The sequence below is a fragment of the Silene latifolia genome, chromosome 8, assembly GCF_048544455.1.
Source record: "Silene latifolia isolate original U9 population chromosome 8, ASM4854445v1, whole genome shotgun sequence".
Taxonomy (NCBI): domain Eukaryota; kingdom Viridiplantae; phylum Streptophyta; class Magnoliopsida; order Caryophyllales; family Caryophyllaceae; genus Silene; species Silene latifolia.
The window spans coordinates 16,631,909-16,703,997 of NC_133533.1; the positions used below are offsets into that span (position 1 = coordinate 16,631,909).

The window sequence follows — 72,089 nt, forward strand, 5'->3', positions numbered from 1 at the left end:
GCGTCGATACGGGTCTCGACGCGATCCAGGGTGACCTTAAGAGCGGTAAGCAGGCTGGCTAGCTGATCAGTTGTGACATCTCTGTTGTTATCATTGTTGTTGTTGGACGAAGCTGAAGACGGGGCCATGGCTCTGAGGCAGAAAAAAGACTCACATTACAACTCAATCCGACACGGTTCTAAGACTGAACGCAGACAACACAGAGGACGAGACCAAGATCGACTCAACAAGACGGGGCGACCGTGTGTGGTCCCTCGGTGCTGACTCGATTTATGACGTGACGGTGTTTGACCGAACCTTTGACATGAGTCCAATTATGACGGCGTGACGCCATTGGACGGGTCTCGTGGTGAGACGACTCATAAGTAAAGACCCATAAGTACGTTTGCTTTGACTCGATAGACACGAGGCGGAATTGGAATGGTGGACTGAAGTTTTCGAAAATAGAAATTTTCAAAAAGATTCCTTTGTCGCTTTAATAGGCGGCTTCCGAAGATAAAAATCTCCGCAAGTCGATCAATTGAAAAGGGGGTTGTCTTAAGTTTATTTGCAAAAGACGGTTTGAGTTTGAGTCGGCTTGGAAAACAGTGTATTGTTTCCCAAGACGGTTTTGAAATTCAAAATTGTATGTTTTGAAAATCGAGTTTGAAATGTTTGAAGAGGTCTCGGGGACGGTGTATGGTCCTCGGGATCCCGAAAGTGTCTCGAGAAAAGGGTGTGTGCTTTTCTCGGGTTTTGAAAGAGAGCCATTGTCGACGCGAAACGGGTTAAAATCTGTGTCTAGACGCGGCGATTATAACGGCGTAAAAAGGTGATTTTGAAATGGTTATACAAAACCGGGTTTGAAAATCGTCATTACGACGGCCTAGAAAGGCGTGTTGAAATGGTTATACAAAACCGGGTTTGAAAATCGTCATTACGACGGCCTAGAAAGGCGTGTTGAAATGGTTATACAAAACCGGGTTTGAAAATCGTCGTTACGACGGCCTAGAAAGGCATGTTGAAATGGTTATACAAAACCGGGTTTGAAAATCGTCATTACGACGGCCTAGAAAGGCGTGCAACGGTCGGCGAAAGACCGAGGTTTGAAATAACCATTATAACGGCGCAAAAAGGTGTTTTGAAAGTTTGAAAATGACACGGAAGGACTTATGATCAAGTAGCACATAAGCACTCACAGTTCATTATATTATGCATCATGCTGACACGGGTTTTGGCTTAGAAGGGTGGGTTACACACCAAGCAATCAAACCCCGATTTACGAGAGGGATACCAATCCAAACAAAATGTGTAAGGAGGGTGCCCTAGCCTCGTGCTCGAAAGTGATGAAAGCTCTTTGACGAAACAGAAATGTGTAACGTCAACGGTATGCTTGACTCAATCGGGATTCGAAACGCGGGGATTAGAAAACTCACGCCGACGAAATGAGCCAATTGGTCGAAACGGGTTAGGTTGTGGGCCCGGACAAGGAACCCGACCGTGACCGTAATATCAATTAATGCATTCCAACCAAGACCTCGTTCGAGTCTCACCATTTAGGGATCACAAAGACGTAAGTGTCCTAGTTTTCCCCAGCGGAGTCGCCAATCTGTGGTCATGGGCCACGTCTCGGTCTGCGGATTTGGGGCCACCTACCGATCCGTAGTCACGGGCCACCTGCACGCCCAGTCGATCTGTGGACATGCAGCGGTCTTTTTGAAAGCCACGCTCGGCGGCGTAAAAATGCCTTCGACCGGATCGTTTTAGATCGGTCGGTTTCGTCTCGGTAAGGGTCTTGAAACGATTAGAGATGTTCGGAGTCGCCACCAAGCATTTGTGGGATGCCTGGAACCCGTTCGAATTCCACTTTATACCTCGGTCAAATCGAAGCACAAAGCAGCGTTTGACATAGGTACTAAAGATAAGGAAATCGTCCCTCTTTAGCATCCTATCTCTAGAATGACTCTCGTACGCCCTGGATAAGGTCGTCCACTATCCAAAGTTTCTGAGTAAGAGGTGAAGGTACGTATTAGGAAGCCCTTTAATCAGACACCCAATCCCGCCCGCGTTTAGCGGCCTCTACTGATCGATCTTGGTTGGTTGAATGCAAAAGTTGATAAAACGGTTTAAATGCATGAATGCGCATCCAATGATTTAAACCTAACATGTGAGAGCTTTCTAAGTCGGTTGATTTAATCCAAGTATCAAGTATAAGATATCGAGTTGGATTAATGATTGATTTGCATGCAAGACGAAAATTAAACATCCATTTACCGTATTAGGTTTAGGGTGCATAACATGATCCATTTGTCTTAGTAAAGCATTTGAAAATATGGTTTGAATAGTCATCTGATCCGTCCTATATCCGGGTTAACCGGAGTCGAGATCGTCCTAGACTAATGCTGGAAGGGAACAGGCCCTGTACCAGACGGCTATAAGAGGCGCGAGCCAGCTGGCGGTGTAAGGGGCCTCCCTCTGGTTTTGAAAATGAGAAAGAAAAGGCCTGCTTGAGGCGCAGGTTAGCCAACGGTTGTATGCCGTGTTCTGACTGTTTAGAAAACGTTATAAAACGTGTTGAAAATGGGCATTTGAACCCGGTTTGATTTTGAAAGGGTCGTTTAGACCGCATTTGTTGATTTGAAGAACTAGACTCGAATAATCATCATTGTTTGATAATATTCGGTGTCGGGTTCGGTTTGACAAACTTGACATGAATAGTTTTGAAAATGATTATGGACTAATTGTTTTAAGTCCATTTTGAATGTAATTAGTCGATACTCATCATCGTACCCGGGTTAAAATCCGGCATGGTATGTATAACCAAGGATGATTTTGTGTTGGTGACTAATATGTTTGTTTGAGAAATGTAAAGAAATAAAAACAAAAGGCTTTAAAATACCTCTTAAATGTCATTAACCAAATATTATCACCGAAACACGGATTTAACCGTCATGGTATGAAGAACCAAGGGTGAAAAATGCTTTATGGTTAAAACATGTGAAATGAAACAAAAAGGTTTCGAAAATACTTGAAATGGTAAAAACCGATTACAAATATGAAAAATAGATTAGGGGAAATGACGAGAACAAACACGGTTGATCTCTGGTCTGAGTACCTCATTTAGGCGCGAGCCAGTTGGCGACCTAAGGGGCTTCTGCCTCAGACCAAAAACCAGTTTTGGCTCGTTTATTCCATGTTTTGGTTCATGTTATGCATGTTTTAGCATGTTAAAGTCATGAAACAGATAAAAACATAATAAAAGAGGATTTTTACACCCTCATACTTACATGTTTGGTTATGGCGAGTGACCGACGTAAGTGTAATAACTCGTTTGATCGGAAAAAACTCGGTTTAAAACCGTTTTGGTAAGTAAAAGAGTGTTTTAAAAGTTTAGTGATGGTGTGGTGGTCAAAGTGGTCGGACAAGTGATTTAATGCACGATGACGGTACCAAACAATGTGTAAGGCTCGTATTTACGATCGGTAGGTCGTAAATACGCGTCGGATTGTGACTTTAGAAGTCGAGTCGAGAATTTTAAGGGAGAAGAGAGGGGGCGGACACTCGCGTAACTCTCAAATGGGTGGCATTTGAGGGGTATTTATAGGAGAATGAGTGGTTGTGTGAGTTTTGAGCGACGTGGCCACCTGGGCTGCTCAAAGAGGCGCGAGCCACGTCGCGGCACTTCGAGTTGTGTTGTCACTATCACAACAAACGCAATCATGATTTGTTCTATCCTAGGTTTTGTAGTCACATGTTTGGTACTTGACCAACATGAATCCGGGAAAACTTAGCATAGAAGGTTTGAGATATTTTTGGTTTTTGTGTTTGACTCGGTTTGACTCGTTGTTGGAGTCGGGATTTGAATTTTTGAGTCGGTTTTTGGTCCGGTGTCGGTTTTGACTCTAGTTAGTGTCGTTGCGACCCCGTCGTCGTGCATTAAACACTCCAGGTATTTTTGAAATGTTTTGAAATGTTTTGTTTTCGAAATCGTTTTAAGTTTTCCGACGTAGAGTTGTACACAAACTGTCGATCAAACGCTGCGATCCCAAAACATGTTGTAGTCCGATAATCATCGGGTGTTTGTTGGAGTCTCAGCAGATACCGGGTATCTACAAGTACTGACCCCGTTTATTTGTTTTAAAAAATGTGGTGATCCATTCGAGAATGGTGAGCAGTTGTTGAGCAGGTATGAGTCGAGATACATGGGATAGCTGGGATGTGTCGCCATCAGATGATAGAGTCTTCCGCTGTAGTTTTGATAGTTTTTAGACAGTTGTTTTGAGATTATGTAAACCGTATTTTGGCCATTGGTTTTGGATTGTATTTACTCACTTAAACGTTTTACTATTTAAACGTTGTTTCTTTATTGTCTTTTGATTATCATTGCCTCGGGAAACCGGGATGGTGACAGCTTTATACCTGAGTGGTCCTGGTAAGACACTTGGAGTATGGGGGTGTCACAGATTTCCATCAAAAAATATTAGTAAATCTGAGGCAATATTATGTTTTACCACCTAATATGTTCTATTTTTTACAAATTACCACCTATTTTGTTCAACTTTACAAATAACCACCTAACTTTCATGTTTATTCACACCAATTTTACTTATTTTACATTCTTATGACGGTTTTGTGTCTTTATCGACTCAAGTTCATTTTAACGACTTCCGATAAATTTAATGACCAAAATACCCTTACTAAATACTAATTACATATAATCCCTACTTCACACTCACTTGCAATCAATTGGAACAAATTCCCAAACCCCAAAACTTCCCCAGAAAACGTTGTTCAATTGCACCTAGGGTTCAATTAATTTCTGGGCATAGCAATAGTGGGTGGTAATTTGCAAGGGTAGTTGATGAATGTCATGACTAAGCTAACTTCTGGATACAGCATATTAAAACATCAAAGCATTCACTTCCCATATTATAACATCAAGGCATATTACATACCGAGTATTACATTCCATTATAACATCAAAGCATTCAAACCTTATCAAACAACTAGTGCCAAATCCTCGAATGCTTTATCTATCCATTACAGGATGCAAATTGACGCCTTTTATCTTAGTTTCCATGTCTTGATTGATTTAACACAAAACATAAATGCAATACAAACACTCAATCCAACCTTATCAATCAAAATGCCACCAAATGTCCAATAGCACAACAAAATAACGTAATAATCAACTCAAAAGATAGATGATGATGATGATGATGATGATGATGATGATGATGATGATGATGATGATTATAACATTTTCTGGGTAAGTTTGGGGGTTTGAGGGTTTATTTCAATTGGTTTAATGGGGGTGAGTGAGTATGAAATAAGTAGGATTATATGTAATGTAATTAGTATTAGTAAGGGTAGTTTGGTCACTAAATTTATCGGAAGTCGTTAAAATGAACTTGAGTCGATAAATATGCAAAACCGTCACAAGATTGTAAAATAAGTAAGATTGGTGTGAATAAATATGAAGGTTAGGTGGTTATTTGTAAAGTTGAACAAAATAGGTGATAATTTGTAAAAAATGGAATATATTAGGTGGTAAAACATAATTTTTCCTAAATGTTATGAAAATTTTTAATAAATAAGTCTGATGTAGCCTTAATATTTACCAATATAAAAATCACATGTGAATTAAAATTAGATGTTTTAAGTAGCCTTTTAACTATATTGTATTTTTTTTTTTTACAAAAACAGAGTTATAAAAAAACAATTTGCTAAGATTCTCTAAATTCGAATTAAAAACTAAAAAATGTTTTGCTTTTATATCAAGTAAGACAATTACGTACTAAATAAGTTTTAATATCATTAGAACATGGTTTAAGGACGGATATCAAGTTTTTGTTCACCTAAATCCTTTTGTTGCCTACACATTTCCCATGTAGTTTTTTTCTAACACACTATGTTAATATTATGAAAAGACAAAGGAAGTATCACCGACAAAAATAGAATAAGAAATAAACATACATTTAACGATAATTCAATTAATCTTGTAAGAGGGTTTACATAAAAATAGTATAAAAGAAATCTACTACAAAGCGATATTAGTGGATAAATTACAAAAAACTGTGCATTTTACAATAAGCTTATATAAATTACACAAACAAAACTCGTAGAATATATCTTATGTATAATGTAATTAACTGCACAATCCAACTTTGTAATAATAAGAAAATTGTACCATTCCATCTGCAAAAATAAATCAAGATGAGAAATACAAATTGACATCAATAAAAGTTATTTAAACAATACCAAATAAAACACAAATCTTATGTATGATATAACTTTATTTTTTTCACAAATGCAAATGATTAATAAAAATTATACGCAATGGAAAGTTTCAATAACATATGAATATGCCAAAAGGTTAGAAAAAAGAGGGTAAAAAATAAAAGTGCTTATTTTAAAAACTTTAGTTATATTAACTTAGCATCAAATACGGAGTTAAATTTTAGGGAGAGAAATGAATCATCAAAAAGGAAAAGGAAGAGCTAAAGAGAAAATGAAGAGTTAGAGATGAATAAGGGGTCATAAACGTGATTAAGTATTTTATCTTAATTCTATGAATGAATATTTTTAATTACTCACATATACCAAATAAAACACAAATTTTATGTATGATATAACTTTATTTTTTTCACAAATGCAAATGATTAATAAAAATTATATGCAATGGAAAGTTTCAATAATATATGAATATGCCAAAAGGTTAGAAAAATAGGGTAAAAAATAAAAGTGCTTATTTTAAAGACTTTACTTATGTTAACTTATCATCAAATAAGGATTTCAAATTTAGGGGGAGAAATGAATCATCAAAAAGGAAAAGGAGGAGCTAAAGAGACAATGAAGAGTTATAGATGAATAAGGGGTCATAAACGTGATAATAAGTATTCTATCTTAATTCTATGAATGAATATTATTAATTAGTCACATATTATCAAATGAAAGTTTCTAATGATTCTACGTTGTCGCATGTCTTATACATATGCTTAAGGTAGCCTTTTTATATTATTGTATTGTATAAATATGACATGTAGATTATGATAGGTAATTTAGCATGCCTTTAAGTTAGATATATAAATTTTGTATTTAGATAATAGATTTATTGATTTTACATACATAAATATGGAGCAAGGAGAAATGTAATGTAAACGGTTTGCATGAGAATGGTTTATAAATTATCTTATAAAATTAAAATAAGACATATAGTTGGTGGTTGATAGTTTGGCTTACTTTTTAATTATATTTATAGATTATTATTATTATTAAATTCACTTTGCATGAGAGTGATTTAAAAATTATCCTATGAAATTAAAATTATTTAAATTTATTTTTTTAACATTAATTATTATGAGAGTAACTTTTAAATGTGGAATTGATAATTTTTTTTTCATGTGTACTACTATGCTAGTATTTCCACGTGGACTATATTTTGCCACGTCACAATTAATTGTTGCCATGTCACATTTGTCTACGTGGCGTTTAATGTCTAGCCTTTTAATAATATTTATAGATTGTATTCGATACAGATTAATTAATCCCTTATATAGTTATATGTATGAGTTGGATTTTGTATCTTATTGTAATGTGACTAAATAAGATTCGATTTAGTAGATTAATATATTAATTTACTAAATTATATTGAGGTTTTATAAATATTTTGAGGTATAGGTAATTAGTTAGTTACATTTACAAGAGGTTGTAAATTTAACTAACTAACTATTATGGGACCCATTATATGTTGATATAATGGTAAAATATTACTCAATAAATTGAGTGAATATATGTTTATTAATTTGCCACATAATTGTTGTATGATCAAATTAATATTTAATTATGTAAGATAATTAAACATAAGACTTATAAACATTTGTGGGACAAATATTATAAGACAAAAATGGACCCATATACACTCAAGTGTACCGTCCAAATGGTGAGCATGCTTGATTTTTGGCTTTGTCATTTTGTTGTTGAAAAAGATGCTCCAACATCTTATGACATACTTTATACACTAAGCCTACTACCTACACTCATTGAATATTGCAAAAGGAAAATAAGAAAAACCAAAATGCTCTACATAAGAGCATTTTGGACGGCACAATCAAAGTGAGAGGAGAACACTTTGTTGTTCTCATTTTTCTTCATAACTATTTCTCTCTAAGATGCTCATATTTTCCATACATGCAAAACCTCAAAAACCACTCAAATACTAATATTTGTGATATATTACTAGTGTAGTAATATTAGTAATATTAGTAATAATTAAGGGTACATTACTACATAATATCTAGTTAACATTAGTAGTAATTTTTGGGTAAAATCTTGGGTGCAATCAAAAGGAGGGCTCCTAATATAGAGTCTTGGAGGATAATCCTAATACTTATCATAGCTCAAGAACAAGTGAAGGTAGGAGACCTTACTTGTGCCCAAAATCCGAAAACAACAATGTAAGAACCATTGTTTTCTTATTATATATATCTAATTTATTTATGCATGTACTAGATCTTAAATGAACTTAGTTAATATGTTAATTAGTTCACTATTAGAAGAGTCTAATAATAGGTATATGAACCTAACATATACTTAACTCAGGCGATTAATCTACCACCGAAAAACCCTCTCAAAAGAAAGCATCAGATGAAACACAAGTTGCAAACAAACTCAACAAACCTCAAACAATGAAGACTGAAGCAAATAGCATTAAATTACGCACAATGAAGACTCAAACAATGAGGACAGAAGCAAGCACCAGTTGGAGCTCTTGAAGACTTTGAAGTTGCCTTAATACTTGAACCGAATAATAAGAATATTAGTCGAGAGCTCCACTCTTTGGTTGATTGCGTAGCGCACAATCTAATTGGCAAACGAGTCGGTTACCAATTTGACCCATTGGGCACTGACAAGAAAGGTAAGAAACCTGTTCTTAACAATGTCGTGGCTGATAAATCTGTCCTTCTTAGTGAAGCGGCTGAAGCTTCTTGTAGTTTTATGATGCTTGTCAATGACACAAGTAGTGACCTTGGGAGAGCTGTTAATTTCTCTGACGGGGTTATGGATTTGGGTAATTGTAGCAGTGTTAGTAATGAAGTTTGTTCCGATGCCAACATGAATGTCAATTCTTCTTCTTGCCCCAATCAAAATAAAGGGGATTATCTTCTCAAATTCAACAAGAAAGGTGGGGGTCTTTCCCACCTTAGAATCGATGCAAACTCATATGATTGTCTCCTTCAAGGTAAAGAAATTCATGTTCATCAGCAAAAATTTTGAAGTACAATGAAAATTCGGGTTCACAACCTTCCACAAAAGAAAACTCAGATGGGAACTCTCGAAGAAGAAATATCTAAGGAAGCACCAGTTCCCCCTTTTAATCCTTTGTTTGAGATGCGTAATGAGAATTCTAGCTTTGAGTCATCGGAGAATGTTGAGTTGGTTGACGAGGAGGTTATTGTTCAAACTTCAAATTGATAAGAAAAAACGACTAACGTTGGTTTCTTCTATTGTTAGCAAGATCTTCATGGACCAATTTCATTTCGCAGCAGTTAGGGAGCATACAAACAATATTTGTAGTCGCAAGAAGGATCGCTTTCACGGTCAAGGTCAATTGGTGAGGGGGGCTGGTAAGTTGACGTCCAAATCTTTGGTTGTTGTTGAGCATTTAACATTTGGTTGCAGTTACATTGAGACGACGTCAGCAAACAAGAAGACTAATAGAAAGACTAAAAGAAAGGATGCCAATCTGTTCCAGTTAGACGCCCATTATCATCCTCCGTTTAAGAAACGTCGACTTTGTCATTCAATGTCGTCCATTTCTAGGATAAGCCAAGTTTGTTCGATTTCAAGTAGTTTTGGGGGCTCTAGCCTCTAGTACCCCTATGTTTATAGGGTAGCAAGTTTTCGGTATGTAATCGTATGTACTCTCCTTTTTCATAATTTCTATAAAATAGTACATGTTTCTCTAAAAAAAAAAGGCATGAAGCTAATTGTTACTCTGTATTTTGTATATTAACTGATTTATTGTAGTCTTAATTGTTCTACTATGATGATGCAATTCTTGTAATGTAACCCGACCCAAATTCCTACTGATCGTGTTTAAACCTGAGATCGGTTTTAATTTGATCAATACAACTTGTTCTTTTGGACTTAATTTCAGTTCTTATAAGTTCAGTTTGGTTCAGGTCGATTAAGTTCTGTTTAGTTCAGATCAATTCAGAATTCAACATTATTAGTGTTACTCTTTTAGTGTAGTCGATTCAAATTCATTAAGTTCAGTTCAGTTCAAATAATTTCAATTTTAAAGATCATGGCGTCAATCTGATCAGTATTCTAACTCGACCCAAAACCCAATCAAAAATTAGAACCTAACTGAACACTAGTAGACTTGGCAAATGGGTCAAACGGGTCGAGTTTGGGTCGGGTCATTGTGGGTCTGTAGACTTCGGGTCGGGCCGGGCCATGTCATTTCAGATTCGGGTCATTTTCGGATCAACTATTATCAAGTTATTTGTGGATAATAATCAGTTTGTAACAATAAACATTCAGATCAGGTTATATTAGATCGGGTCAAATTCAAATTCGGATTAAATTCTGGTGTGAGCTCTAGCTACTCGGGCCGGGTCAATTTTGCCGGGTATGTAAATTCATTCCCAAAGATTAGACCTGGCAAAGCTGACCCGACCCGAATGACCCGACCCGAGAAGGTTGACCCAGACCCGAAAGTGACCCGAACTTGCTTGACCCGAATATGACCCGAAATGATCCGACGCGACCCAGACCCGACCCGAACCTCGATTGACCCAATGTTGACCCGACCCGAGATGACCCGGCTCATAAGTGACCCGATTCAAAATGACTTAATGTGACCCAAAATGACCCGAAACGACAAGTACTAAGTCATATTAATATTATATGCATCATAATAGAGTTTCATTGATTACAACAATTCCTAATAAATAGGTTTGCAAAATAATATTTCTTAATCAATATAGTACTAGCTAAAGTGTTTTAATCATTGACCCGACACAAAATAACCCATACCCGTAAGTGACCCGACCCGAAATAATCTGACATGACCCGATCCGATCCGATCCGAAATGTATGACAGATCCGAAATGACCCGACCCAAGCTGATCCGACCCGATTGACCCATTTGCCACCGCTAGCAAAGATACCCATCGATTATGCAGTTCAATTCGATTATGCAGTTCAATCTGATCAACATTCAACACCATTGTGTATATCTGTACTCTTAATCATTGACCCGTCACACACACTCACTACCGAATTCTTCTTAACATTGATAATCCCCCTACTGTAAAAAACAATCAAGACTGTGCCTTTAATTAATCACTAACAATGGAGACATCTGCAACAAAAATTCAAATACAAGAAAATGAATTTCTTGCATGTTGTGGAAGCACAAGCTTTGCCAAACAAATGGCAGATTTATCCCCTTTTTCTCACCTTGATGATGCTATTCAAGCTGCTACTGACATTTGGTTCAACAAGGTCTCTCTTTTCCCATCTGGGTTCTTTTTAATTTGAAGTAACAGTCATTCGATGTAATTCGTTTTCATCTTGGATCATTCGGAAACAGCCTCTTAGTGTTTATAACACAGGGCTCACTCCGCTATTTGGGGGAGCCCTTAATGCATTTAATTTTAATGTTTTTATGATTGAATTATAGTTTGTGAATATTGTAGGTTGATGTTTGTGGGTGGCTTGAAGCATTTTCTGCTCATCCTCAGATTGGTAAACTTAATTCTGGATCACATAGGAGTGAGACCTTTTCTCAGTTGAGTCCCATGTTTTTTTAATTAATTTTATTAAATTTCACTCTAAATTGTTTGATATTAGACTTGTTCTAGTGATATATTTGTTGGATATGAAGATGGTTGTTATGAATTGGATAAATTCTTGATCAATTATCTTGTAGTTAGATTGTTAGATATATGTGATACAATTAGAATTTGGTTGTGATCTTACAGAAATGGTGCCATTTGTCACTTAATTGTGAAATTTGTGATGTATTCCCTCCGTCCCAATCATTTGGTTTCTTTTGATTAAAATATTCGTCATAGAGAATAGAAAAGGTAAACAAATGACTGAGACGGAGGGAGAAGTTTTGAACTTAAAAAGGGTTTCCTGGGAAAATTTCTGGCCAGATGCTACTTAGTTTGAATTGATTGATTGATTAAAGTTCTTTGCTTGCTGTAATCAAATTGAAACCTATAATATGGCATGTCCGATATGATTATTTAAACATGTAAGAATATGATTAAGGTCAGTTTTCTCCTTGGAATCTGATTTTATGTCCGCTGCCTGAAATGACGGAGCATGATTTTAAGCTCAAGGGCTTGTTAGTGAGGCAGTTATCCCTCTTTAGTGGCCGTGGTTTGATGTCCAATATGCTCAAATAGTTGTTAAAACATTGATCTTTAGGTGGAGCAAGGGAGAGCAGTCCACTGCTATGGCAACAGCTACTTCAACTACATTACAGGTTCGTTTATAATTTTCTACTTCAAGATAATCTCTGTCGTAGATCTGTGTTAAGTTCTGATGGCGAACATCAGAGTTGACTATATTATTCCATTAACAACAAAAACAACAACATTACCCCAGTGCCTCAATGGCTCCCCCAAATTGCGGGGTAAGAGGGGGTCGGATGTACGCAGCCTTACCCTTGTGTTAGCAACACAAAGAGGCTGTTTCCGAATGACCCAAGATGAAAATTGCGTCGAGAACTGCATCGAAGGACCGCTACTTCACAAAAGAAAGAAGAGCAGCCACTTTAGTGAGCCATTTTGATTTATTCCATTATAATCCATAACCAAAGAGTAATGAGTCTTTGGCTCCATTGGAAATATGGAAAATATTATTCCATTAACAAACAACAACATTTTAACAAATACAGTTCCATTTGCTACTGCAAAATCTGTGTACTCAGCTGCTCATAAAGCACATAAGTTTATACATGTGATGTTTCAGGAACTTGCTGAGTGGAATTCCCTGTATAAGGAGAAATTTGGATTTGTCTTTCTGATTTGTGCATCTGGAAGGAGTACAGCCGAAATTCTGAACGAATTAAAGGTGAAGTTAATTGTACTCCTTTTTTTCTTTATCTTTCTCCTATTTTATGGCCTTCAAGTTTTTGGTATGCCAATTCTGAGCCGTTGAACTTGTGAAGACACGAAACCGAGGATATTCAATGAATCTATGTCAGTGAAAATGCTAATTTGTGCAGTACTTTCAGATCATGTGATGCTTCCAAATTTTTGTATTCAGTTGGTATAATTGTGATGTATCTCCATGTGGCTGCAAGTAAAGTTTGCTGTTGTTGCGTAATTCCTTCATCATATACTAGTGCTTGATTTAGTTGAATTTCCTGATGAGTGATGAGATGTCGCCTAGACAAGCTTTAGAATTACAATTCAAACATTCGGTAGTCTCTACACACGGGCAAATTTGGTTGGGAAATTTTGATAACTACACCCCATAAAGTTACAAAGTAGTTACAAAGTAATACTTCCTCCATTCAACTCCACTCTACTACTTTGCTTTTTCACGTTTGCCAACGCGTGTTTTACGTGGTAAATATCGTTAGCTACGTATTTGCAAAAAATATAAAAGTTAGATATTTTTAATGTACTTGTAGTCTTGTAAGGACGAATCAAACAAGATATCACATGAATATAATTTCACTTATGTATTGAGAGAAAATTAAAATTGAATGTGCACTTGTAAATAGTGTCAAAAATGCAAATAGGTAGAGTGGAGTTGAATGGAGGAAGTAGAACTACATAATCATCAATTATTTCTTTAAAGCAACTGTATTGCAAAGCCCGAAAATTTTAACACACTTCCTTATCCATTTGACCATATGTAAGAACATATGTTGAACATCTGATTCATTATGAAATGCTCATTTAGATTTGATGGCCTTGATTTCTGATGTGCAGAGACGGTACTCAAACAGGCCTATAATTGAGTTTGAGATAGCAGCTCAGGAACAGATGAAAATAACTGAATTGCGCCTGGCAAAACTCTTTTCAGCACAATCAAGCACGACTGTAGCTGCTGAACCCACATCTGCAGTAGCAAAAGCTGGAGGTAATTTTGTATAAAATGCTTTCTATTGTTGATGATGATGGAAGTAGCCAACAAACATAGAAAGTTGGATGCTAGAGAGAATTTATTGATCCATAGGGAGAAGAAGGTTGCCTAGTGCGTGATATATACGCAGCATGATATATGCGCTACACTAGGATAGAATATATTTTGTATAGATGTTAAGTAAGCACCATGATAGAATACGCTCGAACCAATGGGGGGTTGAATGAATTTGATAACCAAATGGAGAAAAGTGTTGGACTGTCGACTCCACCACTCGATCACATTCGTATGATATTGTCCGCTTTAGGCTGGGCTCGCACGGATTTGTTTTTGATCTCCTTCCCAAAAGGCCTCATATTAAATGGAGTGATGACTGATGAGTCTCTTATAAAGAAGGTAAGACTCTTCTATTTCTCCATCGTGGGACTTGGCCCTTGGGTTGCTACTCCAACAATCCTCCACTCAAACCAAGGACCACAGTCACCACACTATTGTCCTCCCCTCCAACGATAACCTGTCCATCTTGCACCGGCGTTATCACCCAACGAGACCCGCCGCCCGCCTGATTACCATATTATGTGGAAGATTTTGGATACAAGGCACCACCAGAAATCTCCAATCACAAGAGGTGGCAAATGCAATCCACTACCTTGGATCCCTTACAAATTGGACCTAACCATCGGCTCCGATCAACTTGTTTGGACGGCCGCCGCCACCACTTTGTCACATTAGTCACATTAGTATGATGTTGTCCGCTTTGGTCCGAGCTCGCACATATATGTTTCTGGTCTACTTCCCGAAAGGCCTCATACTCCTAGTCTCCCACCCAACAACAAGGGTTCTTTTAGACAGGCAGAGAACGTAAGTCGTGACTTCTCTTATTATTTCTTTTGAGACCCAAATGATATGGGTATGTGGTAGCTTCTTTTAGAAGCCTGGGGGAGGGAGGGAGGGCTATGAATTTGATACATATAGTTGTAGTTCGGTTTTTTCTGGACAGTCTTCACAAAACTGTCGATCGTTAGTGTTCGACCGGTTGGATCTTGCTGAAAATTTGCCAGACACACTAAGGGGCTACATTCTGACCATTGGAATCAGCATTTTGAGCTGGTTGTGCGTTTGGTGATATTCTTCACTTTTGTTCTCTCAAGTGTTGTCTCTTACGTGGTTTTTAAAAGTCCCGTGGTTTTTATCCTTTACATCAAAGGGGTTTTCCACGTATAATTCTTTTTTTATTCTTTCTTAGTTGCTTATAATTTCTGTGTTGGTGGTTGTTTGCTTGGTGAATTGTTTGGGATGAATTGGATTGGTTGTTCTTGTTGGGTTGATTGTCTGGGAGTTGATCTTTATGGGTGTTGTCTTTAGCACCTTGGTTCCGTGAGAGAGAGAGAGGGGGGTGGGGTGGAAATGAGTGGTTACATTTAGGGAGTATAAAGGATCGGTTGGAGAGCCACGACGACACTATGGAGGAGATTCATGATCATGTTTTTTAGTCCTTCGCCTATAGCGATCCCTGCACCGGTTCTATTTGAACTGTTACCCGGGAGAGATCTCACCCCTACCACAAGATATGTTGGATGGTTTACGAGCTCGAGAGGAGGCTAGGGGAGCGGCCCGGATCGAGTGGGTTCTTCCGGTTTTCAATAATTCGTGATCGAGCGGGTTCTTCCAGCTCGGGTAGTTGTGTTTGAGTCTCAACACTTGGACACATCATTGTAAATAAAAAAAAACATATGAATTTTCACTAAAATAGCCAAGCGAGATACTTGGTACATAGATTGTAGCTAGAGGTCAGCAGAGCCCTGATGCATTTTTTTCTTTTTCTTTAATGCTGCAAACAGAACAAATGAGAGTGAGAGTGTATAGCTGACATGACTTTAGTGGTTTGGCCAGTCTCTGATCGTGGAAGATAGGACTGTTTACTTGGGTAAAATCTTACACATATTAAAAAGTAGGTGGTGTTGATACATTGTAATTGATCATGCCTCCTGTCTATGGCTTTGGTGTTAGCTTATCAGTAAATAAACGTGTTTGTTTTGCGTACTCTCTTCCCGCTGTCTTTCCCTGGTCTTTCTTTCCTGTTTAATGATTTCGAGTCTAGTTTTGAGGTTATAAACTTGTCTCAAAACCATATGGCACATTTTTTCTGATTGATACTCCGTACCAGTTATTTTCTGTATTTTCTGCAATCATTATCTTGTTATGGGTAACTCACTCCTTCTGATCTTCGACTGTTAAGCAAATTGCATCCCTTTGGCAGTTGTTGCGGTCATTCTGAGCATAATCACGCACTAACAAGATAGTGCTTACCTGTGCTTGGGAGTTTAATGCCGACAAGGCCTTTTTTCTGTCCACTTCACAGTTTGTTTAGTCTGTTACTCTCTCAGTTTTTGTTTGATCGACGGCTCATGCAGATGCAGCTGAGCAGCTATAGTTAGTTAAGGTCAAGTTTGGGTCATTGTAGGTGTGCTATATCAGGTCATTTTGGGTTTAGGTCAGTTTAGATTTAGGTCGTTCTCGAGTTAGTTCATTTTGGATTCGAGTATTTTAAGATGTTTGTTCCAGGTCAATGATTTTTTGTTGAATTAAAAAAATGGAAGCATTCCAGTATATGAGAACATCATACTATCTGCCTCCCTACTTATTATTTGTTACTTTTGATGTGCCTTTTTCGTGGCGCTTAGAAGATCGCCTAAGCATGATTGGAGCTCATCTGGCATCTCCACCGAACTCTTCTAATGAGAAAATACCCCAAGCACCAAAAAGGACCCGGCCACCTATTACGACCCATGTCTTGGATGTGGCACGTGGTTATCCAGCTGGAGGGATCGAGGTACTGTTGGAGACATGGAAGGGTGCCCTCTCAGGCCCAACTTTTCCCGGGTCAGATCAAAGTGGTTGGCGTCAAGTTGGATCTGGTAAGACAGATAATGATGGCAGAAGCAATCCCTTAATGAGCATCGTTGATGCAGTGACTCCTGGCGTATACAGGATCAGTTTTAACACCGGTAACTATTATCCTTCTGGGTTTTTCCCTTTTGTTTCGATAGTGTTTCAGATCACAGACTCTCAGAAGTTTGAGCATTTTCATGTGCCTCTTTTGCTATCACCTTTCGGGTTTTCAACTTATCGCGGAAGCTAAAAGTCCAAAACTTTCCTGTTTATGGTGACGGTAAGACACTTCCTCCAAGTTGTAATTTTGTAAAGCAATGAATTCCCTTTTAAGGCAAATAAGAATTAATTAAGGACAATTACGATGGTCGCTTTGGAACATCATTTGTGTTTTAAGGTAATAGTTGCATACATCTAGACGTTCAATTCTTGAACCTACTCGAAGCAAGGGAAAAGTTGTATACGTCTATATTTATGAATTATTGACCCTTCTCGAAGCAACGGAAAAGTTGCGTGAAGCAAGAGCCGTTTTGAGGTACCGAGATGATGATGGTAACGAACTCTTCCGATGATTAACTTTTACCTCTCTTTTCTACTTGTAGTAATTACCACAAAAAATGGATAACATATCAAGGAATCCCATATAAGGGAGAATCTCTTTTGGAATGGTGTGTTTGGTTAACTTTGTTAGAAAAAGAAATTTTTACTAAATGTGTTACCTTATTCTCTTAAAGTTTTACTACCCACCCTAGTAAAAAAAGCTAAAAAAGGTATATAGACTATAGTCTATACGTATGGCTGCTTATCAATGTAATTACACAAAATCTCATTGAAGACGGCGATATCCGTCACAAGCTGAAGACGGATACCATTTTCTCTCACAAAATACCCATGAGAGGCAAGTGGGGAAGCACATGGGGGATGCCCCACCTTGTCCCCTCTCCCTTTTTGTGAGAGGTCTTCAGCTTGTGACGGGATTAGCCCGTCACAAGCAAGACGCTTTGATGTAATTATATGTAATATAGACCCTAATGTCTATGATAGTTTGGTGAAGCTTTAAGAAAATGAGACGTATATGATTCATTGTATCTTCTTATAACATGTCAATATGTCATCCATATTTAAGAATTTTTTTTATCACTTTTCGGCTTTGTTACTTTGACTTTTCATATTAACTTGTATCGCAAATTCTTACTTCGGAGTGTTCGGACGAATTGTTTTCCCGTTTGAAATAAGACGGATAAAATGTTGATATTTTTTAAGAAAATGTAACCATTTAATCCCAAAATGTTATAACTATAGGTGTCATCTTTTACCCTGAAAATAATGTGAAAAATAATGGTAACATGTGATCAGAAAATAACAACATTTTAATGTAAAATGACAAGATGTTGCTCATCTTATTTCAGACGGGAATAGCCGTCTGAAGCAAGACGCGCTGAACTTGTATATGTGTGTCATATATTCGACATAGGTATAACATTGGGATACTTCATTTTAGACGAATTGTGACATTTTTCATGTGATAGTCGAGTCTGGCACTTTGGTGCTGTAAAAATATGCCAGAATTTTTATAAGATTACACGAGTTAATAGAGGTTATCCGTACATGATGATAAAAAAACACTCCGTATAATGTAATGTAATGTGTTAAAGCCGTACATGATGATAAAAAAACACTCCGTATAATTTATTTATTTATTTTTTTGGTGACGAGGAAACCCGCAGCCGCTATTTTCGGTGTGCACTAGGTAAACCCTCGGGTTTATTGATATGTGATAGCCTGTAAACCACGCACTCCATGTAATTTGGAACTTTAAAAACTCGTCACAAAATTAAACCTCATCTAGGCTCTGTTCTTTTCGGCTGAAAAGAGCTGAACTGAACTGAATGAAACTGAACTGAACTGAATAAATCAGAATTGAGCTGAATTGAAGTAATAATGACTCTGTTTTTTTGGATTTAATTTCAATTCAGATAGTTCAGTTTTATTCAATTCACTTAAGTCCAAAAGAACATAGTCACTATAGGTCGGTCTTAATCGAGTCATTGTCTTATCACAAATTCTTACTTAAGACAAATTCTTACTTAAGACGGGCACCCCCATGTGCCTCCCACTATCCTCCCACTACTCTTGTCTTATATGTTTGTCCTTTTAGGAACATTTTTGGAAAAAATAAAGTTCATGTCTAAAGCCTAAAGCAGGCAACATAAAAGCCAAAATGTAGCATCTCATACAATCTGTTAAAAGTTGTATCAGACCTCAAATTGAACTTGATGTTTTACAGCTACATGAGTCATGACTCAGATTGTCCCATTCACAAAGTTTATGATATTTACAGCTACATTATTACTTTTAATTGGTGGACGATATTAGTTTATCAACAACCTAACTTGTTTTTTTCACCAATAAAGTCATAAGATTGTATTGCTAGTCAAATTTGTAAGCTTGTCTATAGTAACAAAAAAAAATGTAGCTATACATTAACTGGAATCATGAATAACTTTATAGTGTATTATTATATATTTTTCGTCCTAATTAAAGTTGTTTGTTGTGAGAGGTATATGGCTCTCTAATTAATTTCTTTTAAGATTGATATAATACAGGTTAAATAACAAACAACTTGACTAAATAGGGGACAACTATTTTGCTAGTCTCTATGAACTCGGCTCTTGTCTTATCCATCATATTTGTCCGATGTTAAGTTTAAAACGGATATGTCCGTCTTTAACAAGATTTTGAGATGACTCTCATCTCTTAAATAAATGGTCAGGTGTTCGATTACCAAGAGCGTCGATTCATAATCCTAAGAAGACTGTCCTAACTTTCGATAAGAGATACTCCTGATGACCTTTAAAATTCTGACAACATAAGCAGAAAGTGAAAAACACTTTGTATCTTCTTGATACTTTTAATCGAGTATTATATTCACGATTCATGTTCTTCATATTCAATTTTAAGCGGTATTTAAAATGACACTAAGCTTATGATTCATTACATTTATATTACAGTATTATCTTTTTTCAATAATATATTTTGCAAGACTTCTTTTCGTAATACGGAGCATTATATACTAGCTAAAATTTCATATATACCAAATATTACCGATGATCATATAAAAAATTTATTTATATTACTAAATACACAATAATTTCTTTCTTTTGAGTCTTTGACCATTGACTTCTCTTGTTCTACATGTGGTTTTATTTACAAGATAACCAGTTCCTCTTATAATGTAAGGGATACGAGTGTGAACTCTCTGTGAAGTATGATAAGTGAGTGTGTGAACACTGAGAAGGTAACGTATAATATCTGACAGTCTGAAGTTAATAAGCTGTTGTAAACATCAGCTGTGTTATCAAATCAAAGACTAATAAACAATAACTTAGAAAATTGTAGTCTCACTCTCACTAAATGTTTGAAAAGTACGTTTCCCTCAAGGCTGACTATTTTAGTCTGAAAAAATAAAACGGGATTTTATAATTGATAGTCAAATATGACAACTTCTGAAAAATAAGTTACTGTAAATTATACGGAGTAATATTGATTGAATTACTGTGATTACATTTAACTATAAAATACTTCCTCCATTCAACTCCACTCTACCACTTTCTTTTTTCACGTTTACCAACGCGTATTTTACGCGTTAAATATCGTTAGCTACGTATTTGCAAAAAATATAAAAGTTAGATATTTTTAATATACTCGTAAAGACGAATCAAACAAGATCCCACATGAATATATTTCCACTTACGTATCGAGAGAAAATCGAAATTGAACACATAATTATGAATAGTGTACAAAAGTGAAATAGGTAGAGTGGAGTTGAATGGAGGAAGTAGTAGCAAAATTTCGTCAGATTATTTCAAACAAAAATAATCCGCATGAAACAAGAATTCATGATGTTTGAAAGATACTCGTATTTCATTAATCAATAGGTCTTGGTATAGACGGATGGGACAAACAGACGGGTAAAGACCTCTAATAAAATGGGTAGGGGGGACAAGGTGGGGCACCCCCATGTGCTTTCCACTTTATGGCAAATGGCTATTTTGTGAGGAAAAATGGTATCCGTTTATACGTATAGACGGATAGTGTCCGTTTATAATGAGAATTTGTGTTTATTAATCGATGTAACATTGTTGTCATGAAAAAAATCGGTGTAACGTATTCAACAAGATGTGACATGGCTGACATGCAAGTATGCAGCTCCTAATTTTTGGCATATTAATTCTTCTATCACAAATTATTAATTATCATTGTCTTAAGTTTAGACAGTACTTACATACAGGGGGGAACTTACATACGGAGTAGTAGCAAAGGGTAGCAGCGGCTATTTAAAATTTTCAAAAAATAATACTTCCTCTGTTCCATTGAATTGTTTACGTTTGTTTTTTGGGCACTATTCATAAATGAGAAGAATCTTTAATACAACTTCTAATGTTTAACATAAAAGATAGTCATGTAAGATCTTGTTTAAATTGTCTTACCGAGAGCATTATGAATATCAAATTTTTATAATTTTTAATGATATGTAACTAAAGATATAAACAAAAGAAAACAAACATTGTCATACGTGCATAAAGTAAACGTAAACTATCATATGGAACAGAGGAAGTAAAGATTATCGATTTTTGCTACCCTAAAATTTTAAAATATAGAGCTTAACATAAGTATAAAGCAACATTAGAAAAATTCGCTACCCCAGAATTTTATTTCTAGGTTCGCCCCTACTTACATAAGTTAAATAAAAAGCGATTATTAATTTATTACGGAGTACAAAAGATTTGAACTTCAGATGGTCTTCGCTTTTAAGCAAAATCTATTGTTCTTATATTAGGTTTACAAAATGTACGAAGTTATGGTATTATCGTAGCACTTCAGTTATACTATGTCCCAAAATTACTGTCAATTATATTTTCTATTCATCGAGTAAAAGATGACAGTGTAACTAAGAATTTATCGTAAATACTATTAACATCATCCTGATCGAACTAGTGCGACTTGAACTAACATACTGTAACTTGTAAGCAATACTCGTATTCCTTAATAAAAAAACATTCGTAAAAGGGTTTTTCTAAAATGTATCCTAAGGGCACATGTTAATAACCTTAATATGGTAAGATTGATAACATATTCTCATGAGATATTTAACTATAAATTGATTATTACCATAATTAGTGAAAATATATTGTTAATCTTACCCTATTAAGGTTATTAACATGTGTCCTTAGAGCACATTTTAGAAAAACCGTCCATAAAATTATATTTTCAAAAGCATAATAATAATAATAATAATAATAATAATAATAATAATAATAATAATAATAATAATAATAATAATAATAATAACCCAAATAAAATTGATTAAAGTACCGTCTAGATATTGTGTAAAAACAATGTGGAAAGAAAATTTGATGCAATATTATTACTAAATTCGGTTTTTCGATATTTAACCGCGAAAGTGGTAATTAAGCCCCTTAACTTTGTTCAATTGTCAAATTAGGCCCCGTAAGTTTCAATTGGAGCAATCAAGTCCCTTAAGTTTCACCAAAAGTGAAATTCAACTCCATTTTTAAAATTTTCACCAAATTCTTATATTAAAATCACTTTTAATACAATTTGTCAATTATAAAATATTTTGTTTTATGATTTAAAACTTTTATATTTATATTAAATATTGAGAATTATTTTTTTGAATTTTATAGTATATAGACAATTTATTATATATGTATGAATGCTATACAAGTTATAAACAATTTACTAAATATGTATGTAAAAGTGTTCTTTTATGATTAATAAATCATGAACAATTTCATAAAGTTGCAATTAGTAATGTTTACTATATAATAAATTGTTTAATACGAATATAAAATGTTATTAATTAAAAATTTTCTGAAAAAAATTAAGAATGGGGTTGAATTTCACTTTTGGTGAAACTTAAGGAGCTTGATTACTCCAATTGAAACTTATGGGGCCTAATTTCACAATTAAAAAAGTTAAGGGCTTAATTACCACTTTTGCGGATATTTAACTTTTCTACCCTTTTCCTTATTAAGGTACCATTCCAAGAATGTTTTTTTTAATGGCTCAGTTTAATTTCCAAAACTCATACTAAATTAGTATAAATGTAGCATGCATACTAAATTACTAATGCTTTATGTGGCAAATTTGGTAAGAAAGTCCAAATCAATACAGCTGAAACATACCTACTTTTAGTCTTTCTATGCTGTATCAAATTAAAAACATGGATTATTAATTTAATTAATCAGCAAAAGAAAATGATGCATTAAGTGTTCAAATTCAAGTAAACCACGTTTCTTCACAAGTTTATTTGCTCCTAAAGTTCACCCTATCAACCACTGAATTTATAGTCTACAGCAACAACAAGAAAAAAAAATATTACCCTTTTTTATATACTAAATTAACTCTTTTTTTTATATAAATTAATATGACAATTTAAATTCTATGAGTTAGAGTTAAGTAAAACTAACGGTAAAGTTGACTGAAAACAGAAAAGATAGCTGAAATCTAGAGTTGTGCAACGTAGCGGGATAATCTAGCCCATCCCGGTCTCGTGGGCCGAGTTCCAGCAGCCCGACCAGCCCATGGGTTAGCCCGACACAGCCCAGTCACAGTCTCGGGCCGGGCTAGTGCTAGATTTACCTTAGCTCAGCTCGGTCCCAACACCAAAAAAAATTTAAAAAACGATGGCACTCAGCTTGACCCGTCTCTCGTCCTGGCCCAGTGCACAGCTCTACTGAAACCTAAAAATATAGCTGAAACTTGATTATTAGTTACCTGGAAGTTAAGAAATTATAAGGTAGCCGATTAACTTTAAATTGATTGCTAAAACTAGCTACAAATATAATTAATATTTGATAAAATGACACAAATGAACATTATTATTATTATTATTATTACAATTATATTATATATTATTATTATTGGTAGAGGGTAAATGTGGAAATAAAGACACTATATCTTTATTTATATATTTAGAGAAATTAACAATGAAAGTCAATATCTAATGAAAATCAAAACAAAATTGGAAATAACAAATTGGCAAGGAAGGGAGTATTTGATTTCACTAGCACTAGCTCATTGCTCTCCCACTACTTCTCGTGATTATTTGCTCAACATTTTATGGTTAGTTGAGGAACACATAATCATCCCGAGTATTTGCCCTCTAATTTTGGGAAAGGGTAGGATAACAAGAAATGGGATCCTTCTTATTTTCTGTTGGCCGGGTCCATTTCCTATTAACGATATAGATTTCGGTTTACAGCGATCTAACAATTTAACTTTACGAAAAATAACGGGTGACCAAATTCGACTAACTCTAATAAAAATTGCAAATCTTCATGTCCTAAAATCGCCTCAACGAAAAACAAAAGGAGTATAAATCGGAGCTATTCTAATACAGAAATTCTTGCATGGTTTAGAATGAACATACCCGTCTTAAATTTAAAATGGGTCAAATATAATACAGTGTAACAGGAGTGAGAGAAATCATGTATCCGATTCTCAAAACCTCATTTGTGAGTATCCTAATACGATACGGATTTTTCATATATATGGTTCTCATATATTTGTTTTTTCCGTATATCCGGATACCGTATATATACAGTAATCGGTGTTTAGAGTTTAATTTATGTAATTTTATGTCTTATTTAATTTTTTTTTGGTGATTATGATTTTTCTTAATAGCTTAAAAGAGTAATTCTACTATTTAGTATAAGAATAAATAACTTAAAAAATTTATAACAAAATAAGGTCGAGCCATTGATATACTCGATGTTTCGTGGTTCTATGAATTTATTTAAAAAAAGGAACCGTATCAATACCGTATATTTGGTTTCAAATTTTGCCGATACGTATCTGATACGGTTTCTATATAAATCGTATCGTATATACGGAAATTCGAACCTATACGAAAATCCGTATAATTGAAACCGTATACCGTATGTCTATATCATATACTCCATAAAATAAAACTATACCGTATCTTTTTGCTCACCCCTACGGAATATATAGGAAGAAAAGAAAAAATTTAACTCATTTCAATACTCGTATCTGTTTTAACATAGACTAATTAACTTTAATAATGATTTGTAAATCCAAGTTGAAAACAAAATTAAATAAGATCCACTAAGTTGTGAGTTGTGACCTTAAAAAGCTTGATTACATTTGACTATCTGGATCCCACCGTTGGCCTAGTTTGTCATTTTGCAAGGCACGTCAATTTCTTACAAGTTTACAACTCATTTGAGTGTATTAATTAATCACTTTAATTTTCTCTATATATACACCATGGTTTTGCTCACTTTTCATTCAATTCGCACTCTCCCTAGACAACTTCTGTTTTTGCATGTCCATAATTTCAGGAGTTGTTTCTTCTTTATTTCTTCATCTTCTTCGTCAAAATCTTTTATCCGATCATTATCCATTTCCTTGTTTTGCATGCAAATGTGTTTTGATTTTGCATGTTAGTAACCTAAAACAAATTAAAAAAAATGGCTTGCATGAACATTTTTCAAAAGGTACGCGTACGTTAATTCTTTATGTTATGTTACATTTTTACATGCAGAATCATGTTTTCTAACACGGAATGATGAAAGAGTTGTATTAAAACTCGATACTGTATTGTTTTTTATTTTATACAGCCACATGTGAAATAATTGTTTCAATAGCAGTGATTTTGCTCTTGAGGAACGTTACGTACTTTGTATAGTGCGTTAGAGGGTGATATGTCATACTCCCTCCTATCACGATCAAATTTATATGTGACGAGAATTTTGAAAAGCGGAAAACTCAGAAGAGTTAGTAATTTTATTAATTCATCTTATTATAGCAAGATGATCTTGTTCAAGACATTGGGCAAATAATTCATTTGCATGGTCTATAGTAGAATATACTCCGTATTAGTTAAGTTGTTTATTTCAGCAAAACGTAGAATTTATTAGAAAGAAGCTGAGGAGCATGATGCATGCACATATATCCTCGTAGGATATAGCAACGTGTACAATATACGTGTTTAATTAGACGGGTAATTAATGCTCCATAATTCCTATTTTCTCCGTCCCGGTCATTTGTTTAACTTGTTTTTTGGCACAAAGACAAAAGATGAGTAAGAAGGAGACCATTTATGATTGTAGACTTGTGCTTGATGAATGACAAGTGGATAATAGTGAAAACCCATCGTATAAAAAGCTAAACAAATGAATGAGACGTTTCAAATTAAAATTAAATATGTAAATAAATAATCGAGACGAAGGAAGTATATATATAGGTGTTGTTAAATCAAAGATAGTAGGGAATGATTAGACAAGTAATAATGCTTCTTAATTAACTTGTTAGCACCAAAAAGTTGAAACTATGAGATATTTGAATAATCATCCTATATAATTAGTTCCAAAACTAGTACTAAGTATAGTAACACTAATTAAGGATGATAAATAAAACTGTTGTTTACTCTAGAATAGTCCCATTTTATGTTATGTCGAATCAATCACTTCGATCTCAAGTAAGTAACTAGTATTGCATACTTGATTCCTGACTCTTTTGAATGGAAAACAAAACTTGGAAAAAATCTACTTATAAAGTTGTCTTTAAATTGCATATCAATTGTCGGGTAAGGGATATTTCTAATCATCAACGAGAAATAAATAACAACAAACTCGTGTTATATCTTCAATTAAATTGATACACTAATTAAGCTAACTAGTTAAGGTATAGATAGATAAGTAAGATAACTAACTTGTAGCTGAGGTATACTCCATAACTAATTTGGTTGGAGTAGTAACATCACTCGATTTCTTGTGTTTAGAATGTGTTTTAGTTCGATTGATCAAATACTATGAATACTTGTGGAGCATTTAATATATGCTCTACATAACGAGCCAAACCCGCTAAATGGACCGTTTCATGCATGCATTATCTCTACAACCACAAGTTAATAGCCAAATGATTAACCACCATATGGGAAAATATATAAATCATAGATAGATATTTTTATACCTAAAAATATTAAATTGTTCTTTGCACACTTTGTGTTCTAACAACTTGATTTTGAGTAACTATGCCTATATACAAGTAGGGAAGTTACAAGTTGGAGACTTGGGAGTAGGGATGCCAATGGACCGGATCTGGATAAGGTCCGATAGGGATCCAGATCCATATTCGCCACACCAACGTTGGATCCATATCCGACCCATATCCGGCGGATCCAAATTTTCCAGATCCATGTCCAGATCCATTTTCAAATAAGTGGATCCATATCCAACCCATATCCACGTGGTCCGAAAAATTAGGATCCATATCCTACCCATCAGGGTTCGGATCCGCGGATCTGGATAGGGTCCAGGATTCGTTGCCATCTCTACTTGGGAGTAAGGTTAAATAATCATCGGAAAATTTGTCACCCAACAAAAAAATCGGAAAATTTAGGTGAAAATTACACCATATGAAATAACATATCAACTTTAAAAAGTATTGTAAAAATTTAACTAAAAATATTGTTCAAAAAGTTGCAACTCTTATTGAGACCCTATTCTTTTGGACTTAGTTTTCATGTCCTATAACAAGTCAAATCTTTTAAATTAAGTTTGGTTCTATTCAGTGTTTTTGTTCTTCGTTTTAGATCAGTTCATGTAAGGTCCTACGGAGTATAAGATAAGGTTTGATAAGATCCTATAAGTTTAAATAAATTGATGAATCGTATGGGTAAATATTTGTATTACGGAGTATTAAGTGGTACTCCGGATCCGTATTAAGTTTCTGTATCGGTATCCGTTTCTAATCAATTGTATTATACTACTGTAGTAGTTAATACCATATGTTTGATGTATATATACTTGATGTTTTCAGGATGTTTCTCCGGAAAAAACAAAAGATAATAAAGTTAAAAAGGTAGAATGCACCCTTGACGGAAGTGTAGATAGACATGGCAATCCAGCTATACGTTCTCAAACTGGCAGATGGGGTCTTGGAATTCTTATCCTTGGTAATATTTTACTTTCCATGACTAAATCGTAAAACCATTACTAAAACTCAGTATCATCAGATCACGCTCTATAATTAATTTCATCAGTACCACTCTTGAGAGTACTCTCTAGTCCCCTGTAAATAAAATACAAGAGAAAAAACAGTACTGAAACTCAGTACCACCTAATTACGTGAAACATGTCCATGCATGTATTAAATTTGTACTTATAATTTTATAAATTGATTTAAATTGCAGTGAATCAAGGCCTAGCTACACTTGCATTTTTTGGAGTAGGAGTAAACTTGGTGTTGTATTTGACAAGAGTTCTAGGCCAAAACAATGCGGACGCAGCCAACAATGTTAGCAAATGGACCGGAACTGTATACCTCTTCTCCCTACTTGGTGCTTTCCTTAGTGATTCCTATTGGGGAAGATATAAGAGTTGTGCCATTTTTCAAGCCATTTTCACCCTCGTAAGTTCTAATTTGCTCTTCAATATACATTCGCGAATCTTAACCCACATGGGCCTCGACCAGGCCTAGACCTCATAGACAAGTCATTTGGCCTGGACCAGGTTTTGGGTTTGGTCCTATAGGAAAGTTGCTGTTTGATTATTCCGATTTCATTTGATTCAGTATTACCATATCACCTTAACTTATGAACAATATGTCCATTTGATGCAATGTAGGGCTTGGGTTTGATGTCCCTATCATCATACTTGTTCTTGCTTAAGCCTAGAGGATGTGGCGACGAGCAAACTCCATGTAACTCCCACTCGAGCAACCATGTAGCCTTGTTCTACTTGTCAATATACATGGTAGCACTTGGCTACGGCGGGTACCAACCAAATATCGCGACACTTGGAGCCGATCAATTTGATGATGAAGACCCGAAAGAAAGAAGCTCAAAAATTTCCTTCTTTAGTTACTTTTACTTAGCACTTAATCTTGGATCCCTCTTTTCCAACACTATCTTAGGCTACTTTGAAGATGGTGGCGAGTGGACGATAGGGTTTTGGGCATCGGCTGCTTCTGCTCTTATCGGTTTGCTTTTGTTTCTAAGTGGAACACCATTTTATAGACATTTTAAACCAAGAGGAAACCCTCTTTCGCGGTTTTGCAAAGTGTTTGTTGCTGCCATCCGGAAATGGAATGCTCATGTTCCCCAAGATGATGATGATGATGAAAGTGGTCTCTATGAATTGGATGCTAAGGCATACTCCAAAACCGGCGCACAGAGGATCTCCCACACCGATGGATTTAGGTGCGCTTACTTTCGTCCTGATTTTTACTCGATTTCTATATTGTTTTGATTTTATAATGAGTCGTATAGACATAACAGCCTCGTAATTTATGGGAGTCATTGAGGTACTGGGTTAATGTTGTTCTCGTCTAATAGTACACTACTTTCTTTCATAGGTTCTTGGATAAGGCTGCGGTAATAACCGTATCAGACAAGAAGAATACCAACAGTAGATGGCATTTATGCACTGTCACACAAATAGAAGAAGTGAAATGCATCCTGAGACTCATCCCAATATGGTTGTGCACAATCCTATACTCTGTAGTCTTCACTCAAATGGCGTCCCTTTTTGTCGAGCAAGGCGCTGCTATGAAAACAAACATAGGACGATTCCACATCCCGCCAGCCAGCATGTCTAGTTTCGACATCCTTAGTGTCGCAGCCTTCATCTTTATCTACCGTAGAGTTGTACATCCTCTAGTGGCTAGAGTGAGGAAAAAGGAACCTACTGAGCTCCAAAGAATGGGGATAGGTCTAATCATCGCAATACTAGCAATGGTTGCCTCGGGAATTGTAGAGGTCTTTAGGTTAAAATACGCGACAGAGAACTGTAAGTCTTGCCAGTACCGTAGCTCTCTAACCATCTTTTGGCAGATACCTCAATACATGCTTGTTGGGGCATCCGAGGTATTTATGTATGTTGGTCAATTAGAGTTCTTCAACGGGCAAGCTCCTGAAGGGTTGAAGAGTTTTGGAAGCGCGCTTTGTATGATGTCAATGTCACTAGGGAATTATGTGAGCAGCATTATAGTAACCATAGTTATGAAGATTTCTTCGGGAAGTGATATGCCAGGATGGATCCCCGGAGAGCTTAACAAAGGTCATTTAGACAGGTTTTTCTTCCTCTTAGCAGCTCTCACTGCAATCGATTTCATGGTGTACTTGTTCTTCGCGAAGTCCTACAAGTATGTCCAGTCTCAAGTCATAAAAGGAGAAGTCAACAGCGATGAGCAAAGGAATAATGCCGATAATCAGGTTTAACTACTTATGCTAAACCATGTTCTAGTAAACCCGAGGGAAAAAAAAAACATTTGATACCCAATCGGCCAGATCCGTGATCCAGGTCCAGGTCCGGGTCCCAGGGCCGGAATAAGTATGAAGAATGTTAATGTAGCGGTTACGACATGTGTGAAGGAAAGCAACAGTGAGGCATTCTATTAGAATAGCCTAGTGATTTTCCTGATCCATGATACAAGTTACTGGATATAGTCTTGGTTACAAAAAATGTAATTTGTACAATAAATTATGTTCAGTAGTCCCAGTTAGCTTAGCCTTACTTTTGTAATATAATGGTTATTTGTCAGTGATCTTCCCCATCAGTCTGTACATGGAATAGCCATATCGACAATTCGACATATCGTCATGAAATAGTTTATGTTAACTTCCTCTGTTTTTTTACCAGTCATTTTCGATTTCTCTAAGCGATCCAACAATTATGAACGATTCATAGCAATTTACTATCCTCTCAACCATTGAACCACTAGCAGACGATGGCAACAAGAATAACAAACCACCTTTAAGACACCACACCTGAAATTAACTAGGTTTTAGTTTTAGAATAATTTGGTGTCGGCTAACTCAAAATCGCATAAATGGATGGATGTATTTCAAGTCGGTTAAAACTAGAATAACTCCGATGATGGACCAGTAAAATGACAGTAGATTTCAACGACACAGAAAATATCATGTCAACAACGAAACTATTGAATATTTTACATCGTAATAAATATGATTTCAACGACACAGAAGTACAGAACTAACAGGACCATTAAGTTCAGTGTCAGAATCTAAAAACCAATGTGTGTGGATGTTGGGCGCGTCACGCAACTATCTTGCACTGAAAATGGGTTCAACATCTGGTGATGGTTGTGATCTTCTGGTGAACTTAAGCAGCAAACCCTCCGCAGATAGACCCGGTACTTTTAGATCCCTGAATAATTTCACAACAGAACTTCAGGATATAAGGAGCATAAAGATCCATGAACCACAAGTTTGCCATACAGGTTCACTAATTTGGTCAAAATGTGAAATAATTACTCGATGAATCTTAGGTCTTATAAGAGTCTATTGGTTTTAAGGTTATTACGTAAAGTTTAACCAGGGTGCGGTTAAAGTAGCCATGGCGTGTTCCACCAACAAGAAAAGCGAGTCATAATTGCACCAAATGACTGATACGTCACTACAATAAAGAATCACTGGCTGCAGGTTTGATTATAAGCTGCAACCAAAAAAATACTGACCTGATGTAAGGCTCTAGATCCTTCCACTCCCACTTTGGTCTTTCTTTGAAAAGAATGGAGAAGCGCTCTGCAGGGGTGGATGGTAGAGACGAAATGCTGAAAGCCCGAACCCATGTTTCCACTCCTATTCTTTCTATTAACACCTCACTTTCCAGCATCTCAAACCTTGCTTGCATTACATCAGGAACCTTACACCTCCATTCTTCCATAAATTTTTCCATCTTCACCTTTCCACCCTTTAAGATTCTCTTGGCAATATGCACACAAACCCGCTTTTCGTCCAATTTCCATACGAGATCATTGGAATTATCATCATTCACTATATTTCCATATACCCTCAAGCAATGAGTTGCAAGCTTGGCTGGGAACCCGTCATCCGATTCCAGCTTACTAACAACTTCATTTTCCGGCAATGCATCTAAAGGCCAGTCATTTAGGATGGCATTGTTCAAAAGCATGCTCAAGACTGAATCCATGTAATGATCATCGACAATCCTCCAATACCCGTTAACTTCTATAGCATCAAGAGCTTCTAAGGCTAATCTAAGTTCCACATCACTGGCTTGAATTCGTCCTATGAGATCATCCCATCTATATAACCCAGTTTTTCCTTCCTCACCAGATGAAACGAGATCCATTTGCGTTGCTTCCTCATAGCTAAAAGGATTTTGTGAGAGGAGAAATCTTAGTTTGTCCAATTTTGGGGAAACCTCAAGAAGCTCTAGATTACCAGAAGCCACTTTTAAAACAGATGCCAATGCAGGAAGGTCGGAGGAATTGTCTTCACAATCCATTAAATTTTCTCCTAGTGAAGATGGAGGGACGAGAAAAACAGAATTGGAATTACCCACAAATTTGATGGCATAAGTCTTTGATTGGGTACAAAATACTGCCTCTTCATCAGGCTCTCCCCTCAGGGAAACCCTATAGAAATAAAACAGCATGGACATTAAATCCTGAAAACATCAGAAAACAGAGATGCAACTTCGAGCATCTACAATAGAGAGATGGAGAGCACTTGGTTTGCTCTCCATTCACACCCTCTTCCCCTGGTGAACAATAACCACAATAGTAGAGCTCTCCTACATGATCTCCGCCTTAAATTTTGGTCCCACATTTTTTATATATACATATGAAAAAAATAACTTTTATTTTTCTAAATTATTTGCAAATGTATGGTCAGCTATAAGCCTATGCGATTGCGGGGCTGAGGGCTATGAACCACTGCCAAGTTCCAATGGAGTTAGAGACCTTGTTATCTCGTACCCTTAAGGAAGAACGAACACCAGCTACTCTCCATTTTCCTCCGCAGACAGCAAAAGAGAGCAAGTTGTTGTGAGCAAAAAACACTACTATTTTTTGCTCTCATACAATGAAGAGCACGTTAAAGAGCTCTTATTGCACATGCTCTTTATCTGTTTTTGCTCTCATACAATTGAGAGCACATTGGAGAGCTCTTATCGCATATGATCTTAATCTATCAGTAGAATTTGAGATGGTAGTACTCACCTTTCGCAGAGCACATCAGGGAGAAGCTTTTCATCGAGCTCGAGAAGAAGGAGCTCATCATGAGCACCAAAATCCGGATGATAGGCTACACTAACTGTTGAGTTGGGCTGGAAACCTAAAATTGCTTCTGCACCACCATTTGTAGACAGATGTCTATCCATTTTGATGTATACTGCACTCTTTAGTTATTTTCAATGCTCGTAAAATCAAGCCCTTCACTCGCTAAAATCCGGATGATAGCCTACAGTTATTGCTGATGTAGGAAAGTTTTTACATTTGAAGGCAGAATTAACAAATATGGTACACCCGGATACTGCAATAAGCGGTAAAGCCAGAATCAATCTAACTCGATTGTAATCATAAATATACTGGTAATAATCACATCATATTCTAAATTATTAATCAAACAATTATAATACAAGATTATTAGCAAGCTATTTCAATCAACAAACAGAGTCAAGAGTGAAACTGCTTCACTTACAAACATCCTTACGACTGATGCATTATACTCCCTCCGCCCCGGTCATTTGTTGTCCTTTTCCATATTGGGGTGTCTCGGTGAATTGTTGCCCTTTCTATTTTAAAAATGAACTTAATGAGCAATTTGATCAATTCACATTCAATTTGTTCCACTTGTCATTTAATAATTGGCTCAATCCTCCTTCCTTGGTCTTTGTGCCAAAACGAAAAGACAACAATTGACCGGGACGGAGGGAGTATCATCTAAAATTTCTCCTCTGTTCTGGGGATCCGTTGGAATCCTCCTCTAGATAACTTCATCGACACAATTGACAAGGAAACAATTACAGGCTGACGGAATTTACAATGCTCTCTACTATAGAGATAGCTACAACAGAAAAAACAAACCCTAGATTCTAGAAACTAATCCATATATACTCCTTATATCATGTTGTTAAGTCCGAACCAAAATCAGAATAACATCCAAGAGGCGAGTTCGTTCATCATTAGAAGTTCAATACGACTAATTACCCCGGCAAATTAGGCTAAAGATTGCACCTTCTTAAATTTCCAAAAAACTCTCGAATCCCGGGTAACATAAATCCAAAATGCTAAATAACAAACTCACTTAGGCAATTCATCAAACACTTGGCGTGCATGATCAGTCAACAGAACAATGTCCGTCAACGTTGTTCGAAAAGAAAAACGATCAAATGACACACAAAACTACAACAGTACACTATCATAATTATAACAATTAAGGAAAGAAATGCATACAAAATCAGAACAATAGGAAGAAGACGGCGACAAAATTGCCCAGATATTAAAAATACCCTAATTCTCATATGAAAAGACGATGAACAATCTAGCAAGTATCGATAATCTTATTGCGAGACCTCTCTCTTAATAGGTAGTTACGTTTTTAATTGAATTTCTTTTTTCTCTTTATTTCTTAGTTATTTGCTAGTGTGTGGCATAATTTGGTCTCGCATTATCTTAACTTGAGACGGTCTCTCAGAAGACGGGTATAAAATAATTACGGCACGAAATGTGATGATTGAAATTACATTAACACGAGAATAAGGAGATGATTAGAAGAAAGGAGTACCTCGTCGTCGGAGAGAAAGGGTGAAAGGTGAAGCAGCGACTCTTGTTGTGTGTTTTGGCGGGAAATTTAAGTTGGGAAGAACGCTTATAACTGCAACTTAAGGAGTACTTGGGGGTTATTGGCGGGAACTTTATCAATTAAAATTAGGAAAACGGATAATTCACGTGTTATGAACTTTGTCATTTTGCGTATACAGTGCCCAATATTTTAAGTTTATGTACATAATACTTTTTATGTTTGATTTTCATGCATAACATACCATTTTTGTCGCTATAAAAAAATTCAATTGAGCATAACTCCTAAACCGGAATTCATAATCGGACAATTTTTGTTCTAAAATGATTATCTCGTCATAATCTATGATTTAAGGGGAAAAAATGTCGACTGGCATTTTGTCGGGTTTGTTTTTGTACGAAAACCTCAAATCAACCATAACTTCGATCTAAAATTTTCGAATAACCACTTCCGTTTTGTCAATTATAGATCTCGAAAAGTTAATCAATTTGAATATAAAGAATTGCCAATGCAAAATCCGATTTATGGTGTATGATTTATGGTCAATTAAAAATTTTAAGAACAATAAAAATGGCATATCATGCTTGAAAATCAAATCTCAAGAGAACTTTGTGCACAAACTTAAAAAGTTGGATACCACGTGCAAAATGGCATAGCTCAAGAGTATCACGTGAATTTTCCGTTAGAAAAAAAAAATCAAATTTGTCATTAGTAATGTTTGAATGGTTTCACATTTTTAATTTTAATTCCAAGTTGTAATTTTTCAAAATAATTTTAAGTTGCCAAATATTTTAGTTATGTGTCTATCTCTTGCATTATTAATTTTTCATTAAAAAAATTTGATTTTTTTTAGAAGAATTAAATATTTGAGAAGGAAAATGATAGGCACCATTAGCCATCGAGTGGTACATTATCTCGATAAGACGATAACGTCCTCTAACTTGCTTTTATGTAAGACCCGCCATTTTAATATTAGTCCCTTAAATATAACATGTGAGAGTCTAAGAGGTAACACCGAGATTTGGTACCACTTAGCTAGGGCACCCTATGGCACCTTACGTTTTCAAAGTGAAATGTAACAAAGATTAGAGAGTTGATGATTTCAAGGATCTCAAGTTCAAGTTTCATTAAGAGCAATCTTGCCGGATACTAACTATTATATTGGGATTAATTAAGTCTTTTAAACTTCGAATCTTTCTTCTGAAAAAAGGGATGGTTGACTTGGTTTACGGGGTGTATGCTATGCTATTACTTATGCTTAGGAGTGTTCCCTTCTCATCCAAAAAAATTAATAAGAGAATTGTGTGAGAATTATGAAATGGCCTGGGAAATTTGGTTTATGTAGAAGAAAAATGGGTTTAAAAAATAAAAATAAAAACAAATCGTTGAATGCCATATAAAAGTTGGACCGGTGCACCGCGTTGGGGTCAATTATGAGCCGAATTTGGTTGAGTGTGGGTTAGGGACAGGGACAGGAAACGAGCCAGCAAGGACAAATTGACCAACCCTCGCTCGGCTCGGGATACGAGCTGGTCAGGCGAGCTAGGGTCAAAACAGGTAAATTGAGGGAGAACGGCACATCGATGGGGTTAGGTCGGGGTGAGCCAAGCTCACCCGCCTTGTTAGCTAACTCTACTTGTACTAGTGTAGTATTGTGTACTAGGGTTAAAGCGTGAATAGTCAATGTGTTGTTAGTATCAAACGTTCGGGTGTTAAGGTAGGCCCAAATCTAGCCCAATTATATGAATCGGGTCATGGCTTCGGGCCATAGGCTTTTCGGGCCTAAAATTGAGGCGCAGGTCCGGGAAAAAATCTAGTTGGGCAGGGCCGAATTAGCGGGCTTGTGCCATTTGATCAGCTATAGCCTATATATAGCACAAGCCCATATTTTTAAAAGCTGAAATAGACTCGACCCGTATGTTACTCGAACCTGAAATGACCAACCATAACCGCCTGCCCGACCTGTTTATTAATAGGTCTAGATACAAAAACTTAATCAAGGGTAAACTAGAGGCCGAGGAGTTTGGTACGCAAGCACTACTACAAATCCAGGCAACTACAACGCCCCTTTAACAACGATTATTCACGAAAATCACAATAGACGTTGTAGAATGTATGGCGCGAATTTTACTAAAATCAATTACAACGGGTATGGTTATAAAAACCGTTGTTATTAGTTTTAACAACGGGTCACACATGCACAACCGTTGTTAATAATTTGGCGCAAAATTGGCGCAAAGTTAGTGAAAAGTAATCACAACGGTTATTTTTGAAACCCGTTGTTAAAACTTATTTAACAACGGGTGTTTTTTACAACCGTTGTTAAAACATATTTCACAACGGTTGTTGTTTAATAACCGTTGTCAATACCTTCCATACTATAAACCACACAAAAAGTCTCTGCTGACCACAAAACACAACCCTTAATATCACAAACACAAACACAGCAGACAAACAAACACAAAACACACACTCTCTTTCTCTCTTTCTCTCTTTCTCACTTTCTCATCGTCGCTTTATCTTCTCGCCGTCACTGTTGATTTCATCGTCTATTACGTTCTGTATTTATCAGGTAAATCTCGCCGTAACTGTTAGTTTCATCGTCATTATTTTCTTTTTCTATTTATTTCTTTTGCATGTATGTGTTTTTATCGACCATTATGTTATTTGTTTAAGTATTGTTCGCATAATTAGTTAGTAAAACAATGAAGAAGCAAGATGAAGAAGCAAGATAAACATAATTAATATATATATATATATATATATTTATATTTATAAATACATAAATTAAAAAAAAAAATTACATATATAAAAATGCAATTCTTATATTTTCATAGAGGATCTTATTCTGCTCTATCGTATCCGTCCTCTCCTCCTTGGCTATTTGGAGGTTCCGTTCGTGCATTGCTATATCGTCATATAGTCAGAATCTTTGCTCTCCGTCAAGCCATCTTCTTTGGCGTGCTTGGTGCGGATCGAGCATCCGCAAGGTAGCTCTGAAACTTTCCTCAATATGGAGGAACCGGCGGATGAAGTTGTTGTTGTTCTCGATCATGGTAAGAGTCTTAAGGATGAAATCATTCATTTTGTTGGAGTTTTTGGAGTTTGTTTTGAAATATTAAGTAGAGTTTGTTTTAGCAGTTAGGGTTTGGAGATGAATATATTGAGATAATGGAAATGTTAGTTGAGATAATGCAATGTATATATATTAAGCAATGTGTGGGTTGAGTTGCTTTTTAATTAATATATATGTTAGGAAGTTGTGCCATAATCATCATCATATCTCTCAATAATGCTGCTTCAAATCTTATTACTAACCCTTCTCATTCCATATTATCCGTTCATATGTACAAATGATGTCGGTAATAATGCATGCATCGGAATTCTAACGGGCCGTAATTATGCATGCATCTAGTAATATTTAATTTTTTATTTTTTTTATTTTTTAAGAACAAACAACAACGGTTATTTACAAACAACCCGTTGTCTTTAGTTATAACAACGGTTTTGTATATTAAAACCCGTTGTTATAACTTTCCCCCCAAAATTGAGTCACACTTTCCACAACGGGTTTTTATACTTAAAACCGTTGTTAATATTTTTAACAACGGTTTCCTTAAGAAAACCAACCGTTGTTATAACCTTTTACAACGGACGCTTTAACAACGTCCGCTTTTTTATATAACAACGGTTTTTGACCGTTGTTATAGCCTGTATCTTTAGTAGTGAAGTCTAGTACAAAATCCGATCTCGAGAATGGACATAGACCCGTGGTGACACATGGTGTGTCAATTAAAGGGAGGCTATCAAGATCTAGTGATGTTAAGAGGTGTATGTCTAAGAATTGGGTTGCAAGGTGTGTGTGAGTTCTCCATAAGAGTCAAGGTCGATCTGTGTCAAGATGATGGTCCTTGGTTTGAGGAGAAGACTGTTATGGTGCAAACATACGTCCCACATCGGTGGTCTATGTAAAGATGCAACATTATTTTTCTTAAGTGTCCAACAAATACCATAGCACGAGGCCTTTTATGAAGGAGATCAATAGTAAATTTGTGAGAGCTTGATTCAAAACAGACAATTTAATATCGTACTATTTGTAGATACCTCATTTCTGCACCTCCCGCAAACCACCCGGTGATGATTGGGCCGCATGTTTGATACGCGGAACGATTTGTGACAGTTCGTAAGATTATCGTCAAGTGATTGCTCAAATATTAAGGTCTACCTCTTAGTTGTCATCTACGTCCCGATACGGTCGTTTTGACAGTAATTAGAGTACATTCGGAGTCCGGGCCTAAAACCGTCTCCATTTTCTGATAACCGTTAAATCCCGAGTCAAGAATGTTCTGGAATGTTCCGGATATTTCTATTCCATATTTCATAAATTTTATCTTTTAGTAAGCAATTTCCCGTAATATTCACATAAGATATTAAGAAAAATCGAATTATTTCCGTCCTACCATAACTCAAACACGGAGATCTTTCTTCTGCAGGAGGAAACCCCTTGGGAACAGACGCAGCAGGTGCTGCGCCACTTCCAAGAGACGCAGTGGCTGCTGCGCCTCTTCCCAGGCCCTTTTCTGCGTATTTCTCGTATCTTTTTCATATCTTTCCGAGATTCACTTCCAAAGAGTCTCCGAAACCTTAATTCCTCCACGTGATTAGTATAAATAGGAGCCTTCGCTCCTCGTATTTCTCACGCGAGTGTCCGCCCTTCTCTTCTCCCTTTGCATTCTAGACTTTGTTCCTACTTTTCGGCGTCTACGAGCTTGAACTTTCGACCACGTAAGCTCGGATCCTTCTGAGTACCAGCCTCCCCGTTTGCATGACCGACCAATTTGACCAACTGCACATCAATCAACTTAATTAACTTAATCGTTTTCCTCTTACGAGGGCGCTCTCTTTGCATTCGCGTCGAGCATCACTAATCGATATCTTAGTCCTTCTCGTTTCGTCAACATGTAAGTCTGAGGGTGTATAATCCTTCTTTTATTTATTGTATTTTAATTTTTGTATCACAATTGTAAAATTTACGTCGAAAATACCATTAAAACCGATTTCTAAAACCATGCTTTAAAACCTCTTTTTACGGATTTCCAGTAGATAACCGTCGAGAAAGGACGCAAAGAAGCAGCGCCTCTTGAAGGAGCGCGATTCTCGCCGCGCCTCTTCATGAGGGCCGCGATTCTCGCTTCCTTTCTTCTTCGTTCGTCCTCTGTTATTCGTCAAAATCCTTTTGTTTGTTTCGTTTGTTTGTTAATTCTTCATCATAATAGTATATAATTCACATTGTTGGACCATATAGATATATGATTAAGTTTTGATAATGACAAGTGTGTGCTTTATTTCATATACTCTTGCTTGTAATTGTTTGTTTAGTCTTTGTTAGATTAACTTAGGTTTACAAGCTTAGCAAGTAATGTTATAGCTCTCTTAGCTATAACATTAAAGATTTGTGAAGCGTCATTCAAGTCATGTTATAGCAGCTTGAGCTATAACATTAGAAGTTCTTAAGGCATCATAAGCAACTGTAACAAGTTTCAAGTATGATGATCATTCAAGCAAAAGGCTAGATCAAGTCTTTAACAAAGCTCAAGATGAAGAGCTTTTGGTCAAGATAAAGAGAAGATCCTTTACTGAAGATCTCCAGAAAGATTAGTTAGTATAGGTCTTCATCTAATGACGGTATCTTAAGATAAGAGTATTGGGAAGTAAAGTAATAGCTATTTCACCTATAGCTTTACTAACCAAACTTAAAGTTATAGCTGTTTCTACTATAACTTTAGGTAGCATTTTTAAGGCACGATTTTAATAGTTTTAAAATCATTTTCAAAAGATAAAATTCTTTTAAACATATTTCGAAATCTTTTGTGTATATAGTAGAGTTGAATTATGGGCTATTATAATTGGTAACTTGCATGTTCCTATTGGTTAGTAAAACGACTTATGGGTCGTCATGCTACCTAGGGTTTGCTAGTCTATATAATTTAACCCTAATCCAAGAAGATAGGTTTTATCCAAGATTGGACACGGGCCTAGGGTTTCAGCCGTGAGCTGCAAACCGTTGGGGCGTGTGAGGTGGTTGTGTTTGAGTAATCTATCTAATCAAATCTAGCTTATATTTATATAAGATATTTCTTTATCTTTATAATATATGATTTGATTTGTTTACTTATCCTAACATCATAAAGATATAGTTTTACTTGTTAAATAAGATTTACTTTTATCTTATTTACTTAAACTATAATATCTTGGATTAAAATTAGGGAAGAGATAAAAATTTATCTCTTATACCCTTGCCGCCTATCTCACGGCATCCTAGGGTTTCGTGCAAACCCTAGTACCCACTTCTACTATAAATACAATTGATCATTCTTCATTTATCGAAGCTTTTCGAAATACAAAAAACTTTGCAAAACATATTCGAGTTTAATTCTTAATTGTTTTATTGTTTTGTTTTAGAAAATATTTACGAAAAGTCGTGCTCTTCAAATTGCTTATCTTTCTTAAAGGTTACGTCATAAGATAATAGTACTTCATATTGTTTCTTACTCGTTCAATTGTGTGAACACTTAGAAGAACAATCAAGTGCTTTCTTAGTAACTTAAGATAGTCAAATCGAATATCTAGTGAAATCCAAATCGAGTTATAGTTAGAGTTAACTATACGAGTTGGGTTGATAATTTTGTAATCCGGAGTAAGGTACTAAAATTATTAATCGAGAATAGTGGACGTAGGCTTCGACGTGTGAAGCTGAACCACTTCAAATATCGTGTGTCTTTGCATCTTTCGTTTCAGTCATTTCATTACGTTCATAATCAATTAATTAATTAGTTAAAGTTTAATCAATAAACTTTAAGTAATTAATTACCTTGATATAAAATAAAAAGTAGGCATAATTTTTAAATACTCAATTCACCCCCCCTCTCGAGTATTTCGGGTGTGATAGACTCTTCAATTGGTATCAGAGCCTCGTGCTCTTGATTGCCTAACCGCAAAGAGGCTAGATCCGTCTATCTTTTTATCTTTTTATTTTATTCCGCTGCCTTACACGTGTGAAATGGATTCCAAGTATCTTAAGTGTCCCGTCTTTGATGGGAAGAATTATGGACTTTGGAAAAACATGATGACACACTACATAAAAGGACATGATTGGGAGTGCTGGACGATTATAAAGAACGGACCACATAAAATCTTGGTCGCATCTTCGGAAGGCACTACCTATGAGAAAAAAGAAGAAGACTATGTGGAGGCTGATTACAAGAAGGCTGAGAAAAACTCGAAAGCGATAAGCCTGTTACAAAACGGCATGACATCAACTGAATTCGATCGTTTTTCTTCTTGTACTTCGGCCAAGGAAATATGGGATGGTCTTGAATTGGCCTATGAAGGAACATCGGCTGTAAGGAAATATCGTATTGACCTGCTGATTCAAAAATACGAACTCTTTAGAATGGAAAATAATGAATCACTTGATAGCATGTCAGCACGATTTTCTACTATAGTCAATGAGCTCAAAAATCTTGGTAAAACTTTAAACTCCGAGGATATTGCTAGAAAAGTACTTAGGAGTTTAACCAAGAAATGGCGTCCCAAGGTCACGGTTATGGAAGAAGTAAGAGATCTCACTTCTCTCCCTTATGCAGAACTCATTGGTGCTCTTATGGCTCATGAACTCGTCCTAGATGACGATGAGGCCGAGTCCAGTAATAAGAAGAGTATGGCTCTACAAGCTTCTGCTAAGGAAGAAGAAGATTTAGAAATAGAGGACGAAACGGTCTTGTTTGCTAAACGATTCAACAAACGCATTTTCAGAAATAAGCAAGCAAAATCGTTCAATAACAATAATAATAAGTTCTCTAATAAGAAAGTTTCAGAGTCAAAGAATACGTTTGCTAATAGAGGATGCTTCAAGTGTGGAGAATCCGGTCATATGATTAAGGATTGTCCCACATGGGAGAAAATTAAGGACAAAGCAAAACGTGAGAAGACTAAAAGGGAATTCAAGCAAGTGATGATAGCATCTTGCTGGGGAGATCTAGACCCTGAGGACGACGAAGCATCAGAAGAAGAAGAAGAAGTTGCTAACCTATGCTTAAGCAACGTCAGTCTTAACCTCTTCTCAGACAATGACAAAGATAGTGTGGACTCCTACTGCTGCTTCCTAGGAAATTCCGATTCAGAAGAAGAAGAAGAGGTAAGCTATCTTGAACTTAAGAAGAGTGTCAAGAAACTTTCTAAGAATGCTTTAATAGAATATTTTGAGCAATCTCTTGATAAGTGTCACGAACAAGAGATGGAATTGAAAGATTTGAAAGAACAAATTCTCGATATTGCTGAAGAGAATCAACTCCTTAAGGCAAAGGCCAAAAAGCTCAAATCTAAAGTTACAGCTAATATAGCTACAACTTCAGACTCGACAAATGCTGAGAAGAAGGTTCTTGAGTCTAAAGTTATAGCTAATGAAGCTATAACCTCAGACCTAAAACTCAACATTAAGCATCTTCAAGCCAAAGTTATAGCTAGTGAAGCTATAACATTGGAATTGAGGAAAGTCAAAGAGCTTCTTGAGACCAAGGCTACGGCTAGAGAAGCCGTGATCACAGATCAAAAGAAGGAGATTGAATCTCTAACTCAGCAATTAAGGGAATCTAAGACTGTTCTCTCAAATACTAAAAGAACGCATACCGAGATGGTTCGAGTTCTTAATGATAGATTCCAGAACTTTCGTAACAACTATGAAGAGACTCATCCTCCCAAAGTCATAGAGTCAGACCATTCCAAATGCAACAAAGAAATAGAGTCCCTAAAAGAATTACTCTTGCATGCTAGAAAGGTTCATGAGAAATGGGAAGGTAGCACACGTGTTCTAAATTTCCTAACTGAGCAATCAGATAATAACATGAAAATGGGATTAGGACACGAGTGCTACGGTCGTAGAGATCACTCTAAATGCAAATCAACCCCTTCCGAACGAGACTTCAGAAGGAGAAAATATACAAATTTACCTGAATACTTGATTTGCAATTACTGTGGTCATACTAGACATATCCAAGAAAATTGTGTCAAATATGCTCAGGATTTAAGTAAAGGGATTAACTTTGTCAAAGCATCTGATACTATCTTTGAGGAAAGCGTAAATACCCCATCTGAACCAAGTACCAGTGAAAAACGCAACAATGATCATCGTTGGTTTTACGACATGAGCTTCGATTTCAAATCAAAACAAACACCTGAGCCCTTCAAAACCAAAGCTCCCCCCAGACAACCTGAAAGACCACGACATAAGGAACCCATAACTCAACCCAAGATGGTTCCTAAACAAACCCATTCGCCTCCAAAACGTAAAGTCATAAAAAGGGTTTGGGTTAGAAAAGACCTAGTTTTTAGAGTGACTAACGTCAAAGGACCCAACTTAGCTTGGGTACCTAAAAACTGTATCTAATCATTTTGCAGGTTGTGGTGAAAGAAAATAATCTATGGTACCTTGACAGTGGATGCTCAAGGCACATGACTGGAGATATAAACTTATTTCTTTCACTTGAACCCTTCGATGGAGGTAAGGTCACATTTGGTGACAACAAGAAGGGTAAGATCATCGGTGTAGGTAAAGTTGGAATATCATCTTCTCATGCAATTAGTGATGTTTATCTTGTTAGTGGTCTCAAACACAACTTGCTCAGTATCTCTCAATTATGCGACAAAGGAAATAAAGTTGTTTTTCATTGATTCTGTCGAATAATAATTGAAGGAACGAGTAGTGTTGTGCTTGAAGGACACCGTAGAAGGAATGTCTATATGATTGACTTAAATAACATTCCTACTAATTCATTCACATGCATGAAAGTAACGACAGATGATCCGTGCCTTTGGCACAAAAGATTTGCTCACATAAATTCAACAACCTTGAATAAGCTAAAGAAATGGGATCTGGTTGAAGGACTTCCATCAATCAAATTCGATCAAGAAACTCTATGTGATTCTTGTGCCCGTTGCAAGCACGTTAGATCATCGTTCAAACCAAAGAGAATAGTAAGTACCAAAGAACCACTAGAACTCGTGCACATGGATCTTTGTGGCCCAATGAAGGTAAGAAGTAGAGGTGGATCCAGGTATGTCTTCGTTCTAGTTGATGACTATTCTAGATTTGTTTGGCCAATCTTTCTAAACTCAAAAGATGAGACTTTCGAGGAGTTTGCAGTTCTAATGAAACTTGCCCAAAATAAGTATAAATCAAAATTAATTTCCATTCGTACGGATCATGGCACCGAATTTGATAATCAAGCTTTCATACAATATTGTAGGGAGAATGGTGTTGGGCATAACTTCTCAGACCACGAACCCCACAAAGAAACGGTGTTGTGGAATGTATGAATAGAACATTGGAGGATATGGCACGCACGATGTTATTGTGTAGTGGCCTACCTCGAAATTTTTGGGCTGAAGCTATTAGTACTGCATGCTATGTTCATAATCGAGCTTTGATTAGACCTATTCTCAAGAAGACTCCTTATGAGCTTTTTAGGGGACGTAAACCTAACATATCACATCTACGTTGCTTCGGGAGTAAATGTTTCGTCCATAATAATGGCAAAAATAGATTAAGCAAATTCGATCCCAGAAGTGACGAAGTGGTATTTGTCGGTTATTCTAATCATAGTAAAGCATATAAGGTTTTTAATAAAAGAACCTTATGCATCGAAGAAAGTGTTCATGTTGTTTTTGATGAGAATAATATGTTTGACAAAGCTGAACAGGATGAAGAAGAAGATTTGAACGAACCTGATTTCCGATTATCCAGGGATGAACCTCCAGAATTGGATGAGGAAGATAAAGAAATTGAGGGCACAAATGATGAACAAGGAACCCCTTCGAATGATAAAGGAAAGAGTACTGAGAGTTTAGTTGATGATACTAAAACCTCTTCTCAATCCAAGCAATTGGAGGATAAAGTTATAACTGATGAAGCTATAACTTCAACTTCCAATCAACAAACTAAGTCCAAAGTTATAACTGATTCTGTTATAACCCCAGACTTGGATTCAGGGGGAACAAGGCTTGAACCCCAATCATTCGAAGAAGGCGAGACGAGTTCAGATGAAGATGTGCCTCGTATTTCTAAGAAATGGAAATATAAGGATTCCCATCCAATGGAAACCATCCTAGGTAGCTTGAATGAAGGCGTTCGAACTCGGAGAAGACTTAACAACTTTTGCTCTTTCTACTCCTTTTTGTCAACCATTGAGCCAACAAATATCAAAGAAGCACTTGCCGAACCAGATTGGATCGTTGCCATGCAAGAAGAGCTTCAACAGTTCGAACGAAACAAAGTGTGGCATTTGGTTCCAAGACCTAAAGATCGAACGGTCATCGGTACGAGATGGGTGTTTAGAAACAAGCTGGACGATACAGGAGTTATTGTTCGAAACAAAGCTAGATTGGTTGTACAAGGGTATAATCAACAAGAAGGAATTGACTACGATGAGACCTTCGCTCCCGTAGCGACTTGAGGCTATTAGATTGTTAATAGCATTTTTGCTCATAAAGGAATAAAACTTTTTCAAATGGACGTTAAAACAGCTTTTCTTAACGGCTATTTGAATGAGGAGGTTTTTGTTGAACAACCCCCAGGATTTCTCGATAGCATGTTTCAAAACCACGTTTTCAAATTAGATAAAGCTTTGTATGGTTTGAAACAAGCTCCAAGATCGTGGTACGACAGGTTGTCAAAATATCTTCTAGAAAGTGGTTTCAAAAGAGGATCTGTCGACAAAACCCTATTCCTGAAAACTGAGGTTTCCGATTTATTAGTCGTACAAATATACGTTGACGATATTATTTTTGGTTCAACTAATAATCGCTTATGCAAGTATTTTTCAGATTTAATGACCTCAGAATTCGAGATGAGCATGATGGGAGAACTCAAGTTCTTCCTTGGACTCCAAATCCAACAAACTCCTGAAGGGATTATGATACACCAACAAAAATATATCAAGGAGCTAATCAAGAAATTCGGTATGGAAAATTCTAATTCTAAGCCAACTCCTATGGGTACTGAGAAGAAGTTGACTTTGGATGAAAACGGTAAGTCTGTCGATGAGACGACTTATCGAGGTATGATTGGCTCACTTCTTTATTTAACTGCTAGTCGTCCGGATATTATGTTTAGTGTATGCGTTTGTGCTCGATTTCAATCGTGCCCTAAAGAATCGCATATGATTGCAGTTAAGAGAATCTTGAAGTATTTGATTGGTACATCTAAATTATATCTGTGGTATCCTCTTGAGTGTAATTTCGATCTCATAGGGTATTCAGATGCAGATTATGCAGGATGTTCACTTGACAGAAAAAGTACTTCCGGCATAGCCACATTTGTTGGACCGTGTATCATCACGTGGGGATCCAAGAAGCAAAATTCCGTTGCATTATCTCTCTTTGAAGCCGAATACATTCTTCTTTGGACTGGTATGTTCTCAACTTTTATGGCTTAAGCAACAACTATGTGATTATGGTGTTAATGTAGGGTGTATACCTATTTTATGTGACAACACAAGTGCTATAATTATATCTAAAAATCCCGCACAAAGACTCACGAACTAAGCATATAGACATTAGACACCATTTTCTACGGGATCATGTAGATAAGGGCAACATAAGACTGGAATTTTGTAGTACAGAAAAACAATGGGCTGACATTTTTACCAAAGCATTGGCTAGAGAACGTTTTGAGATTTTACGATTGGAAATTGGTTTAATTGGTGGCAACTAAACTTGTCACAAAAATTTTATTCTCTATATGATCGACTAGATTTGACGAGATTGTATGACTCGTGTCCGTATTTTTAGTTGCACTTTTATTTATGTCAACTTTATATTATATTATGAGAATATTCCATTTTCTAGTCATATATATTTTAAGTTTATTATGAGCCAAGAGTCGTAACCAATCGCTCGTTTTTCCGCCAAAACCGAAATTTCCATAAGTCTATCTCTTACCATATCTTACTTTATCCTTATATATCTCACCATATCTTTTACCCTAACCACTTGTCTATCTTTTGGTAAATCTTTTAATAAAAAAAAAAAAAAAAAAAAAATCAAAATTTACCTAACTTCTCTCCACACGCCACCTCCACTATCCTACTTCCCTTAAATCTCTTTACCATAATAAGATTCCAACTCCCATAAATACTCCCTCCTACCGTCACCATCACCATCACAAACACAAAACCCAAAGATCACTTTTTAGACTTTTCTACACACTCAACCTCCAAAATCCTTTCACCATCATGACTCCTCCCTCAACCCGTTTTCACTCGCCCTCAACTCGGTCCACAACTCGGACCGGGACCTCCAAACCTTCATGCACTAAAACCTATGTCCCTATCAAAACTCCCTCACCTTCATCAAACCAAAAACCAACTAACCCCGATCATAACCGGGTTGATCCTAACTTAGAAGGGAAAAGACGGAAGTTGAATAAAGGGAAAAAGAAGGCCGTGGGGTTTGAAGACTCGGTGGAAGAGGCGAGGTTGTAGCTACTCAAGAAGGTCCCCAAAGGACAATGTTTCGGGAATATATGCCGAATGCAACATCAAAGGGGCTTGATACGCTTCGACTCACCGCGGATGAAAGAACCCGTGTCAACAATGTTATGAGGTACGGTATTCATGGTGGTCGTCTCTATTCCGAAAAGTGGTATGGAAAAATCGAAGCCTTGCAATTCTTTAAGGATTTCTTGAATTTTCAAGAATGGAAGAAAGTTTGTTCCTTTGTTGGTCCGGTTTATCCTATAGAGGTAATCCAATTTTATTCTTCCGTCTCTGTCAAAAATAATGTGTTGCATGCGGTGGTGAATGATACCGAAGTCAAAATCTCCCTTGTTGATTTTTGTACTCTGTTTTCGGTCCCTGATGATGGGATCGAAATAAATCCGAGTGCGGAATGGGGAGATGTGACGGAGGAAGAGAAGCTTAAAATTAAGAAGTCGTTTGATGTTGATGCTACGGGGTCAAGTAACATGCTTGCGGGGTCGTTTACTCCAAAATTGAAATTCTTTCTTAATTTCATTTGGAACACGGTTGTTCCGAGAAGGGGTGGTCGTGATAAGTTGTCTAGCTATGAGATGTTGTTGTTGTCTAGGTGGCTCGAGGGAACCAAAGTTAGTCTTCCTCGACTTGTGTTTTATAAAATCATTCAAACTAGTGTTTGTGTTACCGAGGAAAAATTTTATACAACTTTGGATTTGCCTTATGGCATGTGGGTCTCTCGGCTTTTGGAACAAAAAGGGGTGATTGGGATTTCTAGTTATGGTGTAAAGGTGAAAGATGAGATGTGTGACACTCATCTTAAATTGATGAAAGTCGGTGCTATTGGACCCGACTTGGTGTTTTTGTCAAAAGGGAATGTGGTGGAGAAATCGTCGGATGTGGTCTCGGTTGTTGAACAAAAGTTGGAAGTGTTTATGGCAAGTATTTGTGAGAAATTGGATGCACAAAATAAGATGGTTGTGGAGTTGGTCTCGGGTTTGGGAAAAGACAGGAATGAGGCTTCGGGTTCGAAGGGTTCGGATCATGGTGAAGTCTTGTCTTATTTACATGGGCTTGAAGCACGAGTGGATGCTATGGCTAAGGATGCGGCTAGGGCGGCAAAGGAGTGTGTTCGTCATTCTAGTTCGTTAGCTAATTTGGCTAGTCAAGGTGGGGCTTTGTGGAAGGAAGGGAAGGCTATGCATGAGGATATGCGGGTTGTGTACGAGGCTACTCAAGCCTTGTCAATGAAGGTACTTAATTTTGAGCGGTGTCTCACGGCTCAAGCTAATCATGTCCGTTCATGCTTTGATCGTCTTGACTCTCTTGAGTTTAGGACCCGTCCCGGTTATGTCAAACCCAATGTCGTGAAACGTGACATTCCTTAAACCCGTCCTCCTCTTTTCCTTGCCTTTTCTTTTGTTAGACTTTATATTTTGAATAATTGTCTAATTCGGCCCATTTTGGCTTAATTCTCATTCGGCCCATTTGGCTTAACTTGTTCTTATTCGGCCCAGTTGGCAATTAGACTACTTTGGTTTGTAGTATGCTTATTTTCTATTTTGGCATGTTAATGTAGATTACTTTCTCGTTTTCTAATATCTCTTTGCATGCTTACATTGTGTCTCGACTAATATCATTCTAGTTGTTTTATGTCTTTTCTCGTCTTTTCGATGATGTCAAGAGGGGGAAGAAATCTTCGTGACTTAAGTATTTGCCTAAGCTTGCTCCTTGTCGGAATCTTTAATCTCTTAAGGTCCTTAGATGCTATACTTTGTATATAAGTGATTGTTCTTGCGTTCAACTGTCTATGACTTTTTATAGTATTATGTTGAGGGGGAACTTACACTTAGTCACAAATCTTAAGAGACTTGTCATCATCAAAAAGGGGGAATTTGTTGGACCATATAGATATATGATTAAGTTTTGATAATGACAAGTGTGTGCTTTATTTCATATACTCTTGCTTGTAATTGTTTGTTTAGTCTTTGTTAGATTAACTTAGGTTTACAAGCTTAGCAAGTAATGTTATAGCTCTCTTAGCTATAACATTAAAGATTTGTGAAGCGTCATTCAAGTCATGTTATAGCAGCTTGAGCTATAACATTAGAAGTTCTTAAGGCATCATAAGCAACTGTAACAAGTTTCAAGTATGATGATCATTCAAGCAAAAGGCTAGATCAAGTCTTTAACAAAGCTCAAGATGAAGAGCTTTTGGTCAAGATAAAGAGAAGATCCTTTACTGAAGATCTCCAGGAAGATTAGTTAGTATAGGTTTTCATCTAATGACGGTATCTTAAGATAAGAGTATTGGGAAGTAAAGTAATAGCTATTTCACCTATAGCTTTACTAACCAAACTTAAAGTTATAGCTGTTTCTACTATAACTTTAGGTAGCATTTTTAAGGCACGATTTTAATAGTTTTAAAATCATTTTCAAAAGATAAAATTCTTTTAAACATATTTCGAAATCTTTTGTGTATATAGTAGAGTTGAATTATGGGCTATTATAATTGGTAACTTGCATGTTCCTATTGGTTAGTAAAACGACTTATGGGTCGTCATGCTACCTAGGGTTTGCTAGTCTATATAATTTAACCCTAATCCAAGAAGATAGGTTTTATCCAAGATTGGACACGGGCCTAGGGTTTCAGCCGTGAGCTGCAAACCGTTGGGGCGTGTGAGGTGGTTGTGTTTGAGTAATCTATCTAATCAAATCTAGCTTATATTTATATAAGATATTTCCCTATCTTTATAATATATGATTTGATTTGTTTACTTATCCTAACATCTTAAAGATATAGTTTTACTTGTTAAATAAGATTTACTTTTATCTTATTTACTTAAACTATAATATCTTGGATTAAAATTAGGGAAGAGATAAAAATTTATCTCTTATACCCTTGCCGCCTATCTCACGGCATCCTAGGGTTTCGTGCAAACCCTAGTACCCACTTCTACTATAAATACAATTGATCATTCTTCATTTATCGAAGCTTTTCGAAATACAAAAAACTTTGCAAAACATATTCGAGTTTAATTCTTAATTGTTTTATTGTTTTGTTTTAGAAAATATTTACGAAAAGTCGTGCTCTTCAAATTGCTTATCTTTCTTAAAGGTTACGTCATAAGATAATAGTACTTCATATTGTTTCTTACTCGTTCAATTGTGTGAACACTTAAAAGAACAATCAAGTGCTTTCTTAGTAACTTAAGATAGTCAAATCGAATATCTAGTGATAATCAAATCGAGTTATAGTTAGAGTTAACTATACGAGTTGGGTTGATAATTTTGTAATCCGGAGTAAGGTACTAAAATTATTAATCGAGAATAGTGGACGTAGGCTTCGACGTGTGAAGCTGAACCACTTCAAATATCGTGTGTCTTTGCATCTTTCGTTTCAGTCATTTCATTACGTTCATAATCAATTAATTAATTAGTTAAAGTTTAATCAATAAACTTTAAGTAATTAATTACCTTGATATAAAATAAAAAGTAGGCATAATTTTTAAATACTCAATTCACCCCCCCCCCCCTTCTCGAGTATTTCGGGTGTGATAGACTCTTCACACATGTATATTGTAATCATCATCATCATTAATATGTTTTAATCATCATAAATCCGACTTAAATCCCGAATAATCCAATATTTGCGGGTTTTCATCATTAAATTCAATTCCGAGTTATAGAGATTCAATTCGTCAATATTGGGTTTCTGGAATTCGTCTTTGATATAGTTTTCATCTGTTATTTGTCATGTTCGTCGCATATTTGTCATTAATCCACCGTATTTAACCTAGTTAATTGAATTGATTTGTTCACTCATTAATATTTTTCACTTCTGTCATTATTCCATCTTATATTAATTCGTCTTAATTCCGTCTCATTCATGTTTTACTGTTTTCATGACTCATTCATATGTTAAATAATATGTTAATCACTTCTATCCGAGTAAATAATACCAATTGATCATTAAATCACCAATTAACACTAACGGCTTGCAATTACGGCTTCACAGTCAGAACTGAGCCAAGGAACAGACGTAGCGTCTGCTGCGCCTATTCCAAAGGACGCAGCTCTGCTGCGCCTGTTCCTGGCTGAGTTCTGTCCCTGAACTCCGTTTCTGCCTTGACTTAGTATAATTAGTTTACATATTAACCAACTATTAACCATAATATCGCGCTAATTCCTGTTCGTTAATTTAATTCTTTCTTTTATTCCTTTTTCTCAAATTATCCGTTTTAAAGGTATTTTCGACATAAATCGCCTAATCCGTTGTAATTAATGTAATTTTCGTCATTGTAATTCATAATTATCATTATTTCTTGTATTGCTTTTGTATGATTCATTTGTATATTTTCACATGTAAATGAGCATTAAATCCTACTTCGACATTAATTGTATGCTAATTACGTGTTAACCGACTTAGTCTAATCTTCACATGTTAGGATCAAAACTTGGATGTTGCATTGCATGCATATAGCCGACGATATATCGAGTACAAATAACTTCCCTAATCATTAGTAGAGGCCGCTATCGAGGCGGGCGGGATTTATTGCATGCATATAGCCGACGATATATCGAGTACAAATAACTTCCCTAATCATTAGTAGAGGCCGCTATCGAGGCGGGCGGGATTAGGTGTTCGATCAAAAGAGCTTCCTAATACGTACCCTCACCCCTTACTCCAGATATCTGTGAACACCCGTGTTCATTGGCATCCACGAGAGTCATTCTAGACATAGAATGCTAAGGGTAACGATTGCTTAGTGTTCATGTCTCTACTTTGTGTCTTGACATGGCACGAGGTATTCGAACGGTTCCAATTTCCCATAAAAATTGGTGGCGACTCCATACAAAAATGCAAACGCTTGTTTCTCTTTTCCAACCCAAGCGCCCCGTGGGCGGCTGCCCGTCCACGGTTTGGCGACTCACTGGGATAATACACTTACGTGTAGCAAGGGTGAAACTTGAACAAGGTTAGGGAATAATTTGTACAAGACAATTGTCGGTTTTCATAACTCGGTCTTCCTAGACCGTTTTATTCGGCCTTCCTAGGCCCAACCCAACCCATTCGACCAATCGTCCCGTCTAAACGGTCCTAATTCTTATTTGGGCCTAAGGATGGATAGCGATTGACGTCATCCATACCATGATGCTTACTCTTGTTTGTATCAAGGGCCTTCACTACTTGAGGAAATGGACTAGGAATCGGCCTTACTCTTGTTTGGTTCGAGCCTCTCCACAGACTTCGGGTTTGATGGTTCGGTATGGCAACCCACCCTTTAAACCAAAATCCTTTTAAATGCACTCAGCATCCCGTTATAATGCTTGTATAAATGTGTGTACCTTACGTGATCACCATTTCTAAACGAAACCATGACAATTTCTTCAAAAATCAAAACCCTTTTTCAAACAAAAATTTCGAAATAGGCTTTTAATTAGCGCAAAATCCGGTCAAAACTCTGTCCGTTTGTCGTGTCAAAATTCGGGCCACAAGCCCATTTTAAAACCTCACTTCGAGTCCACTCCTACAACTACACTATAGTTGACTGGACACACATTTTCAAAAACCTTGTCTTTCTTCAAACTCACTCAACACAAGTGGTACACACCCACTTCACGAGTCAAAACATTTTTTCTTTTAGCAAGTGTGTTAGAATGGTCGATCGTGTTTTGATTCGTCGCCGATCTCTTATCCAGTTTTCAAGATGCCCGGATCAAGTGATGAAACAAATCTCCACCAACTTCAAGATGGTAATGATCGAATCCTAGCCGCGCTAGCCCAAATGCAAGCTACCCAAGAACAAACCTATGACCGCCTTGAGCTCATCGAGGGCCGTATCTATGCCGTAGAGGGAAGGTTGCCTCCTCATGAAAGTGAAGTACTACGTGACTCTGACAACGAATCCAAGGATGAAAATCCTCTCATGGGGATGACTGTAGCTGAGAAAAGACTCCAATACCTAGAGGAGCAATTAATGTACCTTAAGGGGGATGACATTTATAGGGAGAACAATCGCAAGTATGAGGCCGTCAATTCCAAATTGCCAACTAACTTTAGTATCACAGATATCCCCACGTTCAAGGGGCATGAGAACCCTTTGAATCACATCCATGCCTTCAAGGATTACATGTCTATCAAAGGCATCAAACCCGAGATGTTCTTAAGGATCTTTCCTTCATCTCTTGATACCATCCCAAGGCAATGGTTCTACTCTTTAGATCACAAGAAGGTCGCTACTTGGGAAGATGCCGCAATCGAGTTCTCTAAACAATATGCGGATAATGCCGAGATCCAAGTCAACATGCGCACTCTAGAGGTTCTTACCCAAAACGACAAAGAAGGATTCACCGACTTCCTAAGTAGGTGGAGGAAGACTAGCACTCAACTAGTTGAACGCCCGGATGAGGCTACTCTTGTGGAGAAGTTTGTGGATAATCTCAAACCCGTCTATGCCAATCATTTGAGATACCAAAACATCAAAACCTTCAAGGACTTAACCGTACTAGGGACAAGGATTGAAGACGACATCCGTAAAGGACTCTTGTCCAAAACGGTAGGTCGAGGATATCAAGGGTCCACAAGTCGTTCATACGGCTCTACTAGCAAGACCGATGAAGTTAACCTTCTCGAGCCATCCAAGAAAAGTACCCCACCAAGGAAATTCACAAACCTTGGGGACACTTACTCCAATGCTCTAAAGAGGCTAATGAAGCAAGGTAAACTCCAACCCATTGGGCCTACTCCCGAACCCGAAAGGAAGTCCAAGTTCTGGGACGAGAATTCGTACTGCGAATATCATAGGGGCAAGGGGCATGACACAGAAAAATGTTACAAGTTGAAAAACGTGCTTCAAGACATGATTGAAGATGGTCGATTGCCAATACCACCGGGAGGTAAACCCAACAACACTCAGAATCCTCTTGGAGTTCTAGTGATCACAAGTGATGAATCTACCTTAGATTGCTCACACCTCATTTCTCCAATCGAAAATGAAATTCATGCAATCGAGAATGAAGGGTTCTACTCTACTATCTCCCCTACCATTTCCAACTTCATCGCATGGGCAAGGAGTGTAGATAGGCAAGTTTGGGAATTAGAAAATGTGGTGACAACTCTACGTGATCCCAATGCAACACCCGAAGAGCATGTGCCACTAATCTTCTCTCAAAATGCCACTATGCAAGAAGTAATCACCGTGGTTGATAAACTAGTCGACCAAATCATACGACTAGAAGATGACATCATGAGAATGAGGGAACTAGCCGCAATCAATGGAGTTTGGGCCGATGATGATGAGGACGAGTATCTCATTGAAAACTCCCTAGTCAAAGAAATAGTCCAAAATGGTGAAGACCAAGATGTGGACCACCTAACTCGTTCGGGTCGTCCATATCAAAGCATTACTCAAAATGGTCCAACCAACGTCATCACACCAAATTACAACGAAGATGACTCCACTGATCATTTGCTCAAGCAATTACAGAAGACAAAGGTGATCTTTCGGTCCGGATTAGTAGCAAGCTCATTCCCACATCGCCAAGCTTTACTGCAAGCTCTGGCCAAGCTAAATGTAGCACATAACTCCACTCCTGAAGATGTAGTCAACTTGGTCTTCCAAGAATCACCGAAGCTAAGTAATCCTATTACTTTCTCGGACGAAGATTTGCCACCTTTTGGCGCTAGTCACAACCTTGCTCTATACATCACTGTCATTTGTCTAAAGAAGAATGTGCCAATGACCTTGGTGGATGATGGTTCCGCGGTCAACGTCATACCCCTCAAAACGGCATACAAGCTAGGCATGAAAAAGTCGGATTGGAACCCTACCAATTAAGGTGTGCGTGCATACGACGGTACACGACGAAAGGTGGTAGGACTTGCTAACCTAACCATAGCCACATGGCCATTCGAGCGAAAGGTTAACTTCCAAATAGTGGACATTGAAGCTTCATTCAACATACTTCTGGGGAGGCCTTGGATTCACGCTTCCAAAGCGGTAACATCCACCCTTCATCAAAAGATCAAAATCCCACTAAATGGCAAAGTAGTGACGATCACTTCGTCACCCATCAAGGCAATAATCGAAAAACAATCGAACAATCAAGTCCTTGCAGATCCCATATACGAACTTGGGGGCTTCCAAAGTGTAAGTGTCATAGAAAGTGAGTTGGCACCCTTATACTATAATCCCTACTCCAACTTGGTGGTCAACCACATACTCAAATCCCAGGGATACTTCCCTGGAATGCCTTTGAACCCTATTCGGAAGAATACCTTCGCACCATACAAGGAAGGCAACTCAACAAGGATACCACTTGGACTAGGGTACAAACCCACAAAAGAAGAGGTTCTCGAAATGCTCGCCCAAGTCCAAAACCGCAAGCACGTAGGAGTCCAAATGAGGCCCTATCTCCCTACTTTAAATGGGTACTTTGTTCAAGAAGGAAGTCTAGAACTCTTTCACGGATTTCCCGAACCTTGGCATTATCTCGAGAGGAAGTTAGCCGGAATCGAGATCTTTCACGATTGCTACTTTATCCCTCCAGAAACGGTTCCTACCGTCAAAACCCGTCAAGCACCTTGCTTAGACGAACAAGCTGTTAGCCTATTGTTTGGAGAAGATCGATTCGTTAGGGCCGCGTAGGATGAGATCATTACCATGATACTTCAAGACGATCGCTTCAACCCCACCGCGTTAATCACAGAAACCGACGCAAGACAGCAGAAAGGATGGAGAAAATCTATCAAATGGACCAACAATCAAGGAAGACTCTTCAAGCTCACCACTGGAGAAGGAGAGATGTTCAAAGGAGAACCAGAAGACGATGAGTTCGAGTCGGAGTCGGAATCAGAGTCGGATTCTAGAGTCGTCATTAGAGAGTCTACTCCTGTCGTCATCCCCACTCCCTTCGTTTATCCTAGCTTAGTCTCGAGTAGTCACAGTAGTTCGGGAAATGCCCCAACCACTGTCCCTTTGCCGCCACTGACCATGGATCAGTTGGCTTCTTTGTTCCAACTTTACTCAAATTTTAATATGAATAAATCAGGTTCTGCTTACTCTTTGTGTTATCTTGAGTGCAATTCTGTTTACGATGATACTGAGGATGACCAAGACCCAAACTCAATCGAAATACCTCCCTACGTAGCCAAAGAAATATTACAGGAAGGGGAAGGGGGACCAGTAATAGAGGACACCGAACCCATCAATGTAGGAACCGAACTAGAACCCCAAGAACTTAGGATAAGGACTACCTTGAGCTCTACCGAAAGGGCCGATTTCATAGACCTCCTAAATGGATTCAAAGACGTTTTCGCTTGGTCCTACAAAGATATGCCAGGGATCGACAGGGATATCGCTGAACATAGAATTCCGATTAAGCCAGGTTTCAAACCTGTGAAACAGAAGCTTCGACGAATGAGAACGGAATGGGCTCTAAAGATTAAGGAAGAAGTTGACAAGCAATTCAAAGCCGGGTTCATCAAAGTTTTCGAGTATTCTGACTGGGTAGTTAACATAGTACCCGTACCCAAAAAGGATGGGAGAATCCGTGTTTGTGTTGACTTTAGGGACTTAAACAAAGCAAGTCCAAAAGACGACTTCCCTCTACCTCACATCGACATAATGGTGGACAATACTACAGACCACGCATTACTATCCTTCATAGATGGGTATGCAGGTTATAACAAAATCAAGATGGCCATGGAAGATATGCATAAGACCGCATTTGTCACCCAATGGGGAACCTATTGTTATACGGTCATGCCGTTTGGATTAATCAACGCCGGAGCTACATATCAACGCACCGCAACTACACTCCTACATGACATGATGCACAAAGAAGTTGAGGTATACGTAGATGACATGATTGTCAAATCCAAGGAAAGAGAGGGACATATTGCGAACCTTCGCAAGTTCTTCGCAAGACTACGAAAGTACAACATGAGACTCAATCCTCAGAAATGCACATTCGGGGTAACATCTGGCAAACTCCTGGGATACGTTGTTAGCCAACGGGGTATAGAAATAGATCCTTCCAAAATCAAAGCTCTGATCGAAATGCCACAACCTCAAACAGAAAAAGAAGTCAGAGGATTCCTGGGAAAAGTGCAGTACATAAGTCGATTCATATCGAAACTTACGATGATTTGTGAGCCTATCTTCAAGAAACTCAAGAAAACGGACCACACCATGTGGGATGATGATTGTCAAAGGCATTCGACCGGATCAAGGAAATATTGGCTAAACCACCAGTGCTCATGCCACCACAACGAGATCAACCTCTTGGTTTATATCTCACAGTAACCGAAACAGCCATGGGCGCCATGCTGGCTCAAACCGTAGGAAGTGAAGAAAGAGCTATCTACTATCTTAGTAAGAAGGAGACTTAGTGCTTAAATCGGTTAGAGCTCTCTTACCTGTCGACCCACGTGGAAAATTCAAACCTAATTGGGCCGGACCATTTCTAGTCAAATCCATACTCCCAGGGGGTGCAGTTAGAATCACAGACCTAGACGGGAATGAGTTTTCAAACCCAACAAACCTTGACCAACTCAAACGATACTATGCCTAGAATAGGAACGAAAACGCGCCTCGCGTAACCCCACGTGTCACTCTTGTGGCACTAAATAAACGGCCCCTGGCCAAGCTGAAATAAGCTAATGTCACTGTGCTCTTGCATTCTGACAAATTCGTCATCCTCATATCATCAAATAAACTAATATGCACCTTCAGAGTAAGCAAAAGCTCATGCTTCTTTTCTAAGTTCATTACAAGCTCTTGCTTAGAACAATTATTCTTTTACATTTACTTGAACTACGCGCAAGGGTTTGATTTCGCTTTTTTAAAGTGAATACGTAGGCAATCCTTCACGGGATTCAACCCATCATATCTAAAATGTAAATAGAAGGACATTTGCATTGCATTTGAAATTCGACAAGAATAATAAATAGAAAATCACAACGGTTTCATAACCATTTAACCTTTTTATTTCATTCATTTTCTAATAATAATAGCACGCTACATAATAAAAATAGAATAGGCTAAGATTCTAAAAACCCCACCTTTTTTATTACAACAACAACAATAATAATAATAATAATAATAATAATCAAATAATAAATAAAGAGACTCGGGCTATTCCTCCATCTTCCCCTTGCCCTTGTCAGTCTTGTCATACTTCTTGTCACGACCTCGAGCCGGACGCTCTTGCGCCACTTCAGACCTAATCACCAACGGTCTTTCTCGAGGCCTAGCTTTTCCATTCTTGCCAATCACCATTTCCGCGACAGGAGCAGTCTTTGGTTTCTTCGAAGGATGAACGACTTGAAACCCGGCTTCTTCTTCTCCCTCTGTCAGGTGCTTCTCTTTCTCTTTCTCTACCTCGCGCATCTTGTAATCAACGGGCTCACGCTTCCTCAATTTCTCACGCTCTTCCGGAGTAGTAGCCTTTCTCCATCTCAAATAAGAATCCGACACCCATAAAGCATTGGCGGAGAAATTCAAGAACCACATGTTTCTTTGGACCCATTTAATGGCCCACTCTCTTCGGCTCTCTGTAGTAAGTGCCATAGCAGTCTGCGGGACGGTATCAAGCCTCGGGATAGTCTGTTTCAGCCCAACTTGTCTCATCAGCCTTTCCGGGAAGATGCACACCATAAACTCCAATCCAGGAATGCGCACGGACCTAGTGGGATCCAAAGAAGACACTCCAGTGACGGACTTGAGGTGCCACCATGGTACGACCCACCTGATCAACGGGCCATCATCACTCTTCAGCTTGTTCTTCCAATAATCACAAACCCGCGTAAAGTCCACCATATACAATCTCGTCCTCATCGCAATCGAACGAGCATGATAGGAAAGTGCATGAACTGGTGGCTCGATCAATCGAAGCCGTTCCATAAGCCAAACCTACCAAAAGCGGGTATTAGACATCAAAAAAAAAAAAAAAAAAAAAAACGAAAAAAAAAAAAAAACGAAAAAATCACAAAAAATCGAAAAAAAAAGAAAGAAAAGACAAAAAAAAAAAAGAGAAAAAAAAAGAGATTTCTTTTACCTGTAGAATGACGGGACTCCCCAAGAACGGCAGATCACGGTTGGATTTCCTATTATCCAAGCCCAAAATAATCTCTCCTAAGCATAAGCAAGCTGGGCTCCTGCGCAGCTCCATCTGCTCAACAAGGCCCAAAAGACGGGGATCACCTCTCAAGTCTTCATCAACATGCCCTTGGAAGACATACACATGCAACAAGCAAAAGCCAAATGCCCTCCGCCTAGCAACATGAGAAACGGTGGGGTCGGCCCTGTTGATGAATCGATCTATGAAGTCCAACATTCTCACACCTTTCGAGGTAACTAGACGGTCCACCTCAAGTCTAGTCAATCCGAGCAAATCTCTAAATTTGCTTTTGTACCCTTGAGAAGTAGAAGGAATGGCAGGCAAATGTTCGGGGTCCCATCCACCAATAGCAGCAATTTCTTCAGGAAAGGGGCAAATATCACCCCCAGGGAACGCAAAAACATGGTAGTTCGGGTCCCAGTAGTCAAGGCAAGCATCCAAGAACGGTTTAACAACCTTGATGAGTTTCAAACTCAACAATGATCCAAAATTATAAGAGCCCATATCGTGCTTCTCCATATTTGAAAATTCATTGGTCCATTCCTTCAAGCGGATCTCCAAAGTATTCATGATGAAGAATTTATTTTGAGAATTTTATATAAATAGACGAAGAAGAGACGGAAGATTTGTGTGAATAAAAGCTCCATCGACGTTTCTATTTATACTAATTGCTGTTTCCAAAAATCCGTCAGAATAGCACACCTTGGGAACAAAGCGCAAAGACTGCCTGCGCCTCTTCAAAGGACGCGGCTCATGCTGCGCCTCTTCCTCAGCTTCACTTCTGTGATTTTCCGCGTTGGATCTTTCCTAATTCCATGACGAATAATTTCCTATTCCTACGGGTTATTATTTTGGTAAATACCGGAAAATTACCATGTTTCAGGTTTCCTAATTTCGCGGGCACGCATTTCGAGGCGACATCGACATTTCTTCCATTTTATCACACTTGTATATTTTCATTTTAGGAAATAATTTTCATTTTAATTCGTACTTCTAGGAAATAATTTTCATTTTAAATTTCAACATGTATATATTAATTTCAATTTCTTAATTTCTTTTCTACATTTCTAACTTATAGATTTCTATTTTTTTCTTTTTTTAGGGGGTAACCCTCCCTACCGTCCGGTCATGTTCGGCAAAATTTTTGCATTTTTGCATTCTTTCGAGTCTCTCGTTTTGCGCTAATTAAGGCCGTATGTATATATAAATGTATGCTTTGCGTATAAATTTCGGCAGCGTGACGGCGTAAACCGTCATCTACCAAACCTGTTCAAAACTAACCTGCAGATACAAGCAACACAACCCAGCAGCGAAGGCACTCAGGCCGTCATATATATACCAAACGAAGGAAATGTACAAACTGGGGGCTCGAGCCCCAAACAAAGTCCAAAAAATGTTCAAAATGATGTCCAAATGTACAAATGTGCAAAATACGACAAAAGCTACACAAAACTACTGCTGGGCGCCCTCCAACTCTGCAACTCTTGCCGAAAGAGCGGCATTCTCGGCGTCCCGAACCTCGAGCTCCCTCAACAAGCGAGCTGTCTCCTCCCGGGACTGGGCCAACTCTCGCTCCAGCTCGCGGTCACCCTATAAACAATAAATTGGCTCATGTCAATCGTTTCAAGCAAAATCAGAAAATAAAAAATCAAAAATGAAATAGGCGTAAGGTTCATACCTGACGACCTCGACCGCCGACAAGTGCCTCGACGGCAGTAGCTCGCAGCCGGTTGGCCACCCTCCACAACGCCACAAACCGAGACGGCGCAACCTGCATTTTCAAAAAGAAGTTTTCAACAATCAAACAAACTCAATCAAATGTGTTCTTACACAAAGGTTATACAAGTTAGAGGCTCACCCTCCGAGTCAGATGCTGCCAGTCGTCCAGGCCAGCATCCGTCACAGCTACGTCAAAGTCACGCAGCTCGGAGATCGTCGTCCTCCCGGTCGCGTCAGTGTACTCGAGAGTCTCGGGGTACTCTGGGGGCTCGATGCCCGCCGCCTCGACCTCCTACAAAGACAAATGGTTCTCATTAATCGATGATCTTTCCTCATACTTCTCAAAATCAAATCAGGAGGAAGAATAAAAGATGCTCACCACTACCGGCCAGTACGCCAATCTCCCGTAAAGGAACGCCGAGTAGTCCTCGCCAGGGAGAAGAAGGGCGTCGCCGCTGGCACCAGCCAAGTCCGCCTCCCTCTCAGCCTCAGAAGGCTCCCTAAACATCGTCCTGGGAGGATCGACAGGAACCGTCAACACGTCCCGCGAGCACTAACGAGCCAAGCGCTCGCCCAAGTACCACACAGGACCCATCGACGTCCTCAACAGCAGTCGGCTCGGGCTCCTAGGTCGAAGGACCTCAGCCGCGAAAGGAGGCGCTCCAGCGTACTCCGCCCAAGGTCGGGGCACCCACTGTGACAAGATAAAGCAAGGATCATTCCTATGATCAATTAAAAGCAAATAAAAGAAGCAAGTGAATATAAGCGAGATACTCACGCTGCTCAGCTGAAGAGCGTCCACGTCCCGCCGGTAGACATTGTGAGAAGAACGCTTGCTCTTCGTCCGGCACATCACCCAATCCCTCACCACGGGATAGGCCCTCTCCAGCGGCTCCGTCCTCTTGGGCGCGAGGCTCGGGAAGTAGGAGTACACCCACGCCTGTAAAGCAGAATAATCAATGACGATCTTTCATGATTGGATAAAGAAAAGAATTTACGTTGGTCTAAAGGAAGGTTCATACCTCCAGCGGTAGTCCAGGTCCGACAGCACCAGGAGAAGTCCCCTTCTCCATCAACTCCGGATGAACCATGGCCCTCATGAAGCGGATGAGGACCGCAAAACCAGCAGTGACCCAGTCCCAACGTCCTAGGGAACTCAGGTCAGAAAGGAAGGGAAGAAGCTTCGTCGACAGCCTCTCGCCCTTGTCTCCGAGGTAAATCGAAGACAAAAACCACCAGAGCCATAGACGAGCCCTCTGCTCAGCTGTACAGGGAGGAGGAGCCGTCTCTCTCCCGTCAATCGTCACCAGCGCCGGGGTCTTCCCCGCAAAGTAGTCTCGAACATAAGAACGGGTATCAAACCAAGATCGAACAGACCTTCGGCGACAAGTTCCGGCCGATCGTCTCCTCGCCTCGGCCGAGTCCGCTCTCATGGCGTCTCCGGCCACACCACCTCCTCGCCCCGCACGGCGGACGGGAAATCATGCCGTAGTCCTCCGAGTGACTCCCACCTCACCGAAAGGCATGTGAAACGTAGAAGTCGTATCCCAGAATCGGTCCAAGAAAGCGCGAACCAGGCTAAGGTTAGCCCGCAACTTCCTCTTCGCGATGTCCCTCCGACACCGCACCAAAGGACCGAACGCTCCACGCTCGATCATGGCCCTCTCCTCCGCCGACGGCCGCTCGTAGTGCTCCATCGTCCGTCGTGTAACCCGAGAACGACCTGATGTTCCTGGCCTCCTGTTGTGATTTGAAACAAAGCTATCTTTAGTTTTGAATGAAATTTGAAAGAAATTTGAACAAATGAATGAAAGAGGATGAGTAATGAGTAGTGAATTCCTATTTACCAAACTCTTCACCGTCCTGTACGACGGGTGACCCTCTGCAGCCCCACACCAGGTGCCTCGCTCTCCCAAGTCTCGGCCACGCAGAGCCCCTCTCAGCTGGCGACCTCCTCGTCCGACGTTGGCCCGTCTCGGGGCCTCCTCCTCCTCAACGGCCTCCTCCTCGTGAAACTCGTCCCCAGCAATCATCACCGCAGTGGTGAAGGCCTGCTCTAAAGCCTCCTCGACAGTAGCAGCGTCGATCTCCATGGGAGCTCTCCCAGAGGTAGAAGCCTCATCACCTGCAACATTAAAGCAAATTTAGGCCGCGTCACGTGACGACAAGCCTTGGTTAAGGGATTTTCGAGCTTTCAAAGCCCTGAAACCGCTCTTTTCTCGCCATCCTTGGCCCTATTTTCACCTACCCGATCACTCATGTGGTAATTTGGGTCAAGTCAAGCCTAATTTGAAGCCTAGTTCCGGGTTTGAGTCGAAATTTCGGCAGCATTTCGCTATAATGGCGATTATGCCCAGAAAAGTGTCCTGAAAAAGTTGTCACAAACCAAAATTCCGAGATGGTAGAAAGTTTACCCGTCATTCAAGGATCCCAAATATCAAGTTTCATCGCAAATGGGCAATCCTAAGGCTATTTTCGAAGCAATTTACGGTTTAGCTGTAAAACCGTCTCAAATTTCACTCGAAGGCTCAAAAATTGATGGAAATTCAAGACAGACACATGGTTATGTTCCTAATATTACCTACTATCCATTTCTAATGTCAATTTCACAAGGCAAATGCGTTTGGGGGAAAAGCCCCAAATTTTCGATCAAATGGGTCATAAACCCTAGATTTTTCGGCTCAAAATTGGACAAATATAGACGATTAATGCAGGATTGAGACACATACCTCGATTAGTCATGTTTAATGCAAGCTTTTGGATCAAACCTTGGCGGAAATGGTGAAGGTTTGAGAGAGAAATGTGTGAATTGTGTTTCGAGCAAATGAAACAATCCCTCTGATTCATCGCGTTTTTACGCAGGAAAACCAATTTGGGGAATAGACGCAGCAGGCGCTACGCCTCTTCCAAGAGACGCAGCTCATGCTGCACCTCTTCCTTTTGTTCCCTCCATACGGATTTTCAAAAATTCGTTATGAGTTCGTTATTTGTGGGCCCATCTTTGGTGCGCCTCTTCCCCGATGCTATTTTATTCTTTTGGTCCGTTCGACGATTTTCTTTCGTTCCGGCCCACATTTCCAAGCCCGCAGCAGACTGTCGCGCGTTATTTATTCCTTCCAAGACCTTTTGCTTGTCGCAACGAGCGTTTATTCCTTCACAGGATTCGACACACCTTCATTATGTCTCCAGCGAGAGTAAGCGGATATACTTTCCCTCTCCTGACAAGAAGAAAAATTCCCGACCATGTCTCCAGCGAGAGTAAGCGGACGTACTGTCCCTCTCAAGACGCGAGGATTGACTTCTACCTAAGCAGATTTCCCCTCAGCAGTTCCCGCCTGTGTCCTGCTACTCGCAATTATTTCCCGAAGACTACCCAAGCAGTTTTCTCCTCAGCAGTTCCCGCCTGTGTCCTACTACTCACAATATTTCTTGTTTCCCCGCGGAGTGCGACAAAGGTGTCGTTCTCCAGAAGTTCCCAAACCCAAAGCCTTCTTTCTTAGGTTCGTAAACCCGAAATTAGGATTTTTAACTATAGGATCCCTATCCCTTGTAGGTTCATAAGCCTTCAAATTCCCAAACCAATAGAGTTCCTATACCCAACCTTCAGTTATCCCTCAAGTTGAACTTACCTTAGGCCTCCTTCCCGTCAGTGCTTTCCTTTAGGGTCCCACACTCTAGCACAATCCTTACATAACTTTTAGGTCTTACCCTTAGCTCCCACGCTTAACCTTAGCTCCTACGCGCCTCCGGAAGCATCTCGAGAAGAAGTCTCAGGTATGGTCTCTTCTTATGGCTGGCGAGCCTCCTTACGTAGTCTAATGGACTTTAAACGACCCTCCCCGATAGTCGACAGACTCTAAAATGTTCCCGACGACAGGTCCTTGGCTCAGACCCCTTGAGCCGCCTCGCGTCGCCATAGTCGTCAGGTTGTAATCTTCGATTGACCTGATGGCTATACTTTGACTTTCGCCTTGTCCAAGCCTCGGTCAAAGTGGGGGCTCAGAGATACCTCATTTTCGCACCTCCCGCAAACCACCCGGTGATGATTGGGCCGCATGTTTGATACGCGGAACGATTTGTGACAGTTCGTAAGATTATCGTCAAGTGATTGCTCAAATATTAAGGTCTACCTCTTAGTTGTCATCTACGTCCCGATACGGTCGTTTTGACAGTAATTAGAGTACATTCGGAGTCCGGGCCTAAAACCGTCTCCATTTTCTGATAACCGTTAAATCCCGAGTCAGAATGTTCTGGAATGTTCCGGATATTTCTATTCCATATTTCATAAATTTTATCTTTTAGTAAGCAATTTCCCGTAATATTCACATAAGATATTAAGGAAAACCGGATTATTTCCGTCCTACCATAACTCAAACACGGAGATCTTTTTTCGCGCAGAGGAAACCCTTGGGAAAGACGCAGCAGTTTGCGCCTCTTTCAAGAGACGCAGTGGTGGTCGTTGCGCCTCTTCCCAGGCCCTTTTCTGCGTATTTCTCGTATCTTTTTCATATCTTTCCGAGATTCACTTCCAAAGAGTCTCCGAAACCCTAATTCCTCCACGTGATTAGTATAAATAGGAGCCTTCGCTCCTCGTATTTCGCACGCGAGTGTCCGCCCTTCTCTTCTCCCTTTGCATTCTAGACTTTGTTCCTACTTTTCGGCGTCTACGTGCTTGAACTTTCGACCACGTAAGCTCGGATCCTTCTGAGTACCAGCCTCCCCGTTTACATGACCGACCAATTTGACCAACTACACATCAATCAACTTAATTAACTTAATCGTTTTCCTCTTACGAGGGCACTCTCTTTGCATTCGCGTCGAGCATCACTAATCGATATCTTAGTCCTTCTCGTTTCGTCAACATGTAAGTCTGAGGGTGTATAATCCTTCTTTTATTTATTGTATTTTAATTTTTGTATCACAATTGTAAGATTTACGTCGAAAATACCATTAAAACCGATTTCTAAAACCATGCTTTAAAACCTCTTTTTACGGATTTCCAGTAGATAACCGTCGAGAAAGGACGCAGCAACTGCTGCGCCTCTTCGAAGGAGCGCAGTTCCTGCTGCGCCTTTTCGTGAGGCTGCCGCAGTTCCTGCTTTCTTTCTTCTTCGTTCGTCCTCTGTTATTCGTCAAAATCCTTTTGTTTGTTTCGTTTGTTTGTTAATTCTTCATCATAATAGTATATAATTCACATGTATATTGTAATCATCATCATTAATATGTTTTAATCATCATAAATCCGACTTAAATCCCGAATAATCCAATATTTGCGGGTTTTCGTCATTAAATTCAATTCCGAGTTATAGAGATTCAATTCGTCAATATTGGGTTTCTGGAATTCGTCTTTGATATAGTTTTCATCTGTTATTTGTCATGTTCGTCGCATATTTGTCATTAATCCACCGTATTTAACCTAGTTAATTGAATTGATTTGTTCACTCATTAATATTTTTCGCTTTTGTCATTATTCCATCTTATATTAATTCGTCTTAATTCCGTCTCATTCATGTTTTACTGTTTTCATGACTCATTCATATGTTAAATAATATGTTAATCACTTCTATCCGAGTAAATAATACCAATTGATCATTAAATCACCAATTAACACTAACGGCTTGCAATTACGGCTTCACAGCCAGAACTGAGCCAAGGAACAGACGCGGCGTCTGCATTGCGCCTATTCCAAAGGACGCTCTCTGCGCTTGTTTCGGCCGAGTTCTCCCCTGAACTCCGTTTCTGCCTTGACTTAGTATAATTAGTTTACATATTAACCAACTATTAACCGTAATATCGCGCTAATTCCTGTTCGTTAATTTAATTCTTTCTTTTATTCCTTTTTCTCAAATTATCCGTTTTAAAGGTATTTTCGACATAAATCGCCTAATCCGTTGTAATTAATGTAATTTTCGTCATTGTAATTCATAATTATCATTATTTCTTGTATTGCTTTTGTATGATTCATTTGTATATTTTCACATGTAAATGAGCATTAAATCCTACTTCGACATTAATTGTATGCTAATTACGTGTTAACCGACTTAGTCTAATCTTCACATGTTAGGATCAAAACTTGGATGTTGCATTGCATGCATATAGCCGACGATATATCGAGTACAAATAACTTCCCTAATCATTAGTAGAGGCCGTTATCGAGGCGGGCGGGATTAGGTGTTCGATCAAAAGAGCTTCCTAATACGTACCCTCACCCCTTACTCCAGATATCTGTGAACACCCGTGTTCATTGGCATCCACGAGAGTCATTCTAGACATAGAATGCTAAGGGTAACGATTGCTTAGTGTTCATGTCTCCACTTTGTGTCTTGACATGACACGAGGTATTCGAACGGTTCCAATTTCCCATAAAAATTGGTGGCGACTTCATACAAAAATGCAAACGCTTGTTTCTCTTTTCCAACCCTTGCGCCCCCGTGGGCGGCCCGCTGTCCACACTATTATGTACATTGAACACTGACACAGTAGATGCCGAAAAAAATATCAACACTTCTGATGCGTGTCATTTATATGATGTTTTACATCCCATTTTACACGCATTTCAGAGCTCATTCTTGTAGTTTATGCTACATTTCTCCCTATTTCCGTCTACTTCCGTATTTTGTACATTATTGCAGAAATGTGAAGAATTCAACGGGAAATCAAGCCAAATCCGTCCCTGAGTAATCTGCATTGCAAATGACGTAAAGGAATCACTTAAGGAACGAGCTTGGTACGCAATTCAAAGCCCAAAAGACAAGTCCACGAGTTTTAAGAAGTCAAGTAGCAGTTCAAGTAGTCGATCGACCAGTCCAATCAGTCGATCGACCAACCCTCGGGTTACAGAAGCTACTGTTCACTGCCAAGCGGTCGATCGACTAGTCCTATCAGTCAATCGACCAGATTGCTATTCCAGACGTGAATTAAAAGACCGTGAATCTTGAAGCCCGTTAAGTTTAGGTTTTGGAATAAGAAGTTACGTTACTTTCTATATAACGTAACTGAAAATACCTAGTTTTCATCAAGCTTTATTATCAGAAATTACATTGAGTTTTAGTTGACTAATTAGGGTTTGGAATATTGTGAGCATCGGAATTTTGTTCTTGTTCTTAATCATTCCTCTGCAACCTTGGTATTACTCTGCCCTATTTCAATTTACTTCTATTTCGTTTTTAGCATAGAATTGATAGTTAGATTCCCGAAACCGTCTTAGTATCGCTTGTTAATTGTTTGTTCATTCGTTTTAAGCATGAATTATTCTACCTATTTCGTTAATTTCATTGTCGTTATCATCGTTAGTATGAGTAGCTAATTAGTTTGTGCTAGGATGTAGGGGAATTGTAGCATAGGCGGCATTAGGTTAGACACGGCCTGACCCGCGTGTTGGTCGATCGACCACCTTACCCGGTCGATCGACTGACCTCGTGAGGTTACCTTTCGTTTTAATTGATTTTAATTGTTGTATTTAACGAATCGAATTCATGCGACCAGTTAGATACCCTTTTGTGACTGACCCAATAGATCGAAAGATAGGGAAGGTTATTAGACCATCAATTAAATCGACTAAACTGTGCTAAGATCGAAAGATAGGTATAGTTTAGACCATTAGTCACTTTTCAGAACGAAAGTTAGTATTAGTGATATTAGGGACCTATAGCGAGATCGAGAGATGCTATTTGTTAAGAGTGGACCGAGAGGACCTCTTTATTTCCCGCCTCACTTGTGTTGACTCAGACCGGCTTAGTTTGCTGCCGCCGAAGCTATAATGAACCGATCATCTTAGTACCCCTTTCTTTATCTGTTAAACCGTCTTTTTAGTTTATTATCTTTATTTGCTCTTAGCTATAGTTCATCTCAACTCAACCCCCACAATTGTTACCTTAGACTAAATATAAATCAACTAGAATTTACATCTGCCTCCTTGTGGTTCGACCCTGTTGCCACTAGCCTAGGTTAGTCTTAATAGGAATTATAAATTTTATCTTTGGTACTCACAACGACGGGTATCAAATTTTGGCGCCGTTGCCGGGGAGGCAATAGTCCTAATTTTAGTTGTTTTATTTTTAGTCTTTCTTAGTTTAAGGGACTTCTGTTCCTTAAACTTTTCTTATATTCTTTTTGTAGTTTCCTCTTATGCGCAGGTCACAGGGTGGTGAACTAGTGCCATTTGACCCTGAGATAGAGAAATCCTTGCGCGAGTTGAGACGAACACAAAGAGTACTACCGACAGAGGAAGAGCTGAGTACTCTGTCAAGCTATTACGAGAACGATCCGTTTGAAGAAGACCCACAGTCTTCACCCGTTTCCACTTCTTCAGCCGAGACAGTTACTTCTCCAGAAATTCCAGTCATGGCCGAGGAAGCGAGTATAGCTAGTCATTCTGAGCCGACAGCTGAAAACTTATATAAGGGGTTCGAACTACCAGGAGATGCCAAGAAGTTCGAACCAAAGCCTTCATATATTAGCATGGTTGAGAAGAACCAGTTCGGGGGAGCGCAAATGAAGATGCACTAAGCATATGGAGACCTTTATTGACTCATCTGCTGTTCCATACCCCCCCACCGGTGGCGTGACCCAAGACCAGATCAAGGAGACCATGTTCATCTTCTCCCTTCGTGATGCTGCAAGGGAGTGGTATAGAGATTTGGACCGGACCGTTCAGGGGATCACTGATTGGAATACATTGGCATTGGCATTCTACAAGAAGTACTTTTCTACTTCAAGGACGATTGCTATTAGAGCTCAAATCACGGGCTTTAAACAAGGGCCAGATGAGAATTTCCACGAAGCATGGGTCCTATTTAAGAAGTTGGTGCGAACCATACCGTACCATGGGTTCGAAAAGTGGAGCTTGTGCAATCATTTCTACAATGGGTTGTACGACGATCAGAGGGCCATTTTGGATGTTTGCAGCCCAATGGAAGATTCATTTGAAAATTTGGGAGCAACCAAGGGGTGGAAGATCATTGACGATCTAGCTACCCACAAGGCCGAGTATGGGAATTCTAGAGGGAACCAGAGGAGAGTTGCTGAATCCTCCTCTGTTCTTCGCACTTGAGGCTCTCACTGCGAGATTTGACAAGTATGAGCTAGGAGGAGCTTCTAAAGGTGGGATGTACCAAGTCAATGTCGTGTCGACGGTCCTTTCGTCTCGTGAAAGGTGTGGAGGTGAGGGCCATGTCTCGAAAAACTGCCCTAGCCCCTTTGAATCTTGTGCTGCCTTTCAACACTATAGGCAGACCAACACCTACTACGAGCCAACCCACCCAAACTTGAGTTAGAGAAGCCAAAATGTCCTAAATCCAACTCAAGCTCCGCCGCAGCAGCAACCCTATGTGCCCCTCATCAAAAGCAACAACAATATCGAAACCTCCTTATGTGCCGCAAAGAAGAACAATCGCAGAATTCTGAATTTTCCGAGCTTAAGAACCTGTTGCTAAAGGAGTTCCAAGCAAGAGAGGCCGGGATTAAGCTACTAGAGAGCCAAATTGCTCAATTGGCTAGCAAAAGTAACACTCGAGCTCCCGGACACTTACCGACTCAACCTGAACAAAAGGAGACCCTAAATGCCATCACTTTGAGGAGCGGGTCCACCCTTGATGGTCCTGCCATGGTCGAGGACATTTGTTGAAAAAGATAAGCCGGAAACAAGTCAAAAGAAAGCTTCAACGAATAAATCAAAGAAACAATTGTCTACAGGTATATCGTCGATCGATCAAGCACGGGTTACAGGAGCTTCGAATCAGACATCTCAGTCGATCGACTGAGGACAGTGGTCGATCGACTGAGATCGCTGCTGATGCTGAGGAATTTCGTCCTTTGATGCCAAATAACCTACGAGACCACTTGTTTCGGGGTACCACAGTCCCGAAGACTTTAGGACAAGACCCGAGTGCTGATGGGTCAGTCCCGGTGTAACACCCCCATACTCCAAGTGCCTTACCAGGACCACTCAGGTATAAGGATACTACCATCTCGGTTGCCCGAGGTACTGAATATCATAAGACAATAAAGAAACGTACTTTTAAAGTAATTATAGATTAAGTGATTACATGTTCAAAACCAAAACTAATAAAAGAAATTACAAGGTTCCCAGACGGTCTACAGCTAAA

The 72,089-nt window shown here is 38.4% G+C and overlaps 3 protein-coding genes across 6 annotated transcripts; 2 read left to right on the forward strand and 1 right to left on the reverse strand.

Moving 5' to 3' along the window:
- Positions 1-11,147: 11,147 nt before the first annotated feature.
- LOC141596501 (uric acid degradation bifunctional protein TTL) lies at positions 11,148-17,370 on the forward strand. Of its 2 annotated transcripts, none has more exons than XM_074416685.1 (6): positions 11,148-11,493; positions 11,688-11,779; positions 12,427-12,484; positions 12,973-13,074; positions 13,944-14,094; positions 16,785-17,370. In XM_074416685.1, exons 1-6 carry the CDS (start codon positions 11,341-11,343, stop codon positions 17,237-17,239), a joined length of 1,011 nt encoding a protein of 336 aa, XP_074272786.1. In that variant the 5' UTR covers positions 11,148-11,340; the 3' UTR covers positions 17,240-17,370. The 2 variants fall into 2 exon arrangements, with proteins under 2 accessions (XP_074272786.1, XP_074272784.1); XM_074416683.1 differs by having other exon boundaries at positions 11,197-11,493; positions 16,782-17,370.
- Positions 17,371-25,321: 7,951 nt separating this feature from the next.
- Positions 25,322-30,659, forward strand: LOC141596505 (protein NRT1/ PTR FAMILY 7.3-like). Its single transcript, XM_074416692.1, has 5 exons — positions 25,322-25,532; positions 27,859-27,994; positions 28,232-28,449; positions 28,665-29,239; positions 29,395-30,659. The coding sequence occupies exons 1-5, from the start codon at positions 25,506-25,508 to the stop codon at positions 30,257-30,259; spliced, it is 1,821 nt and encodes a 606-aa protein (XP_074272793.1). The 5' UTR covers positions 25,322-25,505; the 3' UTR covers positions 30,260-30,659.
- A 294-nt stretch (positions 30,660-30,953) lies between these two features.
- Positions 30,954-34,704, reverse strand: LOC141596506 (uncharacterized). 3 transcript variants are annotated; one of them, XM_074416694.1, is made up of 4 exons: positions 34,595-34,704; positions 33,028-33,340; positions 31,519-32,442; positions 30,954-31,208 (listed from the first exon to the last, which is right to left on the reverse strand). In XM_074416694.1, exons 2-4 carry the CDS (start codon positions 33,186-33,188, stop codon positions 31,106-31,108), a joined length of 1,188 nt encoding a protein of 395 aa, XP_074272795.1. In that variant the 5' UTR covers positions 33,189-33,340; positions 34,595-34,704; the 3' UTR covers positions 30,954-31,105. The 3 variants fall into 3 exon arrangements, with proteins under 3 accessions (XP_074272795.1, XP_074272797.1, XP_074272796.1); XM_074416696.1 differs by having other exon boundaries at positions 33,028-33,280; positions 34,595-34,695; XM_074416695.1 differs by lacking the exon at positions 34,595-34,704 and adding an exon at positions 34,264-34,574.
- Positions 34,705-72,089: the final 37,385 nt, after the last annotated feature.

Bases quoted from the DNA above. Each gene is read 5' to 3' on its own strand.
- LOC141596505 (XM_074416692.1), top strand. From the start codon at position 25,506: ATGGCTTGCATGAACATTTTTCAAAAG. The intron at 25,533-27,858 runs GTACGCGTACGT...TGATGTTTTCAG, and splicing joins GCATGAACATTTTTCAAAAG to GATGTTTCTCCGGAAAAAAC. The intron at 28,450-28,664 runs GTAAGTTCTAAT...GATGCAATGTAG, and splicing joins TTCAAGCCATTTTCACCCTC to GGCTTGGGTTTGATGTCCCT.
- LOC141596501 (XM_074416683.1), top strand. From the start codon at position 11,341: ATGGAGACATCTGCAACAAAAATTCAAATACAAGAAAATGAATTTCTT. The intron at 11,780-12,426 runs GTTGAGTCCCAT...ATTGATCTTTAG, and splicing joins AGGAGTGAGACCTTTTCTCA to GTGGAGCAAGGGAGAGCAGT. The intron at 13,075-13,943 runs GTGAAGTTAATT...TCTGATGTGCAG, and splicing joins AAATTCTGAACGAATTAAAG to AGACGGTACTCAAACAGGCC.
- LOC141596506 (XM_074416694.1), bottom strand. From the start codon at position 33,188: ATGGATAGACATCTGTCTACAAATGGTGGTGCAGAAGCAATTTTAGGT. The intron at 32,443-33,027 runs GTGAGTACTACC...TTATTTCTATAG, and splicing joins CCTGATGTGCTCTGCGAAAG to GGTTTCCCTGAGGGGAGAGC. The intron at 31,209-31,518 runs GTCAGTATTTTT...GAAATTATTCAG, and splicing joins GATCTAGAGCCTTACATCAG to GGATCTAAAAGTACCGGGTC.